Genomic DNA, 72,089 nt, shown 5'->3' on the forward strand with positions numbered 1-72,089 from the left:
TATTAAAATAACAGTGGATTAACTTGACTTTTCTGAATCTTTCTCATCCCTTGTTCTTCCTGAGAATCAGATCAGCTGCCTCTTACTATCTCTCACCTCTGATCAGTTGACTCTGATATATTTATCCCCCATCCCCAACTTGATGTGATTACACACATCATTTCTAAATAATATACTTCCTTGTCTTTCCCTCATTTCCTCACCGAAAATTTCATCTAGGAAGGTACATTCCAAAAATAGAGAGTGAGCATAGCGGCCGTCTGAGTTTCCCTCAGGAGACTCAGGGCTATGATTCAGCGCCTTGCGGCCACCGATTACCTAATCAAGGCAGTAAAGGCTCTGCTGTTACTTAGTGGTTTTCCTCCAGCTTAGAGATCACAATGGGTTCTGAGATATTTGTGAGACTTGTGCCAGCAAATGGCAAGGAACAAACAACACTTTCAAAATAAAAGCAGCTAAAATTCAGAAAGCACACAGTCTGCAGGAGGCATTATTTCTAAGTGTTTCTTGAAGTATCCAACTAAGTCCATATAATATAGTCTCTCTGTGTGTCTCTCTTGTTTGTTTTTTGTTGTTTTGGTTTGTGTGCTCTCTCTCTCTCTGTCTCTCTCTGTCTCTCTCTGTCTCTCTCTCTCTCCTGTTTGTTTTTGTTTTGTTTTGTTTTTGAAACAGGGTTTCCGTCTGTAGCCCTAGCTGTCCGCAAACAAACTCATAGAAGTCACCTTGTCTCTGATATGAGGAGTACTAGGACTTGAATGCCAGCACCACCACATGGGCCACAGAACAGCCTTTTGAGATGGAGACGACCATGATCCCATTGTACAGGTGGAGGAAGGACTGAGATACCGAGAGCTTCTAAGTTGTTTGGTGGTACTGTTATCTTAAGTAAGGGGGCTGGGCTTTGGATTCAGGTTTTCCTTTTCTACTCTTCCTCCTCCTGTCATCTTGATTCGGCTCCACAGTGGTGCAGACACTAGATAATATGCAGATGGTTGCACAGCAGTTGAACTGTAGAGTACAGGCTTTAACCCAGGTCATCTTCTTGAGTTGCCTTTGTTAATTATTAGTAGAAAATTAATGGAAGTTTTAACTCCTATTCAAGCCTTCTGTCTAGACTATTGGCAATTCTTACGAGAAAACCCTTCTCCCAATAACCAGGCCACCTTTGAAATATAAGCCAACAGTTTCAAACAATAAATAATATGAAACATAGGTACTATATGTGTACACACACACACACACACACACACACACACACACACACATATACACTCAGGCCCCTGAAGAAGAGATAAATGGCATACAAAGGTCAAATGGTTGGAGAAAAGTCTGCCCTAGAACTGAGATAAAAACCAACGTTGTTAACTTTTCTCAGATGACTTCCAGTTTAAAACTGGCTGGATTCTTCTGCTGCTTTAGGAGAAAAAGATTAGATGGGGAGAAACCTCTGTGCTACGTGCTAGATGGGGGTGCTTTAAGAACTGTGATTCAAAGGACACTTTATCAATGACAACAATACTAGGCTTTTAAATGTATTGTTTAGCAAAGGATCAAACTGTCTCAAACCCCAGTGTGGGGCTATAGAAAGAACCCCTCCAAAAGGTGCATATCCATGTCCTAGTGTTTAGGGGGACCCTCTAGGAAAGACCACCATTCTCTACTAGAGTTAACCTTCTATAGTTAGCAAAGAAAACCCTGTGCGGCTGAGGCAGGGTGTGGTGTTGCATGCCTGTAATTCTAGCACTCAGAGTCTGAGATAGAATTACCTCAAGTTCAAGGCCAGCCTAGACTACAGCATGAGACCCTACCTCAAAAACAAGTAAACAAGTCACCTTCACACCTGAGAGTGCTTTTGCTGACTTCCTGGTTCATTCTGTTCAGTCTGCACAAGTCTCTTTCTCTTTCTTTAGACTCTTCCCTTTACATGGTGTAGTACTTACCACTTCCTCAGCTAGAAAAGGGTCCCAGCTCCGTGGCCGACCCAGTTTTGATGGTCCCAATTTTCATTGGTCCATGTGGTTGCAGACCTCCAGCCTAAAGAAGTCTTTGGTTCACTTCCAGGTTTCTTTCGACCAGGCTTGTCACCTGGGTCACTTTTCAGACTCTGAGGTGATGCTGTTTAATGAGGTGTTTGACCCACCAAGGATGCTGCCTTGGACTGGGTACCCATGTTCTGTAGCTGAACTTTGACTTTCTTTGCTGCTGTCCAGAGATCCCGGTGCACAAGGGCACTCAGTGTGCATTGAACAACAGCCTCCATCTGCCTATGGTAATGCTGGCCTGTGAGTTTGTGTGGCTTCCACATTACAGGGTTGGACTTCTGAGTTTTGTGCAACATGACTATGAATCGAATCTCATCTCTAGAACCATAAAATATGCATCTACAAGGAAAAGGATGTCAAGGAAGCAGCTCTTTAAGAACTAACTCACAGCCGGGTAGTAATGGTATTCCCAGCACTCAGGAGTTCAAGTCCAGCCTGGTCTACAGAGTGCATTCTGGGACAGCCAGGGTTACACTGAAAAACCTTGTCTAGAAAAATAAAATAACACCACCACCACCAACAAAACTCCCAAACAACAACACCGCAAAGCAACAAGCAAAACAGTGACCCACACAGTAATGTAGACTAACTAAATTTAAAAAGAAGTACTCCAGGGGTTGGGGATTTAGCTCAGTGTCCCCAGCTCCGGGGAAAAAAAAAAAGTACTCAGAGTGAGAGACAGAAGCCAGTTACAAAAGAAAGGACTGCTTGAAGACACACGGAGAAATGCTGATGCATTTTGAGAGCAGGCAAAGCTAATCACCAGGCATGAAAATTATATACATACATATGTTCAGGCAAAACACTTACACACACAGAGTAAAAAGAAATACACCTTCTTTTTAAAAATATCATCAACTTGGATACAGCACTTGCCTAACCTGCTCTATCCACAATGATTGATTGATAGATAGATAGAAAGATAGATAGATAGATAGATAGATAGACAGACAGACAGACAGACAGACAGATAGATAGATAGATAGATAGATAGATAGATAGATAGATGATAGATAATCCAGATAGTGAAGATGGTTGGGTGAGATGGCACAGGCCTTTAATCCCAGCACTCGGGAGGTAGAGGAAGTACTAAACCTGAAAATTGCAAGAGAAAGACCAGTTGCATAACTTCTGAGCCAAATTTAAAATACGCTTTAGGGGGTTGGGGATTTAGCTCAGTGGTAGAGCACTTGCCTAGCCCTGGATGACAGACTTTGGCCAGAACCATTCCCAAGTTACCAGAAAATGGTGATGAGCCTCATTTTACCGGGTTTTATAAAGGCAACCCTCCCTTACAAGCTTACAGTGGGCTTAAATGTATTTCCTGACTGTCTACCTTCTGCCTACATTCAATCAGGGGCAAGCATGTATCCTGGCATACTTCCTGACTTCATGCAACGAAGAACATAGGTGTAGTTGGGTCAAACCAATTTGTTTAAGGGAGTGAAAACACGCAGCTTGTTATCTCACAAGAACAACAGCTTCCTGCGGCCTTCCAGGAATTTAGCTACCCTTGGGCAAGTGGGGTTTACAGATTAACTTTGGCCCTTAGGGAAGACTTGATTTCTGTGAGTTCAAGGTGGTCAACCTGGGCTACGAGGTGAGCCCTGTTCAAATGAAACAAACAACCCCAGATACAGAAGGATTGTGGGAGCATAGTGGCATGCACCTCTCATCCCAGCACTCAGGAGGCAGAGGCAGAGGGATCTCTGTGAATTCAAGGTAAGCCTTGTCTACATAGGGAGTTCCAAGACAGCTAGCTAGAGCCGCTAAGCCAGTGAGACTCGTCTTGAAAAAAAAAAAATCCCAGGGCGTTGGGGTAGAAATCTCAGCTCCTGTCTAGGCAAACCACACCAGACCAACACGGTTCCACATGGAGAGGTTTAACCAAAAGACAAGACAAGGGAGAAGGATGAGAGAGAGAGAAGAAAAAGAGTAGAAGAGTAGAGTAGAGGCCGGCCATGAGCACATGGAGAGAAGTGGGGAGGGGAATGGGGAGAGAAGGGACAAGGGGAAAGAGGGGAAGAGCAAGAATGAACAAGAGCAAGAAAGTGAGGAGTGGGGCAAGCAGCCCCTTTTATAGTGTCTGGCACACCTGGCAGTTGCCAGGTAACTGTGGAGGTGGAGCTTAGACAGAATGCTAACACAGGCTAAATCATCCTTGTTGTAAGAAAGATTTAAAATTGCCAGCGTTGGGAGTCAGAGGAGAATCTGGGAAGAGTTAGGGGAAGAGAAAGAATATGATCAAAATATGTCATATGAAATGCTCAAAAGATAAATAAAAAACCAAAATACTAAAAATTCCTATATTTATTAGTATTTTATTGTTGCAGTATCTCTGTTCATAATTTTCAAATTTACATTTATAAAATATTTGAGGTATCTAAAGAAAAAAGTTATCACAGTATATATGAATAAAACAGTATTCCTTAAGGCATTTTTTCTGATACAAGCCACAGGAAGCACAACACAAGGGAAGGGAATTTATTATTCATGCAAGAGAAGCCCACATGTGCTGCTGGCTTTAGGGTTTGCAGGCTGAGATCTGATGGGGTCTCCTTACATACAGCCCAAAGTCTTCCACCGCTGGGACTTCAGACAAAACAACCGTAACAACAAAAACCCTAGGCTGGCCGTCTCTGGACCCCGCCAATCATTGTGGCAGCCAATGGGGGACGGGTGGAAGGTTGCTAAAGAAAAGAGTGAGACAGAAAGTATAGAAAATGTCCGTGGAAGGGAGCTATGGCATTCAGAGGCCATTCCAAGTTACAAACACGAAGACAGGTGAAGGGCTGGCCCCTCACGGACTGCTTCCACTCATGTTACTGCAAGCCTACGGTGCTAGTGTTCAGGTATCTACCTGCCTCCAAGTTGGTGGTCTGGGTTTTGTGTGAACAATGTTTTTAACCATATTTTCTTGTGGAAACACTGAAAACTTGCCAGAAGTGAGAAGCAAACATTAGGTCATCCTGCACCCACTCCTCCCCCCACCCCTGCTTCCTCTTTTACACAAATCTATTATCACTTCATTCCAGGAGGAGAAAGCTCTTGAGTATTCGATAAAGGGCCTTCCTCCAGCCACTAACCCCTTGGCAAAATAGTGGCTGGGTACCGCCCTGTGAAAAGGATGCTGAGGAAGTGGCCTTGGATGGCTGCCTGCCCTAGGTCTTCAGGCAGTCACAGAAAACCCCCAAGAGCAAAACATTGTCACCTCTACACTCCAGAGACAGAAAGGTCTTCCATCTACAGAAGTTTTTCTGAAGCAATCTATGGTTACACATTTTCCAAAATTTGAACCAGCAATTCCAAGGTAGCAAAAAGAATCCATTGATTTTTTTTTTCATGTTTTGAAAGAAGTTTGACTTCAATTATTAGTTTAGAAATGAAAGGCAGGTTGGAGAGCCGGCTGGGATTGTGACCCTCTTGCAGAAGACCTGGATTTGGTTTCCAGAATGTTCAACAGGCAGTTAGCAACTATTTTTAATTTTGGTTCTGTAGGATTGTATGCCCCCCTACAGGTGTCCATGGGCACTGCAAGCAAGTGGCAGTGCCCGTAAACTCAGAGGTATACACAGTACAACATAAATAAAAACTATAGGTTAAAAATTTAAAAATGAAAATTAAAGACATAGAGAGCTTTACCTAAAGTACTTCACCAATGGCTGTTAAAATAATTTATGAATAAATAAATAAATCTTTAAAACAAAAACTGCAAACATTATAAAAAGAATGTATTAAGAGACTAGAAGCTGACTATTAAAAATAAATTCTGGAGCTGTTAAGAAACTAAATGTAAAACTTGTAAAATTTTTTTTGAGACATTCTCATTGTGTAACACTGGGTGACCTGGAATTCACTATGTAGATCAGGCTGGCTTCAGAAAGACCTCACATAGATCTTCCTGCTCTGCCTTCTTAGTGGATCTTGGTGTTAGTGTTAAAAGTGCATGTGGTCATTTAAAAGCTAGAGATACATGTGAGAAACTTTACTAAAACTATAGTAAGTTGACATCTTTTGATAAACTAGAAAGATATTTTCATAACTGTGACAAGCCCCAGGCTTCTGCTTCCAATGTATATTTGCCTTTCATTCTTTAGTAGGAAAATTAAAATTTTGATAGAAATTAGACAAAGACTTAGTGATCCATCATACTGTATACTAGCAATGGTGCACGCTTAAAAATGCTTTACAAATTTTTGTAAATTTTTAACTTTTTAAGGGTTTTTAAATTTTTCTACTTGTGTATCTTATGGGTATGGGTGTCAGCATGCTTGTCTGTGTGTCACATGCCTGGTACCTGCAAAGGTCAAAAGAGGGTGTCATATCCCCTGGGACTGGTTATAAGAAATTGTAAACCTTCTGGAAGAACAGTTAGCGCTCTTACTCGCTGAACCATCTTCCCAACCCATTAATTGTTTGTTTCGTGTGTGTGTGTGTGTGTGTGTATGTGTGTGTGTGTGTGTGTGTGTGTGTGTGTGAAATTTTCATTCACCATGTATGTTCAGGAGCTTGAAGAGTTCCTCCTCAAGTGCAGAATTTACTCTTTGCCATTGAGCAATGTCTTTAACCTTGTTTTATTTTGTTGCATTCTTATCACAAAAAGAATGACAATGGAGATGTAATTATGTGTTAATTAATTTGATGACTCTACAATGTATAACTGTGATGTTATGTAATCACATTGGTCCCATAAACATGTGAAGTTATTGTTTGACAACTAAAGTGGAACAAATAATAAAAAAGAAGCAAAGAATATAAGCAAAACTATACAAAGGAAATAAAGAAGACTAGCTGTGTGGTATTCTCTTGTAATCCCAGCACCTGGGAGGCTAAGCCAGGAGACTTACCAGTTTGATGCTAACCTGGGCAGCACAGAGAAACTCTGTCTAAGAGGAAGGAAGAGATGAGGAGAAAGAGGAGAACACAAGAAATAACAGCAACAACAAAAGAATACAAGAGGCAAATATCCATCTTATTACTAAGTTAAAAAAATATAAAAGAAACAAAGTTAGCATGCTATTTTTCTCCACCGTTACCAAAAATGGTTATTAAATGAACAGTTAAATGAGAAAGTTACACAACTAAGCCAATCATAAATTGAGACAGCCTTCCTTTTTGTTAATAGTATTTTCTTTTATTATTTGAAAATTTTATATATGCGTATGTGTCTTGATCATATCCACCTGTCTTAGCTAAGGTTTAATTGCTGTGAAAAGACACCATGACCACAGCAACTCATATGAAGGAAAGTATTTAATGGGGCTGGCTTACAGGCTCAGAGACTTAGCTCATTATCAGCGTGGCAGGAAGCATGGCTGCATGCAGGTAGACATGGTGCTAGAGAAGGAGCTGAGAGTTCTACATCTTGATCCTCAGGTGACAAAAGGAGACTTCCACACTAGGCCTGGTTTGAACATCTGAGACCTCAAAGTTTGACACCACAGTGGTACACTTTCTCCAACAAGGCCATACCTACTCCAACATGGCCACACCTTTTAGTAGTGCCACTCCCTATTGGTCAAGCATTCAAACACTTGAGATTTATGGGGGCCATTCCTATTCAAACTGGCACACTACCCATCCATTTCCTGTTCCAGTTTCCCCTAGGTTCCCCCAATGCATCTCACTTCAAACTTCATCTCCTTTTTCTCCTTTTCTTCTTTTATTTTACAATTCACTGCGTTTAATTAACACTGTCCATATAAGCATGGATGTCATGCCATTTGCTGGGGCACAGACCACCTACGAGGGCCATACACCACAAAATGAACTCTCTTATCCAGCAACAATTAACTGTCAATAGCTTCTCAACTAGGGTTGGGGCCTTGTGAGTTTTTCCCCCATCCATATTGGAAGTTTCAATTGGCTTGATCTTATACAGGCCTTATGCAGGTAACCACAGCTTCTTTGACTTCATATGTGCCACAACTGTGTCAAGTGTAGTTCATAGCACTCCTCTCCATCCTCTGGTACTTATATTCTTTTTGTTTCTTCTTCTGCAATGTCCTCTGAGCCTTGCAAGGGATAGAAATATCATATCTATAGTTGAGCACTCACAATCACTTATTCTAAGCACCTTGTACAGCTATGGGTTTCAGCACTGACCACTACCATCCATAAAAAGAAGCTTCTCAAACCAAGGTTGAGACCAGAACAAATCTATAGGTATAAACAAGTACTAGAAAGAAGTTTCACAATGGGACCATTTAGCAAAATTAATAATAACCACCCCCATCTTAGGCCATTTCACAGTACTAGGTATCAACCCCTCCTATGAAGCAGGCCTTAATTCCAATCAACAAGTGGATGGTTGTTCCCATAACAGTTGTGCCATTATTGCACCATGGGTACATTGTACCTGTCAGATCAGTGCTATAGTATGCTGGACTCAAAGTTGTATAAGACCATTGATACCTTTTCTCCCTCAGCAGCATGCAAAGCACCTGCCAACACTACAACATGTAGCCAACAGGGAGAGTTCCTGGTCAGTTCAAGATTAATTTCTCTTTGTCTTGCAACCCAGAGTCTTATCATCTAGTTATGGTGAGAAATCAAGAGCAATGGCAGAAGCCTGGGGGTTGTTTTGGATGCCTCTGGGGCCTCCCTAACCAATAATTCATAGAAGTAACTTATGCCTGACACTGAGATTTCCAAATAATAAGCTGTTGTCCTACCATGCAGGGTATCTTTGGTCAAACTTTTTTTTTGTATTTTTAAGTGACTTACAAACTAGTGGATTTTCATAAGGCTTCTTCATACATCCTTAGTTTTGGTTAATTTACTGTTACCAGCAGTTCCCAACCTGTGGGTGGTGACCCCATTGGGGTCACACATCATATATCTTGCATGTCAGATATTTGCATTAGAATTCACAACAGTAGCAAAATTACAGTTATGAAGTAGCAATAAAATCATTTTATGGTTGGGCATCATCACAACATAAAGAACTGTATTAAAGGGCCGCAGCAGGGTTGGGGATTTGGCTCAGTGGTAGAGCGCTTGCCTAGGAAGCGCAAGGTCCTGGGTTCAATCCCCAGCCCCGGAAAAAAAGAAAAAATATAAAGGGTCGCAGCTTAAGGAAAGTTGAGAACCACTGACTTACCCCTAGTATTCCTTCATCCTTCTGTATTCCATACTCTACAAAGAAAGAGAACTTTTCAAATAATGCACAATAGAGATGATCCTTGAAAGTCTAGTTTTGAGATAGCCTTTCTGATAAGGAAGTTGATCTCTAATACATTTATACTCCATGTAGCCAACAGTCCAAAGTAGATACTAAAATTAAAATAGAAAGTTAAAGGCCCAGCAGCCTTCATATGCGCACATCTACAGTGCTCTATAACAAAGCAGAGAGAGAACAGGCCCCAAGATTTTTACCTGGACTTTATGCACTGGGTTTTATTTCCTGGTCTATGCGTTTCTAGATTCATTGCAGATTCTCATGTTACACTTGCTAATAAACCATTATTTAAAATAAAATGAGTAAGAACTTGAATGGCATTCTCTTAAAGTAAACAAAGTGTTGCTAATGGCAGGGCGGGCCACGTTCTGTCTAAAGCGTCCAGCTTCTTTGTTAAATACCTTCCCTTTCAAGCCTGTGCAGGTCTACGGAGCAGACTCAACATTTTTAACCAAGTTAATAGAGAAATTAGGTGACCACTGAGAGATTTGCCTTAATCCCCTGCTGGCAGAGAGTGTTATGACTAACTTCCAGAGAGGTGATTAGTGGCTCCTCTTTGTGGAGAAGTGTTCCTGTGGTTTGGGTTGGTCTGATTATGTGTGGATTTCCTGGTTTATTCTCTTTTGGAAAGAGTTAAGAAGTTGAACATTTCTAAAGATGTCCAGGATGGCTTGACTGTATTCTTAATGTTTTAAAGCAAGGTCTTACTATGTAATCTTTCATGACCTGGAGCTCTTATTGTAAATCAGGTTGGCCTTACAAAGATCTGCCTCTGGGCTGTTGGGGCTAAAGGTGTGCACCACGACATTGGCCTTCAACTGGGTTTAGTGAGATAAATATCTACTTAGCTTTTGAACTCTGGTTACCTATGACAGTTTAGGCAGGACCAAAGTCATGGACAGAATCCAATCATCTGTTTCTCTCAATGAGGGAGTGATGAAAGTAGACAAGATCAGGTGCCAAGGACTTTCCCCAGAGGGCTATGAAGTGTGAGCTTCAGAGAAAGCCAGCCCATTCCATCAGAGACAGAGAGCCTAAGGCTGGGCTCTCCATGCAACTGTCAGAAGACTTCCCGGCACCTTGTCTTGGCTTTCCCTAAAGGCAGATCCTGACACAAGACTTGAATACAAACAAGTTATTTGGATGGGGATTGCAGGAAACACTGGGAAAGAAAGGGAAAGTAAGCAGGGTGGGAAGAATAGAACCCTTACACAGCTAACAGTTATGAGTCCCTTCCTAGCTCCTCAAGGAACTGTGTACTTAATACAACACAAAATTTTTACGCTACTGAGGAATACAGGGACTGACATATTTATCCACCAGTTCTAGTGCCTTGGCCATTAACTCCAACTCCCCGTTCAGAGGAAACTTCCCTGTGCTGGTTAGTGGCCCTGAAGGCCAGAGAATGCCTAGGGCACAAAGAATTAAGAAGCTGTGGGTGGAGTTATAGCTGACTCTCTGCAAATATCCCTTGAGGTAATTCCTAGACTGCTGTATCAGGCCATTTCAGCGTGTTCTGACTGGGAGCTGTCTACACTAAACTTTCTACCAACACCATCTATTCTGTAGTGCGGGGTTCTTTGTCTCTGTTCACCCACCCCCCCAACCCTCCCACCCAACCCAACACTCCCACCCAACCCATCACCTAGACAACTTTTTAATCAGGAAGAAAGGCAGAAGTATGGAAAATAAAAAAATAACACCTCAAAACTTAGAGAAACAGAATAAAGTTTTTAGAAATTACTAGGTGATTATTTTGAAGTTTGCTTCCATTTAGCAAAATGAAACTAAGAGGTTAACCACTAGGGAATATGAAAAAAATGACCTTCAAAAAATGCAGTACCCATGAAGCCCTAGTCATGTACACGAGAGAGGATGGTAACAGTATCACATTCATCCACGTCACCTTTTCCATAGTGTAGATTATGAGAGAGAATCTCATATACAATATTATTATGCTTTGGACGTGTCCTCCAATGTTGCAGACATTGTGAGCTTGGTCCCCAGTGTAGGGATGTTGAGAGGTAGTGAGACTTTTAGGAGGTGAGCCTGAGTGGAGGAGTTACGTCATTGGACTCCAGAGGCTCTCTGCCCTCCTGTCTTATCCTGTGGCCTATCATGTGTCTTTCATGGTGTTACCGGTCATGAGGCGATACGGTTGTGGAGCCTCTTTCAAACCTAGCACTATACTACTTAGACTGTGAACCTCCCAAACTGTGAGCTAAGTAAACTCCTTTTCTTTATTAGTTATCTAACCTCGGGTACGTCATCATAGTAATGGAAAACAAACTGGTACGAGTGTCAGGTCAGGAGGGCAGCAGTTCATTGCAGCATGCCCGACTCTGTAAGATGATGCTAAAATCAAGTCTGGCGGTTTCAGAGTTGAAATTACTTTCTTAGAACAGAAAACTGGCCCGAGAGACTGTAGGCTTCTATTTGTCACAGGGAAAAGTGATGGATTTGGATAATGGGCAGAGTTTTGCTCATCTGAGTCCTAAGTGGGAGGAAATGACTGAACCACAGAGACCATAAGAGCCTAAGTCAGAAAATCTGGCTCCAAATCTCCAGCTGACTTGGGGGAGAATTACCTGGACGCTCTGACCCCAGTTTCTCCTTCTTTTGCCTGAGTGTTTTAGGTTAAGAATGAAAATAATGACCACTGTGTTATGCTGGTTTTTCTCTGCTTGCTTTTCATGGATTCCATTTCTGCCCTATCTAGGCCCAAGAGCATGAACTCTCTGGTTGGTTAATGTTCCCCAGAGCCCTCTGCCTGACCCAGGCATCCTTACCTTTTTCCTGCCTCTCACCATCGCACACGGGTTCCAGCATTCTACCTTCACCTCTGTATGTGTTTCCTTAATGAACTCCCCCTGGTTCTTCCTGTGGCCCTCTGAAGTACAGCCTGGCATCTGCAGCAGAGGATTAAATGAACGCTTCTCTGAGACGCTTGGTATGTGACCCGGGACCTTCGAACCTCAGAGCTATTCATTACTAAGGTCATCTTATTCTCCCATCGCCATGGGCCTCATTGGTTGTGACAAACGCAGTGCTACTTCAGAGGGGGAAAGAGAGTGAAGCGTCAGAGCATCACAGAACTGATAGGGACAGAGCACGGAGTCTCACAAGCTAAGTTCTGTGGACTAAAATCGGCATTGTAGGAGGGTACTCTGGTACTGTGTCAAAAGCGATTAGCAAAAATACAACTTGACATGGACAAGCAGGCTTAAGGTGGCAGAGCATATTATGTAATCTGGTTTATGAAAAAAAAATCCCAACTGATCAGATTAAAGCTCACTTTTAACTAATAGCTTGGAGTCATTTTGTCTGTGTTCTTATCCTGAAACAGCAAGGAAATGCAGTAAACGCTACCGTTTTCTAAAATACACTAGCATTTTTGATAATTCTTGGTAAACCAATTAGTCTGCCAGCATCGATTTAGGAGGTGGCCCTCTGGCTGTGCTGACAGTGGCACATGGTAGACACATGAAATGACACGTGAAATGGTTGCCCCTTGAGAAACATTAGTCTTCAGGAAACAAGCTCGCCGCCTTCATTTTTTTCAGCCCTAAGAATGGAATGAGCACACATTTGCTGTGTGAGTGCCACATAAGGCTAACGTGCTCCAGTCCAATCCCAATCACTGCTCCAGGTCGTCCAGACTAAAGTCTAACTTGAATTCACTATTTAAAAACCGCTGTATGAAAACAGTTTAGTATTCAACAGCCTTGCATTTCATGGGGGAGAGCACACTCAAGGAATACTCTGTAGACTCTGTGTCTGGGGATGGAGGAGTAGAGGTGGAGGAATCGGGGTGCAGGAGTGGGGATGGAGGAGTTCAGGTGGAGGAGTGAGGGTGCAGGAGCAGGGATGGAGGAGTGGGGTAGAGGAGTGGGATGGAGGAGTGGGGTGGAGGAGTGGGGTGGAGGAGTGGGGTGGAGGAGTGGGGTGGAGGAGTGGGGTGGAGGAGTGGGATGGAGGAGTGGGGTGGAGGAGTGGGGTGGAGGAGTGGGGTGGAGGAGTGGGATGGAGGAGTGGGGTGGAGGAGTGGGATGGAGGAGTGGGGTGAAGGAGTGGGATGGAGGAGTGTAGATGGAAGCTCTCCCACTCGCTCGCAGTTTCTCAGTGGTAATTTGGGAATCGGACAAACATCTGTGTGGAGAGGTAAGGGGAGAGTCAGCAGCTCAGAGATCTCACAGAAAGGTCACCACACTTGCTTGCCGACTTGAGGAGAAAGTTGTGCACAAAGAACCTACTGAACGGCGAATTACCAAACCCACAGCTGGCAGGTGGCAAGCACCTAGGATTTCCAGCCAGTGCGCAATTTCAGAATATTCTATTTCTTTTCGACTAGTTGTGAATTAATCATGAAGGAAGAGACTGGTCTCGGACCACTTGTCTCTTAACATGCATGCTTACTTTTGAATGACATAATAGTCAGGCACATTCATAGGGTATGGTGCGACACTTCACTGCAAGTGTGTGGTGAGTGACGAACAGGCCAGGAGAGCTGGCATGCTTGGTGACTTCAAACACTGATCATTCTCTGTTTCCGGAACATCTGAGGTCTTTACACCAGCTCTTTTGTATTATATATTAAGTACTGTCAACCACGGTCCTCCTGTTACTGTGCTTTAGAACTCTAGAATGTAGTCTCATCCAACTACAGCCCGGGAAGTACCTTTGTCCACTCTATCTCCACACCTCTCCTCCCTCCCTTCCATCTGAACTTTCGCTTTCTTCTTCTTCTTCTTCTTCTTCTTCTTCTTCTTCTTCTTCTTCTTCTTCTTCTTCTTCTTCTTCTTCTTCTTCTTCCTCCTCCTCTTCCTCCTCTTCCTCCTCTTCCTCCTCTTCCTCCTCTTCCTCCTCTTCCTCCTCTTCCTCCTCTTCCTCCTCTTCCTCCTCTTCCTCCTCTTCCTCCTCTTCCTCCTCTTCCTCTTCCTCTTCCTCCTCTTCCTCTTCCTCTTCTTCCTCTTCCTCTTCCTCTTCCTCTTCTTCTTCTTCTTCTTCAATATTTATTTGTATCTCGCGTGCATTGGTGTTTTTCCCGTGTGCATGTCTATGTGTGAGGGTGTCAGATCCCCTGAAACTGGAGTTACAGAGAGCTGTGAGCTGCCAGGTGGGTGCTGGGTCCTCTGGAAAAAGCAATCATGTTCTTAGCTGCTGAGTCACCTTTCCAGCTCCAAAGATTTATTTATTTTTATTATTGTTTTTTAAATTATGTGTCTCTGTGTGTGTATGCGCACATGAGTTCAGGCACCCACAGAGAACAGAGGTGGGGGTCCCCTAAGAGTTCGAGATATAGGCAGTTGTAAAGTCGCCCAATGTAAGCTGAGAACTAAACTTGGATTCTTTGTAAGAACATTTTGTGTTTTTTAAGTCGCTGAGCCATCTCTCTAGCACCCACTCCACCCCACCTCCCCCATTTTGAATTTTTATTTTATTTGTTACTCTTTCTTTGAGACAGAGCCCGAAGCAACCCAGACCAGCCTCAAATCTGCCTTGTAACCAAGGTCGGCCTTAGCTTCTGATCTTTCTGCCTCTACCTCCCAAGTGCTAGCTAGGATCACCTACCTGTGCAGCTACAGCAGCAAATAATTATTTTTTTCTTTTCTTTTGGGGCTTGGGCCTTGGACGTGCTAGGCTGATACTCTACCATTGAGCTGTCACCAGCCTGATTTCTTTTTTCAGATCGCAACACCAAAGGTTTGGAGGGAAAAAAATATCAGAAGGAGAAATCCAGATAGAGCATGAATCTGAGTTTTAATTTTGGCTTCCTGGCTCGGTTGTTTAGCAGTTGCAGGATTAGGATTTGGGGCAAATTCCTTCTTTCAAACTGAGTTTCCTCGAAGGTACTTGGACCCATTGATGATCAAGGGTTGTCTGGGCTCATGAAGGCCACCTACTGTGGCCTGGCCTGGAGAGAGGGCGCCATGCATAATCCCCACTATTAGTGTTATTCTTGCTGCTGCTATGGTTACAGCCCCCTCCCCTCCCTATTAAGGACAGGCTGGACTCTGGCCCTTCCATTTTGAGCTTATTCTATGAAAAGACACTAGGCTGCCAATAAAGGAAATGCCTGGTGCCCTATTCTTAGATATTGTTCAGGACCAGGAACCAGGAGGAACTATGAGTTTACTCAAGCGAGAGAGTTTAGACTGCTTCCTCTAACTGGCTCAGGGAAGGAGCTGGGGTTTTGTCTGTTAAGCCTTTGAGCTGGTAGCTGGCGGTGGATGAATACAGTCCTGCCAACACCAACTTGAAGGTGCTATGTAAATTCCTTAAAGTGGCCTCCCACTTTCTCCACAAGGGCATCTCCTCCCCAGCTCGAAAAGATCTGTGGGATTCAGCCAGAAGCTGAGCATTGGGGCTAGAATACTACCCTCTCCCTCACTGGCAGCTTCTCAATGGTAGTTGTCTGTGAGCCTTACAACCTCTCTACACATAGAGCTGAGGGGCTGGAGTGGGTCCCATCTGAGCTGAGGGAGGTCAGATCCTGTCTTAGCAGAGAACAGACAGAACCACTCCAGGGGAATACAAAACGGACAGACAAGTGCTTGTGCATATTGATCCCCTCCTGAAAGAGAACTGAAGCCTGTGCAAAATTTGGCCCATTTTTAATAACATCCTGTTAATGGAGGGGGAGAATTTGGGAATTGAGAGGTACTTTAAAACAAATAAAGAGGCACTCCCGAAAGTGTGTTAGAATTGAAGAGACCAATTCACAGCCCAGCATGTTAGAAAGACATTGTCAAGAGTTTCCTATTTCTGTTCATCATTGGGTGGCATGTCATTTCTCTGAGGTCCTTTAAATCCTCAGGGATTTAAATCCTCCTACCATTGATACCTGAAGTTCAACCACATATGCTGTTTGTGTAGAAGTTTCTGTCCCCCCAACCCCACCTTCCACCCCCGCTTTTGAGACACGATTGCATGACGTATCCCTGCTTCAGATTAACAAGTCCTGGGATTATAGGCACGTACTACACTGGCTGGACGCACACATCTTAACACAGCAGAACTGTGCAGAGGAAGGGAAGCCTCTTTCATCATTTGATCTTGGTCTTGAGGTCCCATCCACTTCTGACTAACACATAATAAACTTTCAATTCTCCTATCCAATCACTTACTGTCCTATGATGCAATACACCATCTTACAGATTTTTTTTTCCCATCGTCTGACTCCTGGATGCCTTGCTGGCTTGTGGGACATCAATGAATGGTTGGTGGGCACATCTTGTGTGCGTGATGACCATCATCTTTCTTTCTTTGGCAGACTATCCTGTTACAGGCACCTGCCTGTAGACTCTCTAGGCTAGCCAAGTCCTGCCTCAGTCTGCTGCTCTGAGCATCTACCCCAGCGTCTGGTAAAACACAGGGACCTGTGAAAGACCTGGGAGGATTATGTGTCTGTGTCTGTTGACTACAGCTACAGTGTAGCAGCTCTGACCTCTAGCCAGGGACGAACGAACAATCAGCTCATTAGAAGGCAAAGCTAGGAGACTATCAGCAAGGGGTAAGGAAGGAAAGTTGGGAAAGGAGAAGCCTTCAAGTGCGTAACTGTGGCAGCTGAAGCTTAATTGCCCAGGAGAGCTCTCGGAAGCCATGTAGAACAAAAGTTATGAGCATGCTGATAACCTTGGAAGTTAATCATAAAGATTAAATAAAATGTGTGCAGAGCAGTTAGTGTAGACCCCACTAGATAATAGGCTCAGTTGGCATAAACATATCTTTGCTCTCCCAGAAGTCCATTTGCTCCCAAACATCATACCAGGTCTTGTCAGGTGTGGTAGTTTGAGTGAGATATTCCACATATGTGTCTGAATACTTGGTCCCTGGTTGGTGGAACTGTTTAGGAAGGATTAAGATGTGTGTCACTGGGGGAGATCTCTCTCTCTCTCTCTCTCTCTCTCTCTCTCTCTCTCTCCTTCCCTCTTCCCCTCTCCTTCTTCCCCTTCCTCCATCATGTTTGTAGACCAAGATAGAAGTTTCATCTATCCTTTCGCTCCACCACCATGGACTCTAGCCTTGTAACTGTATGCCAAATTAAATGGTTTCTTTTCTAAGTTGTTTGGCCACGGTGTTTCATCATAGCAATCAAAGAGTAACTAAGACAACATGGCTGGCTTCTTTGCCTCTGCTTTTCTTTCATGTCTTTGACCAATTCTTTGTGGTTTTCTTCACCCTTTCTTACCCTTAATATTTGGCTTTTTTCCTGATAAGCAAGTCCATCCCCATGCAGTCAACAGGCAAAACCCTGGAACCTCTTCCAACACTATGGCACTGAGATCCATTGGAGTATGCGTGCCATCCTGCTTTTAAGCAGAGGCCTATACAGGCCGTGTTAGCTGGATCTGGTGGCACAGACCCGCAATCCAAGCACAGGAGGTAGAGCCAGTTTAAGGCTCCAGTTATATGATACCCTGTCTCAAACAAAGCAAAACTTTGTTAGTAGTGTAAGTGAATAGAGAGGATTGCATCTTGGTGAGTGGAGAAAGGCAGACTGAGCAGAGCCCTCCACAAAGAAAGCATGGGGCTTCTATTCAGACAACCTATACATATTCATTTCAGGAGGAAAGACAATTCCTGAGAATGCCCAGTTAAGTACTGTATTCTGAGCATGCTCAGTTTAAGATCATAATTTAAGAAGGCCAAACAGAAATAGCATTGTGGGTATATTTAACTCAAGGTATACATCTAAAGGTTAAAATGGTAGGCTGTGCTTAACTTGCACTATAACGTTTTAGCTAAAAATAAAGGAAAGTATAATTTTATGGTGTGTTAGCCTCTAACGCAGAATCAGATGAGTAGACATCTGTTGGTTTGATGGTAGAAAGAGTGTTTTAGTGAAAGGGGCACATGTGTTTGGCCACTGTGGAGGTCAGTCTGATAGCATTTATGAAGCCCACGATCCCTACTTCACCTTCTAACATTGCAACTATTAGAGGTATCAGACCTTCAAGAACCCAAACATGTTTTTGGAAAGTTGGAGAACTGTTGTTGGCAGGCCTAGCCAGCAGACCTAGGAATCTAGAATTCTGGGGAGAGAGACTGGGCTCAGATCCAATTTTTTGTTTTTGTTTTTCAACATTTAGAGCTCAACTGCATCATTCCTGACCTCTTACTGATGGGCTAAGTCTTGGAAGTTTGTGTCACACGGCTAAGGTTCATGAGCAAGCATGTTTATGGAAGCAGAGACCCTGAGGTCAGAACAGCTGTTTTGTAACGATCTCTTTCTAAAGTTAAGGGGTGTTATCTGAGGTAGAAAGCAATTTAGATTGCAGAAGCAAGGCACAGCATATGTTATTCGGAGCTTCAAGTGCAGTAAGAAATATTAACTCATGTTAATTCTCCTATCACCATGTCTGTATGTCCACCATGCAGTCACTCTCTCAGACGTGCACAATGCTATTCATCGCCCTTTTTATTAGCAGAGAACAGGAAATGAATCTAAATAACCACGAGTACCAGGACTAACTAAATAAATGAAAAATGTAATATGTGTGTAATGGAACAATTGCATAGCAATTAAAAAAAAAAAAGAATGGGGGCTGGGGATTTAGCTCAGTGGTAGAGCGCTTACCTAGGAAGCACAAGGCCCTGGGTTCAGTCCCCAGCTCCGAAAAAAAAGAACCAAAAAAAAAAAAAAGAATGAACTCGGATAGCTACATAGTAGCAGAGATAGCTCAATAAATGATTAACCAAAAGCAACAGTTGGCCCTTGGAATCCTCCCTCCCTCCCTCCCTCCCTCTCTCCTTCCTTCCTTCCTTCCTTCTTTCCTTCCCTCTTTCTGAGTTTCTGAGATAGGATTTCTCTGTGTAGCCTTGGCTGTCCTAGAACTCACTTTGTAGACCAGTCTGGCCTCGAACTCAGAGATCCATCTGCCTCTGCCTCTCAACTGTGGGGATTAAAAGCATGGGCCACTGGGGCTGGAGAGATGGCTCAGAGGTTAAGAGCACTGACTGCTCTTCCAGAGGTCCTGAGTTCAAATCCCAGCAACCACATGGTGGCTCACAACCATCTGAAATGGAATCTGATGCCCTCTTCTGGTGTGTCTGAAGACAGCTACAGTGTACTCATATATAATAAATAAATTAAAAAAAAAAAAAAAAGCATGGGCCACCACTGCCTGCCTGACATATTTCTACTCTTACAGTTTCTTCTCTTACAAAATATTATGGGTCAAATTGTACAATGTGTGGTCTTCCATTGGTTTAACGAATTTACAGCATCCATTCTGAAGGTATCAGTAGTGTCTGTTTACTGCTTTAATATGTTAGCAATTTTCATTAGGTGTATATGTGCACAATTATATATTTCATATATAAATATATCTTTTAAAATGTATGCATCTGAACCTGGTGGTGGTATATGCCCTTAATCGCAGCACTGGGGAGGCAGAGGCAGGCAGATCTTCAAGTTCAAAGTCAGGCTCCAAGCTGGTTTACAGAGCAAGTTCCAGGAGAGACAGGGATACACAGAGAAACCCTGTCTTGAAAAACAAACAAACAAACAAACAAACAAACACATCTGAAAAGACTTAAAACATACACTACAATAATGTGCTTTGGAAGGATGGTAGGAGTTAGAACTGAGAAAGGAATGGTTAAATGGGCTGTTTTATCTTTAGTGTTACAATTTGGAAATCAAATTCTATTGTACATGTGTGATTCAAAAAATTATATTTAGTAATAGGAAGAGGTAGGTGATAATAAAAAATCATATTTAGTAATAGGAAGAGGTAGAGAATATTACTTGTATTTCTCAGAGTGTGGGCACTGAAGAGGAAAGGAGGAAGCCTTCTACTTGATTAAAAACTTGAGAATGATGGAGACTTTTAGATGCTAGGCATTGATTGAGAAAGGCAAAGGCTAAATCCCATTAAAAAGGAAAAAGACAAATGACGACAGCATTCTTGTGCCAAGCTTTAAATAGAAAAGAGCGAGGAGGAGGAGGAGGGACCTCATTCCTCCAGAGACAGCGTCACTTTGCAGCTCAGGGTCTGGTGGATCTGGCTGCTTGCCCAAAGGATGATTGAGGTTCTCAGTCTATTCCTCTACCTGTGACAGATGACTGGGATCCTTGGCTTCAGATTCGTCTGAAGCAAAGTGTATGAGTAGTCCCCTGGGGAAGCCTCAGACCTAGTAACCAGGCAGACGTTTGTGGAGGATGATAGAGGTCTGTTACATGTCTTCTTCATGTCCATCTCTCTGCTGATATCTCCAACAGTTGTCAAGGTCCCGATGAGTCACTGCCCCTGCGTTCTGTCTCCTTTTGTCGTCTATTAAAATAGTCACGGAAACCCAGATTCTCTGCCTTCATTTGTCCTGAATCGTCACTCCTAACCATCCTAGGTGAGAAAGCTGTTTAGCAGACGTCTTCCCTTAGTCTGTCCTGGTCCACTGCTTTCTGCACACTGCTGTCAGTCAACCTGACCCCTCCTCTAGACTCTATGAATAAATAAACTGCCACTCTGAAGTTCTGTTTCCCTTCAAGGCAATACATTCATCATTTCCCCTGCAGCCTCCTTCATGCTGGTGTTCCATCACCCCCTGAGCCCTGTAACCACTGGCCTCTTCGATTTTAGTTTCTCTACTCTGCCCTACATTCCATCCCTTTACTAATCTTGCTTAGCTATCATTTCACCAAGCCACACCTTTTCTCGAGAATGCACAGTGGCTTACCACCACATCTCACATCAAATCTGAACTTTGCCTGGCTGTCATCACCTAGCCCCACACATGAATTTTCTCACGCACCCTACCATTCTTCAAAGATCTTTCTTCTTTCTTCCTCTGTTCTGCAAACATCATGAACTTAAGTCCTTTGCTAAGTCAGTATTTGTTTAATTTCTTAAGCCCTTGCATGGCTATCTGTCTATTCTATGCTCTATCAGTGTTAGAAGCAGGGTGTTAAGAGAAGCAGGTCAAATTCTACATGGGCAAGCTAGAACTAGAAGTTTCTGGAGACCCTTAGAGGAAACTGGGCATCAGTGTCCTGAATAGAGATGAGAGAGGGAGAACTTCTTACACAAAAAGATGCCCTGTGGTCTAGAAGAGCAGGGGATGAGGTTCAAGTTTGGGAAACAAGTTCACAGCAGAAGGATTTTAGTTCCAGAAGAGATGCAGGCATCCCAGGTTTGGCTGTACTTGGAAGTTGTAAGTTTACATTACAAAGAAGCTCAGCTTGGAAGAAGACAAAGGAAGGAGGCTGGTAGAGCTGCCAGGAATAAGCATAGCAGGGTTATCACTAGGAAAGGTCGTGAATTTGCTCTCCGTGTTTGGTGGATATGCATGAGCTCCAATGATCACTATCTCCTTCCATAGTCTCCAATAATCACCATATATTCCCTCAATGTTCACTGCCATAAAAAATTCCTTTCTTCCTTTTATACATGTCACTCTGTTATGGAAAGATGCTATTCATTTCTCTTCTTGTATCTGGATTGCCTTTGCAGGAAAGTCAATGTCGTGAGACTTTTGACATGTTAAAAGGCCCTGCAGCTTTTTGCTTTGGTCTTCCTAGAACACAGGTAAGGTGTAAGGAGCTCAACTCTTATGGAGAATGGGAACACATAGTCTATGGCAACACGTTAGCTCTCAGCTAACAACGTCAATCGCCAGCTATGTGAGTTCTCCACAGGAGACAGCCAACTCAGTCAAGTGTCCAGAGAGATGGCCAGAGTTCCAATTCCCCTCAAATGGGACAGATCATGCAGGAGATCCAAGCTGTGTTAGGTAATTGAAAAAATAATAACACAGTTGCTGATTGTAAGCTGCTGGATTCTGAGATGCTTGTTTTCTATTGCAATACAGAACTGAAACAAACAACTAATTTCTTGGCTTATGATATAAACTCTCTCTCATGACATTTATGATAACTGATGCTTTGATAATCCAAAAAACAATACCTCATTATGCCTTTGTGAGGCACTAATTTTTCAATGGTTTGGGATCACATTGACAATTTCTTTCTGATAGAAATAGAATGAATTTTCTCATCTATTAATTAGTTATATTCCATTCAGTGCTTTAAGGTATCTTTAATAGGGCTGGAGAGATGGCTTAGTAGTTAAGAACACTAACTGCTCTTCCAGAGGACCTGAGTTTAATTCCCAGCAGCCACATAGTGGCTCACAACCATCTGTAATGGGGTGCCCTCATCTGGTTCTCTGAAGACAGTGATAGTATACTCACATATATAAAATAAATAAATCTTTAAAAAAGATATCTTTAATAATTTGATATTTTGGGAGCCAAACTCATGTACTCTTCAATCAAACCCATATTTACATCTTGTTTCTCTTCATTGCTTAACACAATGTGACTTGCACCACATTCTGATAGGTTGAAAGTTCAATTCCAAATATTCATTCATGTATATGTGGTTGTCTTAAATATAGCTCAAGGAGTCAAGAGACATTGTCCCCTGTAAGTCCTGTGGTATGTCAACCATCTATTTGTTTTCATTTATTTCATAATAAAACAAATGAAACAAACATACTCAAAGTGCTAAAGATGAGGTAAGTATAACAACAATTAAAGAAAGAAAGAACATGAATTTGAGGGAAAAGGGGGATACATGGGAAGGGCTAGAAAGAGGAAAGAGAAGGATGGGATATGATATAATTATAAAATAATTATATAAGTAAAAATAATTATAAAATGATATAATTATATTATAATTTCAAAAATAAAATATTTTAAAATGTGTTCAGTTTAGGAGAGGTTCACAGCCATGAAAATAGATAATGGAATGAGACAGGAGTCAAGGCCTGCCTCAGAAGGGAATCAAGACTTACTTCTTGATGCTAGCAAAACATTCATAAATCCTTCAAAAACTGAATGTATTTTCCAGTGTTACACTTGTCTTCTCTTGTCTCGTGACCAGGTTCATCAAATTGACAGGAAACAAGTGAGGTCATCAAGTTTCCACAAATTTGTCCTTGAGCATCTAAATGCCTTCACATACAGTTTTTTCAGGAACCCAGATATAGTTAGAGAAGGATCAGGGCATTGTAATTTTGGGCTTTTAGAGACATCATACAGAATCCGAGCTGTATAAAACCTGAGCCACAGAGAGTAAGGATCACTGTAATCTAAATGGACTGTGGCTGTTTATGAGATAAGGGATAAACAGGTTTGACTACAATAAAAGCAAGCAGTCTCTCCAACTTACGAATTATAATCAGGAATGGTTGAACCTGTTTGGTCAAAGAACTTGCCAATCCTGTAAGCCAAAGCTCAATGCTTTGCTTAAGATCTCAATTTACCTCCAAGTTCTAAGTATAACTCCTGGTAACTCTAAATTGTTGGAATGCCAAAAACATTATTTCTATACTAAAGCACATATAATAAAACTGATTCTTCTACACTTAAAGAATTTCAGATAATAAAAAAGTGGGTTTTATATTGTATTAAGGTGGCTTAAAATAGGTTCTATGGAGTAGTCTGGAAAAACCATGAACATACACAAAGACCCAAATTATTGGAGTTGGCATACAGACAACTTCACTGTTGGATTTAGGAACATTTACAGCAGGGCAAGACGGAGCTCTGAGAGGTCATGAGTATGTGTCGGATCAAAATTGGTTAAAGTATGTGATTGAGCGAAAGCAGTGCTGTGATCCTGATAGGCAAGTGACTCCTCTGAGCCCGTTTTGTATTTATAGAAATAGGAAATGGTGATGTCTTTCCTGCTGACATCACAGGATGTCATAATACTTTGATGAACTAATATATAATAAAACAAAATATGAAGTTTTAAAAACGGGTAAAATTTCAACTCTGATACCAGCAGAGATGGTCATAAAGAAAAAAAGAAAACATTGGGCCAGTATGCAAATCAAATGACTGGAGGAAAAAAATGCATAATTGATATCATGAGAGTCATGGAAGCTGATTTAGGAGTTTAATTGAAAACTGATAAGCAAGATGCATTTTTAAGTAGTTGGGAGGGCTTAACAAGGGATTGGGTTTTCAGAGGGTTTGGAGAACGAAAGGAGACAAATACATGAGGGGGGAGAAAGGATCAGCTCAAACAGAATCAGGAGACATCGCACATATTAACGTAGGAAGAAGGAAGAGCTGGCTGGATGAATGGAGGGATGAGTATTAAGCAACAGAAGGCTCTGCCAGTTGTAACAGAGATGCCCTTCAACCTTGATCTAATTTAAGCTTCATAAACCACTCTCTGAAATCAGGATGGTTTGCTGAGCAGGAAACCGAGACTTGGAAAGTCTTATCTAGAACAAGGTTACACATTAGTGGATGAAACCTAGACTAGAAATTGATCTTTCTGAGGCCACCATGTAGTCCCTTTTTCCTATGTCACAGGTCAAATTTGATAGAGAACTGAGAGTCCCTGGAAGTTCGGATGCAGTTGGGGCAGAGTTGTGGGATAAAGACCTTCTCCTCTAAACCTCATGCTGCTGTTTTTAGATAAAGTTGCCTTTGTTTGCTTGCTTACGTGTATGTGTGAAGGGGGCATATGTTCTGCACTGAATGTGTGGAGGTCAAAGGACAACTCATGAAAGTGGGGTCTCTTCTTCCACTGTGTCCCTGGGATTGGATCAGGCTTGATGGCAGACAACTTTACCTGATGAACCATCTCATCAGCTAAGACAAGGCTGGCCTTGAATGATCCGGAACTTCTAACCCACCTGCTAAGATTACTGGTGGGTACCATCATGTCCTGTTGGTGTTCTGCTGAAGATTGACCCCAGGAATTCATGCATGCTAGGCAAGCACTCTACTCACCGAGTTATATCCCTCACCCCTCATTTTGCTTTGGGTTTTTTGTTTTGTTTTTAAAGATTTATTTTATGTATATGAGTGCACTGTAGATATCTTCCGACACACTAGGAAAGGGCATCAGATCCCATGAGAGATGGTTCTGAGCCACCATGTGGTTGCTGGGAATTGAACTCAGGACCTCTGGAAGAGCAGTTGATGCTCTTAACCCCTGAGCCATCTCTCCAGCCCTCATTTTGGTTTTTAAATGGCCCAATTTACTTCAAATTACTTTAGTATGTTTATCTCCTAAAACATTAAACTTCTCTCTCATTATCCAACAAAAAAGGAAATGAAGATAATTACTCCCAGTCTAACCTGTCTTTTGAAACATGTATTTCATTTTTAATTGTGTGTCTGTGTGTGGGTCTATTCATGTGAGTGCAGGTGTCTGTCGAAAACAGAGATATCAGATCCCCCTGGAGTTGAAATCATATGTGATTTGTGAGCATCCCCCGTCATAGGTCCTGGGGAGGGGAGCTAACTCGAATCCTGTGGAAGAATACACTCTTCCCCAACATAGGAGCTGGGGGACTAACTTGTATTTTCTGGAAGAATACACTTTTACCTGCTGAACCACCTCTCCAGCCTCTAATTTGTTTTTTAACTATACCAGAAACAACCTTTTAGCTGTTCCCCCTTCTTCTCCACCCAAACTACCTCCTCTGTAAATAAACACATGACCAGTACCAGAGTTGCAGCATGACCAGAATTACGGGATAAGCAACAATAGGAACTGATATCGCAAATACAGCTGAGGGCATAATACGCACAAAGGCTTTGTCAAATTCTTCTTATGAAACTTCCTGTTACAAACATCCTCTCAAAACTGGGACGTGCTGCCTGCCATTTTCCAAGGCATACCATCAGGGAGAAGTAGAGAGCCCTGTTTCTCATTATAATTAATTGGCCATAATAGGAACTTTAAACAATTGGGATCATGGTGTAATTATGACATGTACTTCCTTTGATGAAATCTTCCTTGAGTTACAGGAAATAGGTCAATAAGGAAGTTTATGTGCACCAGACACGCAGGATGAACTGAAAAGACTGGCTGCAGATTCTCTACCAATGAGTTACTCCTGCTGTATTCCTGCCAAGTGAGACCTCAAAGAATTAAGAATCTGTTTCCAAGAAAAATATGGTCACTTAGGACCTAAAGCCCAAGTGTCAAAACACAGGAGACTATGGGGCTGGAGTGATGGTTCAGTAGTTAAGCAAAAATAAAACAAAACCAAAAAAAAAAAACCCAAAAAAACAAAAACAAAAAAAATATTACTATATGCTGGGGATTTTTTGCTCAAGCCTGTTTTACTTTTTTCGAAAATTATACCATACATATAGAACAGAAAGCAAAATAGCTAGATTCCCCTAAACAACCCTTAAGACTAAGTGGAAGAGGCTTCTTAAGGAAGCACTAAGAGAATAGGAAACACAGGGAGAGGGAGGAACTCCCACAGGTAAGATCCAGTAAAGTCCCGAAGAGGGTAGCTTTTACCCTATCCCGCAGGCACCTCGAATATATGTTAGACCAAACTTGTTCCAAGTACAGGCAAGAAGCTGGGAGTCCAGCATCTAACAACCACTGGAGGAGAGTAATGGCCAGCATTCTAAGGTTCCATGTGTGCAGAATGATTCCAGTAGTGAAAGAACACATCTCAAACAGAAGTGGCAGATCAGACTATTAGAAGGAAATATACCCTAGCGAAGGGAAGGGTTGGGGTGCCACGGAAACACAGAAAGACGCATGCAAGCAAACTTGGGCAGAGTGCCAACCGTGTCTGCTACGGGTGGGGACTTGCATAATGCCGATGGTGGAATTTGTCCAAAAGCAATCAAGAGGTTCTATGATCTATGTGAACAGAACGAGCTATTTTGTTCTAGACACAACAATGCCACTGTATGCTGGGGACTTTTTTTGCTCTAGTCTGTTTTCCTTTTTTCAAAACTTATAGCAAACATATAGAATGGAAAGCAAAAATAACGAGGAGAGGGGCTGGAGAGATGGCTCAGTGGTTAAGAGCATTGACTGCTCTTCCAGAGGTCTTGGGTTCAATTCTCAGCAACCAGATGAGGGCTCGAAACCGTCTATAACTCTTCTATGGAAATCCAATGCCTCCTCTTGGCCTCTGCAGATACCAGGTAGAAAAGTGATACACAAATGTACATTCAGGTAAAACATTTATCCACATAAAGTTAAAAATGATAAGTTTTTAAACAGCAGGTGTAGAGCTTGATATTTTGAGCATACATCTATGTCTACAAATACCAAAATTTAAGCACCCAGGCTTAGTCAGCTTTGCCTCACTCTTGGCTCAAAGTTTTTTGGAGTTTCTGAAGCATTCTCTTTAATGTAAGAAGTTATTTGGGGGAGCCCATTATGATGGGAGCACGGCGCAGACACCACGATCCCCTGTTATTGGAGAGTAAAGGGAAAGGGCTGGACTCTTAACCTCCTAGGTCACATTTTTGATGACCTGACTACCTTTCAGCAGGCCTCAGTTCTTAAAGGCTCTACTGCTTCTTAACAGCATCAGCCTAGGGATAAAGACTAATACACGAAACTCTGGGAAAATTTCAGATCTACGGTGCAGGGGCTGGAGAGATAGCCCAGTGGTTAAGGGTGTATACTGCTCTTGCAGAGGACCTGGATTTAACTCCTAGCACCTACATGTGGTTTATAGCTGCAGGGAACTAGTCCCAGGGGATCCATTGCTGTCTTCTAGTCTCTGTGGCTTCAGGCACATACATAGTACAATATTCATATGCAGGTAAAACATTCATACAGTATACATGCAGTAAAAATAAAGTCTCATATTACTGTTAAAAGGGTTTCTTGTCTAAATATCATCTACAGGGTTGAATTGCTACTTGGGCAGGAAGACAGAGTGGTTAAGCTGAAACTTAGGGCAAGGAGTGACTGAACAGCCTGAGGGCATGCATTGCGTGCTATGGTAAAGTTCCCAGCAGCAAGGATGCCGAAGGGCAGGGGTCATCAGTGCCTTAGTAGAGCTGGTCAAAGATGACCCTTGAAAATCTTTAATCTGCACCTGGAGAGATGGCTCAATGGTTAGGAGCACTTGCTGCTCTTTCAGAGAACCAGAGTTCAGTTTCCAGTAGCCGTATCCTGACTCACAGACATCTGTTCTAAGGGTTCTGACACCTTCTGCTTCATGTACAAACATTAGGCAAAACCTTCCTGTATTCATAAAATAAAGCAATTATTTAAAATTTTTTGTTTTATCATTGTTCCAATTTTTCTTTTTTAAACTTTAAAAAAAGATTTATTTATTTATTTTATGTATATATACACTGCCCCTGTCTTCAGACACACCAGAAGAGGGCATCAGTTCCCATTACAAATGGTTGTGAGCCACCATGTGATTGCTGGGAAATGAACTCAGGACCTCTGGAAGGGCAGTCAGTGCACTTAACCACTGAGCCATCTCTCCAGCCCCCCAAAACAAATATTTTTAAAAATTAAAATAAAAACGTTAATCTGGGCTGAGAAGATGACTGAATTGGCTAAGTGCTTGTAATGCAAGTGTAAGGACGTGGGACATAACATCCGGGTCCAGGAATTTATGTCATTAATTCCCGTGCTGGGGGCAGAGATAGGCAGACATCACCAGAGCTCACTGCCCAGTCACTCCAGTTGAATAAATGAGCTCCAGGTTCAGTGAGAGACCCTGCTTCAAAAAATAATGTGGGTGCAACCTAGGGAGACTCCTGGCATTGACCTCTGGCCTCCATGTACACGTGCACATACGTGTGTGTCCATAAGTATTCATGTGCACTTCATGTACGCATACACCACATGCTCTTGCTTGCTTTCTGTTGCTGTGATCGACACTACAATCAAAAGAAACTTGGGGAAGAAAAGGCTGTATTTCGCTACAAGTTATAGTCCAGCATCCAGAGAGGCCAGGCAGGAGGAGAGATCATGGAGCTGCTTACTGGCTTGCTTCCCCCTGGGTTACTCAGTTACTTTTCTCCTATTGTCCAGGCCCACCTGCTTAGCCATGGTACCGCCCATTGTGGAGGGCCTTCCCACATCAATCATTAATTACAAAGAAAACAAAAACCAAAAACCAAAAACAAAAACATAGATATGCTCGTGGGCCAGCCTGATGGAAGCAATTCCTCATTTGAGTTTCTTCTTCCCAAACATGTCAACTGTGAACTGAAGTTAGCTATGACATCAAACACACTACATTTAATCCAAACTAGTCGTAAACACAACCGATTCAATCCCACAATCAAAGGATAAAGGAGAGAGAAGCCGATCTGGCTCAGAACAGAATCCAGACGAAGGCGGCTTCTGCAGGAAGACCAGATGACAACTTTGACCACACATGGGTGCCAGCTGATGATGGACTTGGTTTGTCACTAGTGTTAGAAGGAGAATTACAACAGCGTCCTCAGAGAGAGATCAGAGCTGGGATGGGGACAGCAAAGTTCATTTGAACATGTCTACTGGCTCCTTTAATCAGAGTATCAATTAATGACAGCCTCAGCATGGCTCATCCAAATCTGGGACGGGGGTGGGGTGGGGAGGGGGTTGGCTAAGTTTCTCACATTCCTCTTTGAAAGAGGACCAAGGGAAAAAGCAAGACCAACGAAGCAGGATCAGGCAGGTAAGAGCCACTGCCATTTTACCTTTGGAAAATGAGATAAGACTTTGCCATGTTTATTTAGGACAAATATTGTAGGATGTAAAGAATGATTGTTTCAACTTCTAACCCTGAAGGAAGAGAAGGAGAGAGGAGAGGGAGTTTGAAGGGAGAGAGATTATAGCCAAGAGCCACCACCCTTACATAGGGCACCCAACTGTCAACTCGTTTAATAGATTAAAAATAGCTTGGACTTATGATGTGCTCACCAGCTATGATCACAATATCTTTAAAAATTTTAAATTTATTTTACTATGTTATATGCATGAGTGTTTTAGCTGCATGTATGCCCCCTTTGCACCATGTGTATGACTGGATCCCAAAGAGATCAGAAGAGAGCATCAGATCCCAGATATCCTGGGACAGTAATTACAGTTGGGAGCTCCCATGTGGGTACTAGGAATCAAGCCCTGTCTTCTGGAGAAACAGTTGAGTCAACTTTCTGGCTCTCACCACAGTCTTTTTAAAAGGTATCCACCACATATGGTGACCAGATATACATACAGGCAAAGCATTTACATACATAAAATAAAAACAAAATAATTTTAAAACATTATTTTTATTGCTGTGTATGTGTGTGTTCTGGTATGTGCACACAAATGTGGGTGCCTGAAAAGGCCAGAAGAGGATGTTGAATTCCTTGGAGCTGAAGCTACAGACGGTTGTGAGTTGCCTTGTGTGTACTAGGAATGAACCCCAGTCCTCTGGAAGAGTACCCAGTACTCTCAACTGCTGAACCATTGCTCCAGCCCTCATCCAAGTCTTCTGAGGCAGAAACTTTTTACGGAATCTACTAGGAACGCGAAGAACAATACTGAGTAATTGCATAACTGCCTCACTAAAACTTATCCACTGTGTTATTTGGAAGTAAAGACAGCCTTTGTGTAAACAAACAGGTGAGGTTATGTATCTTTGACTTGTTATGCTGACTGTTACTCCTGACTCTTTGCCAAGCATAGTCTCACCCACCTTTCTAGCTAAAACTCAGATTTCCTCCCTTGACTCTTGTCTTGCAAGGATTGTTCGTTCATTAAAATTTCAGGGAAGTGTTTGAGGTTGCTGTGAGGGTACTAAAATCACTGATGGTGTGGCAAGAAAAGTGACCTTTGAAGTTCCTGTTTGACTAAATCCTGAGGAGGAAGGAGGAAAGGCGGTATCTCCTTAGCTCCTTAGATCAATGTGCAGATGCCTGGTGATTTACAATCAGGAAATTGTTGTTCTTTGGCTCCTGAACCCGCTGTAGTAACCCAAACACTGGCCTCCCATGTGGGCCCTTGAAATGACTCCCAGTACCCAGCTTCCATGTGTCAGGGAAGAGAAAGAGCGACTTGCAGACCCCTCAGAGTCTCAGATTCTCCAAGACTTGGTTTTCAGAAACCAGAAAGCTCAGTCTCCATACGGCTAGTAAACAACAACGATAGACAGTGGTAACAGTTCGGTAGGCTCATCTTCGCACTGATAGCACTTTCATATTCTCACTAAATGGTTTACTTCAGTCTATTTTTAAAATATGTATACATACATACATTCGCGGTCATGGCAGGTAATCAATTTTACCCTCCCCGCCCGCCCCCACCAATATTCTTTCTTGTTTTAAATTTAGGTCAAAAGACAACTTACGGGAGTCTTTTATCTCCTGGCACCATGTGGGTAGAATTCAGGTTGCCAGGCACAGTGGTAGGTGCCTCATATACCCTGTAAGTAAATAAATAAATATAATCAAAACAAAAAAATAAGTAAGTAAAAGGCTGGGTACAATTCTATCCAATGGCTTCCGGAGGTGCCCTGTGCAGGGCAGTTAGGACAGATTTCCCCCTCTTCTGTCCCAATGTCCACTAGAGAGTCACAGGACTGAATGTGGTTGTCTAAGAGGAACTAAGGTCAAGGAAACAGTTTGAGGGACAGTTACTATTGGCAACAGTCGACTCCGCCCCTCCTTGCGTGAGAGTTAGGGGTGGGGTCGGGTCAGGAGTGGGAGGACCAGAAGTTGCCAGAGCACTTATTCCTGCCCTGAAGGCCTTTGGTTGTAGAGAGCGAGGAAACAGGTCCCCAGCTCAGAGCAGCTCATCAAGGGCCAACTGCCCACTTCCGGCTACTTAATAAGAGCATTTCATATGTCTACCTTCCAAAGTTAGCCTCTCGCTTTCTTTGGCCAAGATCACAGGCCAGAGCCGCTAGATGCCAATAGGCGGTAGACTCTGAGAATCGCTGCTCTGGCTGGCTGTCAGAGTTCTTCCACCATTACCACTCCTGTGATGATGACTCTCAGGCACAAAGCAGGGTAGAGATTAAATTCTTTTCCTGTCCTCCTCTTTGCCCAGTCCCTTACATCCTGTTTGTGACTCAGCTGCCCAAGCAATTGTGTAGACAAGGAATTCAGACCGCACTGCTGTCCTTCAAAATCTCCTTTACAGAGCACCCCAGCCTCAGTCTGTGTGTGCTCTCAGAGCTAAGGTACCATCAGACCTAAAGTTGGTTCTCGCTGTTCCCTTTAGGAAAACCCTTCCCTGGTGCTCGTATGAATGGGTCGAATGGATGTTTTCAGTACCGCCCCAGGGTCAGCTCACATCCTACCCGTGTTGTGAAGCTGGAGATCTCCAACTGATTTTTGCCTTACTCTTCTTCATCTACTTTGTCTTTATCCATTGTACTTATCACCTGACACCATTTGCAGAACGACACTAAACAACAACAGCAACAACAACAACAACAACATCTCCAAAGACCAGGCTGGTCTCAAACTTAGAGACCCAAGTGCCTCTGCCTCCCAGGTGCTGAGATTAAAGCTGCGGACCACCACCAACCTGCTACAATTTTTTTTTTCAACTAAGAGTTGAATTCAACTAAGTTCAGTAAGAGCACTGGCTGCTCTTCTCTACAGAACTTGAGTTAGGCTCCCATCACCCACATCAGGTAGCCCATAATCACCTGTAACTTCGGTTTCAGGAGATCGTGACACCCATTCACCTCTGCACCAGTGTGGTACACATAAAGTTACTTAGGTGGGTACACACACATAAAAATAAATAAGCCGTCTAAAAATGTGCCCAAACTTCCCTACTTTACTTATTTAGGCTATCATACCTACCTAAAGTTTTCAAGCAATGAGTGTTTCTCAGACATTTTTTTAATCTTTTCTCTAAGATGCTTGAAACTGAAGCCTGTTTCCCAGTGCACAGAAAGCAACTTTTTGATTGTCAGTGCTGCCTTCTCAAGAGGGGTTTAATGCTCCAGTGACAGAATTAGTCCAGTCACCAGGGTCTGAGAGGCCGTCACAAAGCTTGGAATTACGTCCAAGCAGAGATGGTGTAACCTATCTGGCAAACATGAGAATATTCTAAAGAAAGATTTATGTCTCCCCCTTCTGTCATCAGACTATCGAAACAAGGCATCCCCAAGGACCTAGAATTTCCCATAAGTCTCCTGTGCTGAGAGACTGAGTAGGAAGAAACCTGGTGTCAGCCAGAGGAGGAACTTGTGTCAGGGGAGAGATTTCATGCAGTACTGAACTAGGACTGCTACCTAGGCATTACTCTGTCCCTTTGCTTAAACCCAAGCCTCATGTGAGGACCCTGAAGATGGACTTGGTGGGGTGTGGGCTCTGTAGTCATCTTTGCCCCTCTTTCCAATATGGCCACACCAAATACATCTTTTTCTGCTTTTAGCGCTGTTCAATTGAGCGTCAAGGATGGTGGTTGCACATGGCTTATCACCTAAGGCAGTCTGACAAATTGTGAGGACCGTGTAAAAACTTCCTTCCTAGAGGCAGGTGCCTCCTCAGGTTACACACTGCTCTCCATCTGTTCTGGCTAATTTTAACTCTCAACTTGAGACAATCTAGAATCAAGTGGGTAGAATCTTAATAGAGAACGATCTAGATCAGGTTGGTCTCTGGCCAAGGCTATGGGGACGCACTTTGCTTATTAATTGAGGTGGGAAGACCCACCCTGAATGTGGGAAGCACGGTCTCATGGGCTAGGCTCTGATGCAGGAGAGTAGAGAAAGCTAGCTGAGTGGCAAGCAAGCAAGCATGGATGTGCTTATTCTCTCTGCTCTCAACTATGAATGTGACGTGACCGGCTGCTTCAAGCCCCCGCTACGGTAACTTCCCTGTCATGATGAACTGCACATGGGATTCTGAGCCAACTGAACCCTTCCTTTTCTTGAGTTGCTTTTTGTCCAAGTGTTTGCCCAAGCAACAGAAATGAAACTAGAGCATGCTTAAGTTCCGCATCCAACTCCCCTCTGTGCCATTTCTCTTCATACTCCCATGCTCCCTTATCGGCCTCTCCTGCCGGCTGACTGATCTTTTGATGCTCTGAAAGGATGGTTCGGCTGGATGCCTGCAAACTTTGTGTGAGGGTTGATCTCGGTTATCTACTTCACATGATCTAGAATTACCGTGCAGTGACTTCTGAATTATCTAGTTAGATGAATAGATATGGAGGTCAAGGAAGCCCCTGGAGCTTCTAGAACGTTCTCTCCTTCAGGGCAGGCCCCAATCCTGACCAGTGAGAGTGGATTAGTAAGCATGTCACCAGACGAGCCCACTGATTTGGACGACCAAGAGACGTGCTCCCTGTCTCCCACAGCTGACTGTTCCCCTCGCCCTCGCCTCAGTGAGGGGTTGGCCTGGTTAAGGGCCTTTGTTGGGCTTTATTTCTTCACCCCACACCCTACCTCTTGCCTCTTTGGGAATTTTCCCCAAAGGTATCTCAAAAATAAACCTTTGCACTCTTGTCCTTATCTTAGAGTATTTTCGGATTTGAAATGCTAGGTCATGCGGCAACTCTATTTTTAACTTTTTGAGAAACTTCAGAACTGCTTTCCAAAGTGGTTGTGTCACGTCGCTTCTCTTCTACATCTTCATCAGAGCTCATCAGCGTTGGTCTTTTAAGGATAGCCCTCTTAGGGAACACAAAGGGCGATCGTTGCAGTTTCGGTTTTTATTTGTCTAAGAACTAAAGAAGTTTAGTGTCTTTTCGTGCGTTTTTGGAGATTTGTTAATTTTCTTTGGAGAAATATCTATTTGAATTCTTCGGCCACTTATTTTCTTTTCATTTTATCTCATGTTTTTAGATTTAAAATTTTTATTTTATGCATAGGAGTGTTTTGCCTGCACGCAGGCATGAGCACCACATGCATGCTGCATACTTTTGGAGGTCAAAAGAGGTCATCAGATGCCCTGGAATGGGACTTACTGAGAGTCGTGAGCCACCATGATTGCCTAGCATGTACAAGGTTCTGAGTCAGATCCACCCACCACAAATAAAATAAAATAAAACACCACTTCTAGTAATAATACTACTAATTTAAATACCAGCCCTACATCATTACTTTTAGTGGCTGTGCAGTAGACCCTGACATTGGAGTTAGACTATTTCCATGCTGGCAAACCATGCTGGGTTTTTCCTTTTCCTTTTCTGCTATCATAAACAATAGTCCAAGTAATACAACTGCATAAAACTCACCAACCCAGGTATTCTTGTATTATTAGTTCCAAAGGGGAAACACAGTCAGTGGGCATCTGAAATGTAAGCAGATTTTTCAGGTTATTGCCTCAAATTTCTGTCCCAACTTCCATTTCTGTAACAAGGTCATGATATTATTTATGCAACACAATTGAGTCTTAAGCCCATTTACATTCTGAGGTCTTTGGAAAGTAAGTATACAATTGATTATCTAGGGCTTAAACACTTTTCTATATGTGTCTCTACTGGAAAACCAAACTTTGCTTAATGTTCAGAAAATATTTATAAAGATTACTCTATTCCAATGTCTCAATATCTTTTTTCCCAAAAGACTTTATGACACACAACAGAATGGCTATAATGGAGAGGATGGTAAAAAAATCAATGCTGGCCAGCATGAAGGTCATCAGTGAGAACCCATACAAATGGTAGAATTGCACAACACTCAAGCGATTTTAGGAAATTATTTGATAGAATTTCCTGAACCCAAACATCTGAGCAGTCCATTCAACATTTAAACATACTCAACAGAATTTTTGACGTGTCATCATCTACCCAAATATAGTAAGGTGTTTATGGCGGTAGTATTTACATTAGCGCCGTCTGGGCTGCACGGTGCCCAAGTGTATGGTTTGTTGACATGCTGAATCCTTCAAGCCAAAAGAGATAGACATGAGTCAGAATCAAGATTCCCTCGACTGCCCTCCTGTCTCTGGAAGTCTAGATAGCAGAAGAAAAGACAGAGACTGGGAGATGGCAGGGGGCTCTCTGGGTGCTGGAAGTAACCGTCCCTTTGGGAATGTTGGGAGGTAGGTTGCACGGAAGTGATGTGAGAGGTGATGGAATCAGGAAGAGGTGGGGCCTAGTAGAAGGAGGGTAGGTTGTGGGAGAAGGTTGATGCTGGTCTCGTGGCAGTTTTCCCGAGGAAGATGTTATAAAAGGGCAAGGCTTATTTCTGAATCTCTCACTTCCTGATACGTCATGCGATTGCTCTCCTCTGCTCAGCTCCCGCCTTCCTGCAACTCTTACCAAAAGCCAAACTATGGGCCCACTCAATCCACCGTGGGCTTCCAGCCTTTAACACTAAGATGAACAAACTTTGTTTTTTCCTTACACTTTTCCCAGACTGGATATTTCTTTACCATAACTGCAAACAGATTAATTAAACAATTGGACCAGTGAATTTTTGAACATGAGAGCTGTTCTTTTGTAATGGGTACATAGTTCTGTGTATATGCTACACCATAATACAAGGTTATTGGGAAGAAAAACAGTAAATAGTTCTGCCTCTGGTTTCAGACACTTTTTAAACAACTTTGGCTGTATCTTTAAACTCTTTTGCTTTGAATTAGTAGGACAATGGTGGTCCCGTCTACTCTTGCCTATCTTAGCATGCATTAAACCCACAGAAGTGGCACAAGAGCTAGGGCTTGTTCTGAACATGTCCGTACCAGTTGCTCCCAAGATTCCTTCCAGGTGATCTTACCGTGGCATTACCTCATTAAATACCTGTCCTGATGATATCAAAGTCTGCATTCCAAAGCAGAAACTGAGCTTGGGTTGGGAGGGAGAAGGAATGCCGGGACCAGGGGGTGTTTCCTTACCCACCCGAAGCTGAGGCAGGGGATCTCTGTTACAGCAACCAGTCGTTGCAGTCAGATGCTTCCTCTGTGGTGTCTGGGTGCCTTCATTCCACACCGCTTTCTCACCCACGGTGGCAGAGTCAGTGTAGACATTCGCCCACACAGCCTTCCATCTCCATAGTTCGTCCGGCCACGAAAGTAGGGAAACCAGTCACACGTTCCAGTCACAGACTGCACTGGAGCAGGTTTCTCTAAAATTCGGCTGAAGTCTTCCAATCACTTTGTCATATCGCAAGGGTGCTGAAAATCTGAATATGAACCTCTTCAAAAAGTTTTAAAACGTTAGGCCTGAAGTGACGTCCCATTAGCTAAGAGCACGAACTGCTTTCCCAAAGGACCCAGGGTCAGGTCTCAGCACCTGCATAGGTGGCTCACAGCCCTGAGCGCACAGCTCTGAAAGATCTGACTCCTACATTGACTTCTAGCAGGCATAGCTGTACCTATTCATCGAGCACAACATTCAGATACATAATTTGTTTGATTTTGTCTCACTGTGAAGCCTTGGAGCCCTTAGTGGCCTGGAACTTACTACATAGACCAGGCTGTCCTGACCTCGCAGAGATCTACCTGCCTCTGCCTTCTGGGTCTGGGATTATAGGAGTGTATCACTGTGCCCGGTTCATATACATAAAAAATTAAAAATAATAAAATAAAAGCCAATTTTATAGATTTAATTTAATACAATAAGTAGCCGACATGCTCTAAATGGTACAATGTAATAAGTTGGTAAGAGATAAATACGTCTGAGATCCAAAACCCATGGCTTGAATGAAACACAAAACATTTCTTTGGCTCTCCAAGTCTTCTCAAGCTCCCTGCTCTACCCACCTCCCCCGCCTCATCTTATGGTCAATGTAGACTGTTTTTTACTTTCTGGAACAAATTGGCATTTGAGTAAGCAAATACAGTAATAGCCTAGTTATAAGCATGTTTCACATGCAAGGAAACATAGACACAGACATGCCCAGATACACACATGTGCACCCACACAGGCTTCGTGCTCAGAGGGCCCCTTCGTACAGCTATACACCAAGGCAAGCAGCTTTAGGTAGCCTTGGAGAATGTCTCATGACCTCCAGCCATAAAGTCAGAACAAGGAAGGAGACCTGAACAGCATCTAAAAACAGGCTTCTTCTCAGTGCCCTGCCCAAACAGGCAGAGAGCCATGGGGGTCTGCACACAGCAGCCCACAGTTAATGATGGTCTCAAGTCATACAGGGGAAAGTGACAGGCAGTGAGGGTCAACAGTGAGAATGAAAGCAGATACATGCTCCCATGTGACTTTGCCGAGTCACTTTGACAGCACTACAGGTCAAGTGACTTAAATGACAGAAATGTACTTCTCTTCGTTCTGGACACTAGATGTCGGAAATCAAAGTGCTGACCTCTCTATTACTCAGAAGCCTCTCTGGCTTGCAGGTGACTGTCACCTCCCTGTATACTAGTACATCCTTCCCTTATGTGACTCTGTACCAGTTTCCTTTGCTGGTAAGAACACTGGTCATGTTGGATTAGTCTATTCGTAAGACCTCATTTCATCTATTTGCCTCTCTGTAGAGAGCTTGTCTCCTCCTATTGTCTGGATAAGATGTTTTTGTTTCCCGGGGCTTTCACGATAGAAGCTTGATTGCCTGTTTTGGCAACCTCAGAAGCTTGGAGTTGACTGGATACTTTGAACTGCTGATCTTGGAAGGGCTGATGGAATTCCTTCTCCTGGGACCCCTAGGTAGATCTCATGTGAGTGAGCAGATAAAAAAAGAGTAGTAGTGGCCCCTCCCAGCTCTCTGGGTTCCTGCTCACCATTCGATCTCATACTCATTCCTGCCCTGTTACCAAAATGTGATGCAGACCCTCACCCTCTCCCCCAAATCTATGAACTAAGTAAACCTCTCTATTTTATAAGTTACTTAGTCTTGGATATTTGGTTATATCAACAGAAAGTGGACCGATACATCTCCTAATACAGTTGCAGTTCTGAAGTTCTGGGGGTTAGGAAATCAATCTGTGCATAAGGAGACTATAAATCAATCCATAACACCCATAAAGGTAAGGGTCTAATGATTTCCTGTGCCCTAGGGAGTCACAGGCCTCCATGATGGGACAGAGAATAAGAGATAAGAAGCTCCCTTTGGCCCTGGACACCACCAGTGACATTCCGCCTCCTGTGAGATTTTACTCAGTCCAGTGTTGGGGAACTTAGAAGATGGCCTGCCCTTGTTCTTCATCTTGCCTCAGGGTAAGCAAATTCTTACATGAGTATAAACCAGATGTGTAGCTTTTTCTGGAAGCTGAAAACATCATATGTGTTGAATTAGAATGAATGTTGTCTACTTACAAATAGGGGGATGTAGGGAGGAAGGGTTAAGAAAGAACCTCAGGGACTTGGGCAGTAGGTCAGTGGCAGAGCACTTACCCAGCAAGTACAAGGTCCCGACTTCCATCCCCAGTACCAGGGGAAGAAAAGAAAAATGAGCTCTTGTCTTAAGTGAGCTTGGCAGTGGCCACGAAATTCCTTCTTTTTCATGTTCTAGCAATTATGGTACCAATAAAATCAGCCAACTGAATTATTACAAGGAGTTACTATAACTTATAAACTCTTGGGCATATAAACTACTAGTGCCCAATTGTGTATCTTTTAATATAAAGTCTTCCCAAGGGTAGGCAGAAATAGCAGGACACAGGACGCAGACTCTGGCTCCTGTGGGTCACATGTTTCAGCAGCTGATAGGGGAGTTTGTCTGGTCCACACTTTTCTAAATATAACGTCTGCCAAGTTTCCTCAAAAGGGTATTCTTGTGCCCCAAGGGAATGAGACATAGGCAAGCTCTTAAAGGAAAAGGCTTCATGAAGTACGGAATCAGCAATTACATAGGAAAGTGCTTCTCTTCACCTTGTCCAGGAAGCAAAGGCCGGGAAGCACTTTCTGTTTATGCTGGGTAAATCCAACCTAACACAAAAGGAAGATCTGTGAGAGTGCAGTTGGCAAACGGCAACACTTTTATGAGGAAAGAATGGTCAAGGGTTAGTTTGTTTCCACTAATTTCTGCAGACTTCAGCTTGGTGGTGTGAGGGCCAGAGTTCACAAAGAGAGACGCTGTGAGCTGGTTCTACATTCTGTTAAAGTATATGTGTGCTTGTATACATGTATATTTGAGTACGTTTCCAAAATGTAAAAGTGTGGTTTTTGTACAAGGTTTTGCATCTCTAAGTCCCCTTCAGGGAATGGAAGATGGGTGTCCCTGGGTCCTGGGTGGTACTGACTGTTGAGAACTGGGATGATGTATCGGGTTTGTTTACTCTAAGAAAGATAAAGACAAGGGCAAGGTATTTGCCTCTGTTTACTGTTCTAATCCACTCCTTCTCTGTGTCTAGGCCAAATATAAAGTGCTTGTTTGTTTTTTCTTGTAAGCAACACTTTATTATGAATTTAAAAGTCACTGCTAGTATTGCTATTTTTAAATTAACTTACAAAGTAGCAAGTTTCCCTATGGCATTTTCATAATACTTCTTTTTCAGTTGGCCTTCCCTCCCACAACCCCTCCCTTTCCCTTGTCTCCTTGCTCCCCATCTCTGCTCACCCTTTTACCTCCCTCAAAATTCCCCCTTTCCACCTTCAAATCACCTGTGTTCCATTACTCTTCTTGCCTCTTTTTTAAGTTTTTGTTGTTTTCTTTTTCTCTTTTTTCCCTCTCATGGGCCCCTTTCTCCTTTCCTGATCTCTGATGGGTTTGTTTTTTTTGTGGCAGGGTCTCAGGCCTCCTGCATACCTAGATGTTTTTAGAGAGCTGAGGATAACCTTTGTTCTCCTGATCCTCCTGCCTCCACCACCAAGAGCTGAGGTGAGACAAGGGTGGGTTATCAGACAGAGCTTCCTGATACAAGCTGTTAATTGTTAACTTATCTATTTCCTACTTCCAGGAAGTAAGGAATAAAGTATCTCCCTTTGACACTTGGCATGGGCTTTTAAACCTTTAAAGTATGCACTCAACAGAAATGTTTCTATGTAACTGGATTACAAGAATTAATTTGCTGTTTAAAAGTCCTCAGTTGGGTCCTAGTTAGGGTTACTATTGTGTGCTAAAACACAAGCAACCAAAGCGACTTGGGGAGGAAGTTTCAGCTTTCACTTCCATACCACTGTTTATCATTGAAGGAAATCAGGACAGGAACTCAAACAGGGCATGAATCTAGAGGCAGGAGCTGATGCAGAAGCCATAGAGGGGTTCTGCTTTCTGGCTTGTTCCTCATGGCTTGCTCAGCCTGATTTCTTATGAAAACCAAGAACCACCAGCCCAGGGATGGCACCACCCACAGTGAGCTGAGCCCTCCCACATAAATCACTAAGAAAATGACCTACAGTCGTCCATATAGCCCAATCTTGTGGAAATTTTTTTTTAAGTCGAGGCTCCCTCTTCTCAGATGACTATAGCTTGGGTCGAGTTGATTTAAAACTATCCAGCACATCATCTGATAAAGAGAACATCTGGGCAGAGAAAAATCACGTCAAATAGATTAAGTTAAAAGCAGATTATGAGCACACCTGTAATCCCAGCACTTAGAAAGGCAAAGGAGGGCATATTTCTGTGAGTTCCAGGCCAGCTGGTGCTACAGAGTCAGACCCTGTCTCGAACAACAGTAAGGCAGTTCATAGGGAAAAAGAAATAGTAAGACAAGAGAACGAACTGCATCTGAAAATGTGTAAAACAACATCATCGAAGGAGGTGGTGGGAGCCCGCATGAGTAGAGTCTGGGAGATCGAGTTGAAAATGAGATTCATGTAAGTCCTATAACATATACCATATTTATAATTATTATGGTGCTTTGAAGAGGAATGGTGCCCAAAGGCACATATATTTGAGTGCTTGGTCTTTAGGGAGTGAAGCTACTTGACAGGGATGAAGAGGTGTGCCCTTATTGGAGTAGGTAGCTTTGTTGGAGGAAGTGTGTGGGGGGGTGGGGGTGGGGGGAGGCTTTGGTGTTTCCAGAGAGCTCAAGCAAGGCCCAGTGGCTCTCTTTATTTTCCTGCTGCCTGCACATCTAGATGTAGAATTTGCAGCTCTTTCTCCAGCATTATGTCTGCCATGCCTCCTGCCACACTGATGGTAATGGACTTAACCTCTGAAACTATAAGGCAATGCCAGTTAAACACTTTCCTTATAAGACTTGTCATGGTCATGGTTATGGTCAAAGTGTCTCTTCACAGTAAATAAAACACCAAATAAAGCAATTATGAAATATAATAATATAAGCTTTGTATGCTCACTGACAATGCTGTTTCTATAGGGATATGAATTAAAAGATTGGATACTGCTGTCCATGTTTGAAAACAAACAATTAAGTTAATAATAAATGATGATGGTGGGAGCCAGGTATCTCAGCACTGGGATTTAAATTTAGATCTAAAATTTCAGAGGAGACTATGATGATTTGTATGATAATGGATGTGAGTATAAGAGGCCTCAAAGCAATGATATTCCAGCACCACTGAGCAAAACTGGTCCTCAGGGTTTGTTTATAAATACCGTTGTCCAATAAAAGGAATCACAAATCAGAGTTTCTTGGATAAATGCCTTACTGTATGGCTAGAGCAGGAAATGTCCCAGTTGAATTTGGAATATCACATGGTGCCAGGATAAGTGTGTTTCTCTCCCCCTGCTCCTTTCTCTCTCTCTAACTTAAAGAACTCCCAAAGAATAACTAAAGACGGAGCAAGAAAATAATAGAGCAGGGAAATAATGGAACAGCAACTGAAGTAGAGGTAAAAAAAACCCTTTTAAATCTATAAATGTAATAAACATCTATTAATAAAACTGATAAACATCTACAAATATAAATCCATACTAATAAAAATTATATGAATTAATTAATGGCTAAGAAGAGAGAGACCACAGAAGCAGTATTGTAAGTGAACTGTGGAGGCAGAACTTCGCTCCCCACTCACTCCTTATGTGGGGGCAGCAGAGAGTTATTTCCTCCCAGAGTAGCTTTACAGTGGTGTAAACATGGAAAGTACTACCTAAGCCAACTGATCAAGGCAAGTGTCAACAGCCTCGACCATAAAACCAAATCCCAGTGCTTACTCTAACCCTGAAAACAATACCAAGTGAATCCTAACAGGGACAGCATATTCTACACATCGACCAGTGCTTTTCAAACTATCCATATGATCAGAGAAACAAGATGTAAAGATTTGAACCTGACATGGCCCTAAGAGCTCACTTTTACAGTGCTTCTTCCTCTGATGCTGGTGCTGTCTGGGGAAGCTATGGGCCTCTTGGAGGTGGGGTCTCATGAGAGGAAGCAGTTGACTAGGAGTGAGTCTTTGAAGGGTGTGGTCCAGCCAGCGCTTCCTTGACTGCTGTCATTTGACCGCCTGCCCTCATATGCTCCTGCCACTATGGCCTGGCTGCTCTGTGCCGTCTTTCCTGCTGAGATGGACTGGGAACCCCTGAAATTGTGAGCCAAATAGACCTTTCCAACCATAAGTTGGCTGGAACCATATTTTGGTCACAGTGGCATGAAATAACTACTACAGAAGAAAGATCTGAAAAGCTAACATAGTCAAGAACTGTACAGTTTGAATGAAGCTATGCCTCTTGGGAAGGTAATGCTCCCCTTAGAAGCACAAACTAACAATAACTCCAGTGACAGACATGGGAACCCTCCTTCTGAGTTGATGGTCAGCGGAGTTGAAGAGACTCCCAAAATAGCACAGGCTGTTTCTTTTGCCCTTGGTTCCCTCTGAGAACTTGCCCCATTGCTGAAGATACCACACACTTTAGACATTTTGGAGGAAATGGGCTAAATCTGACCCGAAAGTTCCCTCTCTGAGGACTAACTCTCATAGTGTCTAAGGAGCTGTACAAGCAGCCAAGGGAGAAACGCAATCAGTGGTCCTACCTATCTATAAAGCCTATGAACTACAAATGACCAACATGGCAAGATATCCCCAGGAGTGCATTAGTGTCATGTATCCTGGGGGCACAGCCAACAGCTGTCTAATTGGAGTTAAGGCATGCTCAATAGGAAGGAACTCATGCCTGATACTGTAAACACAGCCAGCTACCCATGGATGGTGAAGGAGAACTAATACCACTTTCCTAAACCTATATAATGTCGAACTGCATTCTAAATACTTATCCTAATACCCACAGATAAGGATAACTCTTACCCTTCATCAACGAAACCTCTTTATTCAGTTCAAGAAGCCACAACCAGGCGAAATGCAGAGAATGACTAACCATGGATTGCTCAACCACAACCGATACATCTACAACTTGGGCATACACCATGGCTCAGGGGACATCATTGAAAAGAAGGCAGAAGGATGGTAAGAGTCAGAGGATCCGATGTCTGCTTCTACATGTGACAGGAAAGGGATCTCCAAAGTGACTGTACAGATGAGACCTACACAAGGTCAAGAGCAGTTGATAGGTCTACATGGATGGGGAAAACCCCACAGTTCCTACCCCTAGCTACAGGGGTACAGGCAGAGTTACAGGCAATTAATCACCGCTGAGAAAGGGAAAATGAATCCTCTCCAGGAACAAGCCCCCTGGCAGGTTGTCCAACCTCAAGGAGTCTGTTCTAAACACATACACATAGTAGCAATACTAAATGGACTTTACTTACACACACACACACACACACACACACACACACACACACACACACACACACACACACTAAAGAAGTTGGGACCTTCTTCAAAGTGTCCCAAGTGTGTGGTGTCTTCAGCAATATGGACTTATGTTGTGGATTGCCCTGAAGTTATCTGTATTTTGATGCTAATTCCACTGCCCCAAGGACAGCTGCCTAGTCACTACTCATGAATCAGGTGACTTCACCAGAACCTTGCCATTGAATTTGTAAAGTACAGATGAGGGGCAGGTACAGGATAGAAGGAGGCCTGTCATTGGAGGAGAAGGAAGGATGGGCGGGAGAGAAGTTTGAAGGAAGAGGAGACTGGAAGAGAGACAGGAGAGAGAGAGAGAGGGTGAGGAGCCGGGGCAGGACATGATAGCAGGTGATGTTAAGATTCTGCTCTGTGTATTTTATTTACAGGTTGTTATCAATGTTCCTAAGGGATGGATGGTACCCAGCTTTGTATGTTTAAGTGGGCAATTATATCTTACCAACTGGGTCAAAAATTATTGTGTTGTGTGTTCTTTTATGTGAGGGTTTGAGTGTAGGAAAGTGTGTGCCAGCAAGAGACACTGGGCCGCTGAGGAGTGGGGATGTGTTTCCGCCAAGATGTCTAGCAGATAGATATCTTGGGAAACTACGGTGCCAGAGCTAGCGGGGTAAAAGACATCCATACCTTTTTTTTTATTATTATATTTTTACAACAACAGACTTACCTTCAAGTTCTTGGGGGCAACCAAGGGCAAGAAACAGCCTATGTTATCTTGGGAGTCTCTTCAACTCCCCTGACAATCAACTGGAACTCCCATGTTTGTCACTGGGGTTTTTGTTAGTATCTGCTTCTTAGGGGAGCATTACCTTCCCAAGAGACGTGGAGGGTGTTACCAGGGTTGGGGGAGGGGTTTGTAAATGATATAAATGTAGTATTCGTGTATCTCAAAAAATTCAACTTAATTTTCTTTAAAAAGAAACATTTTTAGAAGATCTGCATAATGAGACATGGCTAATTATATACAATGTATTTTGGATGGGATCTAGAACAAAAATGCATGAAGTTAAAACTAAAGACATTCAAGTAAACAATGCATTTAACTTAATTAGCCTGTCAACATTAGCTCCCCAGCTGTGGTAAGAATTCTGTATTAGTGATAGTGGGATCTGTGTACAGTGGATGTTGTAGAGCAATTTTCTCCAAGTTGGTGCAGCCCACCCTGCAGCTTGTTAAGACTCAGGATGGTGAGTGTAGAAGTGTCAGAAGTCCCTCAGACTGGCCAGACACACTAGGCTCCTCCACCCACCACACTTAAATAATCAACAACAATGCCTGAGGGACACTCTCAAACAAGACAAGCTCTCTGGAAGTCAGACTAACCACGTTTTCTGGAAAACAGACGAGCTGAACTGTCTGAAGGAGGCAGAAAGGGAGCCATCACCCGGAAAAGGCACGCTACCCTGTTCAAACGCTGCACGTACATTAAACTCAGGGGTTCCAGCTTTCTAGAGTTGTCACCTGTGTTTGAGTGTACTTGGTAATTCAGCTGTCCTTGTGTCATCTCTGCTCAAGTAAGGAGCCCCTCATATATATTTCTCTAAGTAACCCCAAGGAAAACCAGGTTCACCAGGTTTAGCTATTGTTCTATTGTTGTGAAAAAACAAAACAAAACAAAACCAAAACCCACCACCATCAAGGCCACCCTTGTAAAGGAGAGCATTTAATAGGAGGTTTGCTTGGAGTTTCAGAGGCTTACTCCATTGTCATGATGATAGGGAGCAAGCACAGGGGTACACTTGGCACTGGAGCAGTAGCTGAAAGATATAGCCTGAGGGGAGGCAGGGAGAGAGAGAGGGAGGGGAGGGGGGAGGAGGAAGGAGAGAGAGAGAGAGAGAGAGAGAGAGAGAGAGAGAGAGAGAGAGAACAACTAGGTGGTGGTGGTGGTGGTGGTGGTGGTGGTGGTAGTGGTGTGTGTGTGTGTATTTCTTGTTTGGGTTTGGGGTTTTTATTTTTTTTGTTGTTCTTTTATTTTGAGACAGTCTTGCCATGTAGCCTAGTTTTGGGCTCTAAGATACAATTTTCCTGCCTCAGCTCTAGGAGTCAGATAGTATAGTATTTTATTGCCAAACAGCCTCACTATGTGGTCCTAACTGAACTGGATGGAACTCACTATGTAAACCAAGCTGGCCTTGGATCACAGAGTTTACTCCCAAGTGCAGGTATCAAAGGTGTGTGCCACCGTGACCAGCATCCCTTCCTTTCTTTGTTTAACACCCCTTCCCTTCCCTCTCTTCCTTCTTTACTGGACATTGTCAGATGTATGATGTTATAGCTCGAACTGTAAATGTCCCCCAAAGTCTCATATGCTCAGTTCCAGCTTGGCACTGTTGGAAAGACATGAAGCCTTTATGAGATGGAGCCTAAGGGAAAGAGGTTAGGTGCCAGGGGCCATGTCCCTTGAAGGGATAATGGGATCCTCATTTCTTATCTTATTTTCTTCCTGGTCACCCTGTGAGCAGCCTTCTGGACCACCATGTCAGCTGCCGCTGGGCTTTCATACAGAAGCATACTTTCTTACACAGACAGTCCCGTTTCCTAGAATGAACACCAGCTCTTTTCCTTCCCTTCCCATGATCTGTCAGGCTCTGGGGACAAAGCGGTATTTGTGAAAGAGCATGCTGTACCAAGGAAGGAAGGCCTTGTCCGTGTGCCCACAGCTCCTCGGGTTCAGATGTGGTGCAATAGACTATCTGGTTATGGAAATTCTGTTCCTGAGAACACTTGCAAATATTTACTAATCAGAATTGAGTTGTGTTAAGAGAGTTTTACAGAGTGTGCCTGGGTGCAAATCCTGCCTTTACCCTCAGTTTCCTTATCTGTTGAATTACATTAATAGCCCCTAAGATGGGTATAAAGCATAAATGACCTGGAGGAAAATCCAAGTAAAGCACTTTCAGAAATGCACTCAATAAATGTAATTGGTAAATTCCCATGTCTTCCCAAACGACAGAGAAGTGTGGTTGTGTTTGGGTAGGGCAGACTGGGGGTCTCCTTGTGGAATAAGCATTATGATGGCTGTGGGATGTGGTTAGGGCAGGATTTTTTTTTCAACCTCTCCACTTTGTACCTTTGGAGTCAGCTCTTGGTTGATAGCTGTTCTGTGCTCTGTAGATCCCTTGTCAAGTTCCTTTGTTTTTAAGTATAAATGTCAGCTTTTATCCTCAGATGTGAAATTTCCAATGTCTCAAAGCATTGTTCAATATCCCTAGGGGTGTGGGGAAAGAAAGTCTTCCCCTGTTGAGAATGACTGGTCTAGAGGGAACTGCTGAAGCCACTGTTGCAGCTCAAATGAAGAAACCCCAGTGCTGCCATGAGCTAGTAACATGCTCACTCCAGGGGAACAGCGTAAGCAAGGTGGAGAGAACACTGTAGGAATGAACGTGTCTGCCTTCCGTTTTTCCAGCAGTGCAAGGCAAATATATTTATCTGGGTATATTTCTCTGTCCTGCAAAGCTAAATTTAAAAAGAGAAGGAACAGAAAAAAATATTTCCAAGAAAAGAAAAACATTTAAAACAGCAATGTGAATTCATGGCACGTGACTGGGCTTACTGAGGTTCATGAAGCTGTCACTTCTAGGCTTCTAAGTTCTTGACCCTGAAGTGGCTTTTAGTGAGGACATGAGGGCTAATGTCACCTGTGGTTCTCTCTATACCCTCTGTCCTGATGCTAAGAACACACTAAACATGAGCTTTGTTCTCCTCAGACTGTGTCCCTTACTTGCTTCCTAGATGTGTGTGTGTGTGTGTGTGTGTGTGTGTGTGTGTGTGTGTGTGTGTGTAAAAGTGTTCTGCCTGCATGCATGTCTGGGTACCACATGCATGCTTAGTACATGCCCAGGTCAGAAGAGTGCATTTGATCCTCTGGAATTGAAGTTATGAATGGTCATGAGCCATCACATGGATGCTGGGAATTGAACCCTTGTCCTCCGCAAGAGTGGCGAGTGCTCTTAACCATGGAGCCAGCTTTCCAAGCCCATATTCAGGGAATGTTAGAGTATTAGAAATTGCAGAAATAGCCTGAGAATTGACACTCTTTCCCCACTTTCAAGCTGTCTATAACAGCCCATTGACTTGGTCTTTTTGGATCATTTAACAGAAGGATTTGTGATTGCTGCTTCCTTGTCTTTGTTTAGTTACTGATTTACGCAGGCAGCAGGTTTTGTTATCCAGGGTTCTTGTTAAAATAAGATTAACAGGGGAGCAACCGAGATTCTGCATTTCTAATAAGCTCCAGCACCACTGGTCCAGGGACCACTGGAAGTCATGGGCAGTGGACCAAGAGCAGGCATTTTTTGGTTCTTCCCCCCCCCCCCCCGGAGCTGGGTACCAAACCCAGGGCCTTGCGCTTCCTAGGCAAGCGCTCTACCACTGAGCTAAATCCCCAACCCCAAGCAGGCATTTTCTTGATTGTGTCTAAAACACAGTTTATGTAACAATTTAGAAGACAGAAAATAGCATTTTATTGCTGGAAAAAACCCAGCCAGGGTGGAATGGCTAAAGTTTTATGGAGATGTCTTTCTTAATAGTGTCTCAAACATATTAGTCTCTAAACTATTATTATTATTATTATCATTATTATTATTATTATTATTAATAGTAGTAGTAGTATATATGATGGCAGAGCATGTAGACACTACAGCACACGTGTGGAGGTCAGTGGACAACTTTGTGAGGTGAGCTCCCTCCTTCTACTTTACAGATTCCAGGGTCAAATTTGGATCATCCGGCCTTCATGACTAGTGGTTTGCCCACCCTACCCACAACTGCAAGCCATCTCTTTGGTTCTCCCCTTGATCTTTGAGTCAGACTCTCTCATTGAACCTGGAGCTAGTTCACCAATTGGCTAGACTGGCTAGCTAACAAACCCTACAGAATCCCCTGTCTCTGCCTAGCTAACCTTGGGATTACAGCAACACACTGCTGTGCCTGGGATCTGAACTGATGTCCAATTGAACTGTCTTCCTATTGCACTGTCTTCCTGGCCCCATAGTGACTTTCTCGTGTCCACAACAGATAGAAAACTCGTGTTGCTTTCCTCCAGGATATACCGAGGCAGGATGCCATGCAGTCAATAATGTGGGAGTTTCATCTTGCCAATGGGTTTATTTTCCCATGCTCTCCTGCATTTCAAAGTGTGCAGTAGCACAGACTCCATTCCGGAGAGATGAGAAGCAAAGGCAAACAGAGACATAGCCTTGAAGAAGGGGGAAGAGATAAGAGCATGGGATAAGATAAGCCTTCCCCAGCTTTGGGTTAAACTCCTTAGTCCATTCCAGCAAACACTTCGTGTGCGATAGTTGGAACTGTCTAAAATGTCCTTGTGAATGGCAGAGAGTGTAACAAAGATGAAGAAATAAGACAGTCTATAAACTATGGCGCTTTTCCTAAGGATTCTGCAAATCCTCACAAAAGTCATAAGGACAACCTCAGCCCTGCAGGTCCTTTATAAATGTGGGGATTGTGCTTATGTGTGCAGTACAATGAGGCCATTGTATGCCTTGGGCATGGATATTGAAAATGAAATATTAACTGTCGGTTCAGAATAAGGAATGTACTATGATTCTACCTAAACATATGTATACTGGATGGATCCGCCCATTCCCCTTACAGAGTGTGCTTCAGAGGAGCCAGGCTGTACAGAGCTGAAGGTAAATGACTCGATGGTCAAAGTGACCCAGGGTGTTTAAAGAATTGCTACCCACATCCTAGAGATACAATCACTAAGAAATACAATTTTCTTGAAAACTTAGACTGGCTTTTAAGAGCACCCTTAAAAGCTCTGAACTCTGGGGGGACAGAGTTTGGCAGGAGACTACTGTTGGCTAGCTCAGGTTACTCACACACCAGTTGCCCACGAATGTTCAACGTCTATCTGCTATTAGCCCTACAGGATTCAACAGCCGGACTCTACTGTGCTATCTGTGTCCTCAACTCTGGATCACTTCCATGCAGCCCTAATCATTTTCTGTAAAGAGACAGAACTAAAAAGAAACACACAAAGATAAACAAGAGGATATCTCATAGGATAATTGGCTCGTATGACTACAGAATCCCACAACAGGTCTTTTGTAAGTTGGAGATTGGAGTGTCAAGTTGTCCAGTCCAGCCCAGGTCCAAAAATGCCACAGAATGGGGAAGATAAAAATGGAACTTCCTGTTCAAGGTCCAAAGTCTAAGATTCCAGAGTTCATTGGCATAGGGAGTCCTGGAGCTCCGATGTAGCAGAGCATGACATTCTGATATTCAAGCACAGGAGGAGAAGGGTAAGTCCCAGCTCCAGCGATCTACACAGACTTACAGTAGATTGTGCAGTGCCTGCCTGGTTGAGGGAAAGCCTTCTCTTCAGTGTCCACCAACTTCCCTGCCAGGCCCTCACTGCCTCACTGCCTCACTGCCTCACTGTCTCATTGCAGAAGTAAGGCTTTGCTTATTCTCCAGTCAGTACTTAATCTAGCTGAGTTGGCACTTGGAATCAATATACCGTGGTGCTTCTGATGTGATTTGTCTAGTAAGAGGGGCTGCATTCCCTCTCATGAGCTGCTGGGATTGTAGATTCCTGGGACTGTTTGGATTTGTGTTCTGAGTTGCAGACACTGAGGAAGTCAGTATCAGTTGGGAGGGAGGGAGGGAGCGAGGGAGGGAGGGAGGGAGGGAGGGAGACACAGAGAGAGAGAGAGAGAGAGACAGAGACAGAGACAGAGACAGAGACAGAGACAGAGACAGAGACAGAGACAGAGAGACACAGAGACACAGAGAGACGCAAAGAGAGAGAAGCCAATATGGGATGTTAATGAAGAGAATGAACATAATGGTCTTTGTTCCTTTAAGTGACTCCATTGTATGGGTGTGCTGGTTGTGCAGCAGTCTCCCGTTGGAGGGTGTCTCACCTCTTTACAACCTTTCACTATCATAAGCCATGCTGTAATAAATGACTGTGTGCAGGCATATTCCACAGGTTTGCCATCCTATGTGAGAATGGCTTCTGACACATGAGACCATGAGGGAAATGGGTAGATGTACATGTGATTGTTTCTCCTTAGGGTCTATGGAGTTAAAAAAAACTTAGATTTGGCTTTTCCTTTAATGTATATGAGTGGTGTGTGTGTGTGTGTGTGTGTGTGTGTGTGTGTGTGTGTGTGTGTACATGCACCTTTGCATGCCTGATACCTTTGGGGTCAGAAGAGGAGTTCTGACTCCCAAGACTGGAATTACTGACAGTTGTGAGCCACCATGTGGGTTTTGGGAACTGAAAGTTGTCCCTCTACAAGAGCAAGAAATGCTTTTAACTGTTGGTCCACGTCTCAAGGACCCAGGGCTATACCATGTTGTAGTTCGCCAACAATGTCTGAAAGTACCAGTTCCTGTGGGAAACAGATGCTCAGTATTGGTCAAAGAAAACAGCATTATACATGTCCATGGTGGCTGGTCTAGCACCATGCTGCCAGGGAGAGGAAGTAGGAGGTTTGTGGAAATACTAGAGCAGAAATTTATCTTCTGGGATGGTTTAGCTCACTGCTATAAGCCTCTGGAAACTACCCTGTAGAGAAAGACTGACAAAGAAAGAGAAAAATGAACAAAGAGAAACAGTAAGAAGCCTCACATAGATCCCTGATGGACCAATGGAGCGATGGAGTCCTAGAACCCATCTAGACTAGAACCAGAGGCCACTTCCACACTTTTCAGTCTCAAAAGCAAAAATTAAATTTTAAATTTCTACTTTAATTCGCCTCCCCTGTGGACTGTGCAACATTTGCTTAGAGTATGGCTTTGGCCTTGAAAGTGTGTATTCAGGGTCAATATACAGGCAGCCAAACAGAGAATAACACAGCACGGTGTAGTATCAACTGTTGTATTTTATGTATCTATATATTGCGTCCTACTTCAGAACTCAGTGAGGAAGCCATGGAGCTGAAGAATCATCAAGCGAGCCTTGCAGTGATAGGATTAGGACTGGACTCCCATATTCATCCATCCTAGATTCTGAGCTGAGGCAAGAGCCCATGGCTGTGCATGGTTTCCACTCCCAGTCAGGAGAAAACCTTCCTGAGACACCTCAACAGCTAGGCAGAGCACTTCCACCTAGTTCTGGACCAAGGGATTTACCCCCATGAGGTTTCTAAGGGCTCATTGATTCTATTTGGGTTTCCAAAGAAAAGTAAACCTACCACTGCCCAGTTGTCTAGTGGGATCTGGGCCTCAGGGAAGTTCGTATCTAGCTTGGAATGATCTAGAAAGAAGCATCTTTTAGCTTGGGTTAGACTTACTTCTCTAAATAGACACCAATTCAAAATTTCCATACAGATAGAGCTAAGGGACAGCCATCTGGCTGGAAGAAGGATTAAAGGACTTCTACTGGAAGCTTCTCAGTAAGTCAAGTGGCCCAACATCGCTTGAGTTGTGAGACTTTGGAGTGGCTTTGGAGAGGTACAAGTAGATATTGCAAGGAAACTAGGATACCACCCATTGGCACCATCCTTCCTCATGACCCAGACATCCTATAGATAAAATAATCAGGAAGAGTGAGGCTAGAACAAAGCCAGTGCAGGGAGCCCTGACTTCATGTGGTTTGTTTTTGTAGGTCAATTGGGCAGTCCCTGTTAGAAAGAATAACAACCACTGCTGAATGCAGAGGAAAAGCTGCTGTTTTTACTGTTGTCATTTCTATAAAATCCCCAAAGCAGGCCCTGCTATCCAGACCGGAGCCTGCATCCCCAGATGGTTGTGGCTATAGAAATGCCTCCATCTGTCTAGCCGTGAAACCGTGTTTATCGCAACATTGGCCCATCTGCAGAGACTGTGGAATTTATGACTCTCAATAGTTCCCTGAATGGAAACAGATGTTTTATCAGAAATTCATTGTCAAAGAGAAACATTTAATACTGGCAATTAGCAAAGGAAAAAGAGGTCAGAGTACCCAATTCAAACGGAGATTCTTCCCCTCAGGATGCGTGTGACATTAAGTCACACTGTCACAAAGCGAACTGAAACGCTCTCTGCTTTGCTTTTCTGTGTGGATCCAGGAAAGCTCTGCCTATGATTTGGAGAAAGGAGAAGACCTCTGTTAAGAACATTAACACACAGGCACGCATGTACGCATGCACACAGTGAAGAGATGATCCAAACACCTGAGCATCTACTTGGGGAACAGCTTGTTGGGATTATGGGATATTACAGTCAATGACCACTAGATTTCTCCCAAGTATTGGGTGGACTTGGCTGCCAGAGAGAGAGAGAGAGAGAGAGAGAGAGAGAGAGAGAGAGAGAGAGAGAGAGAGTGTGTTATGGCTTCAAAAAACCCAGTATTCTTTGGAAGGCAAACTTATTTTGGATTTATTCATTTTTATGTTGTGTGTATGGGTGTTTCGCCTACACATATGTCTATGCACTATGTACACGCAGTGCCCTCAGGGACTGAAAGAGGTTGTCCTCCCAGAACTGGGGTTACAGATGGTTGTGAGCCCCTGTGTGGGTTCTGTGAATTTGACCCAGGTCCTCTGAAAGAACAGTTAGTGCTTTTAACCACTGAAACATCTCTCCAGCTCCTGGAAAGTAAATTCTTGATGAAGCGACAAAAATCAAGGGAAATGAGGTTCTTCCTGCTTAGGTCAAGTTTATACAGTGCGTGGAGGTGCACCGAGGAAGAGATAAAACTGCCACGTGATCCCTGAAAAACGGGAAGTGTTTGTAAGACGACTGATCCCTTCGGTCCTCTGGAATTATGTGGCTATGTGACAATTTCCTTCCTCTGCAAGAAGTGCAGAGTCTGGGATGGAGTGTTATCTTTGAAAACACAACTATTCTGTGAGCAACTACGGCACGCATCAGTGTCCAGCAGCTGCTGCCTGGCAGTGGAATCCCAGTTTTTAAAGAAGAGAACAGGGAATTTTGCTTGCTTGGGGTTGATGTGTTGTACTCCCCTCCCCCATCAGGTCTCACTGTGTAGCCCAGGTAGGCTCAAACTCACAATCTTCGACCTCAGCCTCATAAGAGCTGGGATTGTAGGCCTATATCAATACATCTGTGTAAAACTAGGATTTACATAGTTTGCTTGTTTTTGCATGTGTGTGGGGCATATGTATATATGTGAAATGGGGTCTCTCAATAGAACCCAGAGCTTCACACGTCACCTATGCAGATAGCCAGCTTGTTCTGGGGGTCCCATCTCTGCTTGCTGGACATTGGTATTACAGGGAGGCCACCATGCCCTCCTGGTATTTATGTGGGTGCTGAGGACATGGTTTCCAGCCCTCATGTTCGCTGTGCAAAGGGTTTATTTGAGCCATTTCTCTAGTGTCCCTTCACCAAATTAGGCCTTTAGATTCTGAAATAGTAGATCTTCATGGGGCTTAACCAACAAGTCACACTGCTGTGAGGGAATAAGTCTGGGGCAAGGGTGAGGTAAGGCATCTCCCTTCTCTAAGAAGTCAGCAAGAGACCCCTGCTCCCGTGCAGAAGTCTGCAGAGGGCTCCGTAGTCTGTAAAGTGGTCTTTCCAATTCATTCCCTTTCCTCCGTTTTCTTTTAATATTGATTGTTATAAACTAAATCATGCCACTTATGTGTCCTTCTTTTGTTGCTACTTCATAACTGTAATTTTGCTGTTAATGAATTGTAATCTAAATATCTGTATTTTCTGATGGTGATCCCTGTGAAAGGATTGCTTGACCCCCACAGGGGTCTTAACCCACAGGTTGAGAACCAAGGGTATAAACAGTCCTAGTGTCTACCACCCTGCACCAGCCTCACCTTCAAGGTGTTTGTCGGGTTTTTAGAAGCTATAAAATCTCCTTCTGGGAGACAGGCCCCCACTCTGGTTGGTAGCAGGCTTCAGGACTTCCCTTCTACCAGCATGCAGCTCTGGGGCCAATTCCAATTTGTCGGTGCCCAATGTTTCATCAGCCCAATAGCCAAATGGAGGGGCACAAGTTGTTACAACCTCTTCATTCTTGCTGGAGCAGTTACACCATGACCTAAAAAATAAAAAAGTCTGCATTTCTTGCCAATCGGCTGTGATGTCGGAGGCCACGAGGGACGTAAACACGAGGGACGCTGCACGGCCGTGGCGGCGGCGGTGGAGGTGGCGGCGGTGCGTGTCTCGGCCAAGTCTGCATTTTTTAAAATGAAGAGACTGCTCAGTCTGCCTACCCATCATCCACTCTTCACGTCTGTCTTAGAACATTGCCTTTTCTCCCTCAGATAAAGATAGCTACTATGCTTCTCCCTCCCCCCAATCTCTCTCCCTCTCCCCACCCCCAACCCCACCCCCATCTCTGACAGAATCTCACCAAACAACTCCACTTTCCTGGAACTCACTGTGTAGACTAGGTTGACCTGTAATGGCTAACCTTGGTTATTAACTTGACACACTCGGGAAGAGGAGACCACAACTAAGGAGTTGCCTCCATTGAATTAGCATCTAGGTGTATTTTTGGGCAGTTTCTTGGTTGCTAATCGATATAGAAGGGCCCAGCTCACTGTGGATGGTACTCTTCCTGGGGAGCTGAGTCTGGGCTGTCTAAGAAAGGTATCTGAGGAAGCCAGGGGAAGCAGTATGCAGTATTCCTCCACAGCCTCTGCTTTAGTTCCTGCCTTGGCTCCCCCCAATGATGGACTATAACCTGCAAGGTGAATTAAGTTCTTTCCTCCTCAAAAATTTTTTTTCTTTTGTCCTATGGTGTTAATCAAGCAACAGATATACTACAACAACAGCTTCCTTTGCAGCCACAAGTATTAGGCAGGACTCATTAGGGAAAAAAAAAAAAAAACAACAACCTTTTTCTCCCTCCAACCCCCTGTCTTAGTTAGGGTTTCTATTGCTGCAATAAAAGACCATGACTGAGAAGCAAGCTGGGCAGCAAAGGGTTTATTTGCCTTACACTTTCATATCACTGTTCATCAGCAAAGAAAGTCAGGACAGGACATTAAATAGCGCAGGGACTTGGAGGCAGGAGCTAATGCAGAGACCATGGAGAGATGCTCCCTGCTTCCCCTGACTTGCTCAGCCTGATTTCTTATAGATCCCAGTACTACCAGCCCAGAAATGGAACCACCCACTATGGACTGTCCCTCCCCTATCAACCACTCATTAAGAAAATGCTCTCTACATCTGGATCTTATGGAGGCATTTTCTCAATTGAGGGTCTGTCCTTCCAGATAACTCTAGCTTGTGTTAAGTGGACATAAGATTAGCCAGCACCCCCTCCCCCGAGTCTCTCGAAAGGGAGTTTATTGGCTCGGTTCACACCACACTAGGGCAGATCATCCACCAATGGCCATCTGCTTGCTGGAGAGGTAGAGAACCAGGCAGGAAGCCTTAGAAGCCCCAGATGGATGCAGGGTCTTGGAAGCTCTCTGATGTGAGTCCACATGGCATGGCTGTAGAGGCTGAGTGTTGTGATGTTTGTGGCAATGGCAGAAGCCACAGATGTCCTCACTCAAGAGGAGTGGAAGTTGTGTGCTCTAGCTCGCTTTCCCTTCTTTTTTCTACCCACGTCTCCAGCTTATTGGAAAATGCTGCCGTACTTAGGTCTTCCCACTCCCTCCCCAGTTCCTGAGTGAGATATTATTCTCTCTGGAAACTGGGGGCACTGGGCAACAATATTAATTCAGCAGTCTAGATTAGGGATTTGATAACCTCATTTCCACTGAATATTGGTGCTTCATCCAAAAAAGTTTCAAAAGACTCATTTTTCTGCTTCCTATTTACAAAATGATGAGAAAGAGTTCATTGAGATTTAAGAACAGGTGTTTCTCACAACCATCTGTAACTACAGTTCCAGAGGCTCCAGTGCACCCTTCTGGTCTCTGTGGGCACCAGGCACACACACATGTATTACACACACACACACACACACACACACACACACACACACACACACATACACATAAAGTACAAATAAATAAGTCTTTTGTTAAAGTTTTGAAAATGGGGCTGGGGATACAGCTCAGTTGCAGAGTGTTTACATAGCATGCACAAAAACAACAGTTCAATCCCAGTACACACACACACACACACTCACACTCACACATACCACACACACACACTCACACACCACACACACACACCACACACACACCACACACACATTTACACACACACTCACACACATACTCCACATATACTCCCACACAATCCTAGTACACACATTCTTTCTCTCTCTCTCTCTTACACACACACACACACTCACACACTACACACACACACCACACACACACCACACACACCACACACACACCACACACACCACACACACCACATACACACACACTCACACACTCACACACATACTCCACATATACTCCCACACAATCCTAGTACACACATTCTTTCTCTCTCTCTCTCTTACACACACACACACTCACACACTACACACACACCACACACACACCACACACACCACACACACACCACACACACACCACACACACCACACACACACACCACACACACCACACACACCACATACACACACACTCACACACTCACACACATACTCCAGGTACTCCCACACAATTCTAGTAAACATACACACTCTCTCTCTCTCTCTCTCTCTCTCTCTCTCTCTCTCTCTCTCTCTCTCACACACACACACACACACACACACACGGTGGGGGTAGATTTGTGAATAATGATAAAAAGAGAAAAGAGCATTTTAATTTGAAAAATAGATGAATTTTTTAATGGTTTTTACTAAAGGAATACACAGCTGTGAGCGCCCTGGGCAGCATCCAGAAACTGACAAGAGAACCTAAATTCGCATGCTTTCGTGGATGCAAGCCTGTAATTTTCCTGTTAAAATGAAGAGTTCCTTCATTGTGTGTTACTGGGATAATAACTTCTACCTTTGTGTGTTGCCAGCATCCAGCTAATTTGTTGTATATTTGTATGCCCAGACTCATTTTCCCAATTTGTCCTAACACAGGAGCAGACAGATAACTGAGGAAGCCACAATGTATTTGCATTTGGCAGTTGCTGATAATCCTCAAAGCTGCCCATCAAGAATCGAGGAAAACATGGGTCCCTGGGACTCTGTCCTGGGCAGGGAATGCCAAGGGAAGTAGCTAAGATGCTAGGATGCCCTGTCACTTGAGTCACGATGATTGAACATGTGGCTGAAACAGATGTGTCCAGTTTTTTTCTAGATATTTGAGCTGAGCTTGTCTTGTCTTGTCTTTCTGAAGTAGTCATATTTTAATCCACTCTAAATTCCCTGGGGGGTGCATGGGTGCTTCTCACTACCACCCGAATATTCTGGGTTCCTAAAAGAAAGGCACACCTACACAGCCTTACATTTTAAATACCTTAAACAGCCCAATGGCTGGGCCACTTCCTAACTCTGCAAACCTGTATCTCATCTTTGGTGACCTGGACCCTGCTGGACAGCTCTCCTATGACCGCTTTCCTCCTGCATCTACTTGTTGGCTGTCTCTCCCTCCTGCACCTTTCAGATGTGGTCCAACTCCTATGCCCTCTTCCTGGCAGAATCCCCTCTTCCTCCTTCCTTGGTCCTGGAATTTTAAAAGTCCCACCTCTGTCTCCCTGCCCAGCCATTGGCCACCAGTAACTTTATTGACCAGTCAAAAACCAACTGGGGACAGGCTTCCTTTAGTTCTATGTGTGGACACTGAAAACGTTTTGGGTAATGTAATTGGCATGAGAACACAAGCTGCTACATCTTTCTTTCTTTCTTTCTTTCTTTCTTTCTTTCTTTCTTTCCTTCTTTCCTTCTTTCCTTCTTTCTTTCTTTCTTTCTTTTTTTCTTTCTTTCTGTCTTCCTTCCTTCCTTCCTTCCTTCCTTCCTTCCTTTCTTTTGAAACATGGAAACTAGAAGTGTTTCTCTGGAAAGAGGAAGAACTTTCGCAAACATGGCACGTTGGAAGTAATCCCTCCAGGAGTCACCATCCTCAGAGTCGATGCTGTCTGTCAGCCTTTGATCTCCCACCCTGCTAAGAGGATCTCTTGTTCAGACAAATGTCACTTCTGTAGGAACTATTAGTGAACCACACCCCAGCTGAGAGGCTACTGAGACAGGTCTCTGTGTCAACAGAGCCATGGATGTCCCAGTAAACTTACTTTTTAGGTGCATGGGAGGGTGTTTCTGGGAAAGATTAGCATTTGAGTCTGTGAACTAGGTCAAGCTGAGGCCCTTCTCATCAAGAATGGGCTTCACTCAAACCACGGAGACCGTGAACAGAAGGAAAAAAAACAGAAGAAGGAGCATTGCCTCCTGTGGTGATTTGGATAAGAATGACCTTATAAGCTCATAGATTCGAATGCTTGATCACCTGAAAGTGGCAGTATTAGGAAGTGTGGCTTTGTTAGGATACTTGTGTCTTGTTGAAGGAAGTCTGTTATGGGGGTGGGCTTTGGGGTTTCAAAAGGCCAAGCCAATCTGAGTGGCTTTCTTTCTCTCTTTGTGTTGCCTATTGATCTGAATGTAGAACTCTCGGCAACCTCTCTAGCACCATGTCTGCCTTGTGCCGCCATGCTTCCTGCCATGATGATAAGGCACTAAACGTCTGAACTGTGAGTGAGCCCCAATGAGATGCTTTTGTAAGAGTTGCCATGGACATGGCATCTCTTCACAGAAATAGAACATTGGCTGAGACCAGCCTCAGTGTTGGAGCTGGTACCCCTCACTCCCTCCTACCCTCAGATGATACTTATGCTATCTGCTTCTGCAACCTTCAGACTCAGATCGAAGCACATGTCATAGTATCTTATGATATTTTCTCATTTTGCCATGATGGTGATGATGATGACGTATATTTTATACTTCAGATGAGAACACTATAATTTCTTTAATTCCCCATTTTTAATTTGTCACCTCTAAGTACTATGTACACAGCAAATCCTTGGGCCTATCACATCTCTCTCCTGAATTAATGTTATCACACAGCAGTACTAATTATGTGCTCCTGTCTTGTGTCACTTTCCCAAGAGCCTTTAGGCCACTCAGCAGACAGCATGGATATCTGGCATAGTGAGTTTAACACTAAGTGTATTTGTTCATCTCTAAGCTTACAGAATGTCATCTGCTGAAAGCCAGGTGATTAGTGGGGACTATGAGGAGTCCCTATGGATCACTGATAATTCTACTCTCTTTTCCTCTATCATAAGTAAAACATGCACCTTTTGTTACCCTGCCTTAAGCCCCAAGTGGACATTAGCCCCTGTCCAGAGAATATTGGATCCATGGATGAAAAACACAAGCACACAAATTGCTCAATTTCAACTTCCCTATTGGCTCAATTTCTGGGAGCCTCCAATCTACGGTGGCTAGTGTGCCCTTCCCAGTACTCTTAGCTCATCACCTCTCAGTCCACCCTAGCTTCAGTTGCTTGGTTACCTTTAGTCCCAGCTCAACATCTCATCCTCCCTCCCACCTGGAGAAGCAGCCCAAGGTCTCAAGTCTGCTAGCTTGCCTGCAGGGACCCAGAAGTCCTACCTATTCTTTCTGCTCAGCAATTGGTCCAGGGCATCTTTACTGATAGATCAAAAACCAATTGGAGAACAGAACCTTAGCATCAGAACCACCCCTACAAAAACTAAGCTAGTTATATCCAGTGAAATTCACTCCTGTGAATTTCAAATGCCCTGCTTTTTAGACCTTCTAAAACCCAACTGAAGATAGATCAAGAAGAGATAAGCCCATAAAAGTAAAGCGACCTTTGCCCTAGAGGTCCCTGGTGTGTAGATAAAAGAGTCTGATACATTTATAGAAAATGGGAAGCACAGAAATGACGCTGACTGATAGAACAGGAGGGAACTATGGTCTTGGGATTAGCTGGGAGTGGGCTTAGAAAGTAAAAGTGAAGGACTGGTGTGTAAGAACTGTCTTGGGTCCATATCATGCAGATGCAGAATCCCAGTCAGGTCCTAGGGAGTTAGTATAAAGAAGCTTCCTTTACAGAGAAGGCTTTTGGCATCATAGAGAGTGTATGCAGTTGTCCAATATCCACTCATGGGTATCATTTGCCATTCTTGAAATTCAATTTAAAATATCGTGAGAAAGGTTTGTTTGTAATGTGCAGCACTAGACTTATTCAAGAGGTCATATTGGGAAGAACCAATACACCTAGTGACCATGTCCCCAAGTCCATCTTCAGGGTCTTAACAGACGTGAGGTTAGGAGGTCTGCATAACTAAGCAGCCTTTGGCATAATATGGTCCCACCATCATTGTCCACATGAATTAAGAACTAAAGAAATCTCAGAGAGGGTACCAAAATGTGTCAGTATTTCATTAAGCTACACCAACAATAGATTTACTTCCTCCTAGACTAATTTGACCAAGAGTGAGCCAAAGTTTGATTTCTCAATTTCTCTTCCTGTGTCTTCTGTTCATCTATAGTCTGTGGTCAGTGGCTTGTCTACCATGTATTGTGTAATCTGTCCCTATTTCCTGTCTATTGTACCTGCGTTTTGTGCCTGCCCATTGAAGGTGTGTCTGTTGCTAAAGTCTACAAGTTGCTTACAACATTCAATTGGTTCAAGGTTGATTTCAACCTGCTCATGTCTTTCAGCAAATGATTATAATACACATCACGTATACATACATTATTCTGGACCAAGTGCATAGAAGAGCAAATAAGTTAATTAAAACTATGCATTAGCTTAGTTTGCAACATTGATTACATAGGAAATCCAATGTATAGTGTGGTTAGTTATCATTGCTTTCCCAATGGGTTAAACTTAAAGTGAATGCACAGTAGAACAGCAGATTAAGTGCATAGTCTTATACTAACTGGCAAAGGTTCAGTATCTTTGAAGAAGAAGGATATTTTCAGAGAAAAAAATCAGTTTTTGGTCAGTCAGAGTGGTCACCAAGGTGGTCACTGAAGTGGTCTGTTAAAGTGTTCATTGTGAAAATATAGTCACTGTGTGAGGAAGCATTCATGTGATAGTTAACACTAAAGGTGACGATGGCGGTCAACTTAGTGGTCATTGTGATGGTCAGCTAGAGTGGGATCATTATGTTGAATATTAAGGTGCTCAGTTGTAGTGTTCACTGTGATGGTCAGCAACTGTGGTTACTACTATGGTGGTTACTGTGATGTCCATTGAGGTGATGAGTTGTGGGTCACTGTGATGGTCACTTGTAGTTTACACTGTATTGATCAGCTATAGCAGTTGCTATGACGGTCAGTGAGGCGGTCAGTTGTAGTGATCACTGTGATGGTCAGTCATAGTGGTTACAGTGGCGGTCAGTTACAGTGTCCACTCTATAGTCAGTGTCACATCAGCCATAGTGGTCACTTTGGTGGTCATTTGTAGTGTAGTTTCCACTGTGATGATCAGTCATAATGGTCACTGTCACTGACACTTTTTTGGTCAGCTGTAGCATGTACTCTGATAGACAATCCTAGAGGTCACTGTTGTGGTCGCCTTGGTCGTCAGTTATATTATTTACTATGGTGATCAGCCATAGTTATCACCTTTGTGGTCATTTCTGTGGTCAGTTGTAGTGTCCATTTAGATGGTCTGCTATAGTAGTCACTTTTGTGGTCACTTTGGTGGTCAGTGGTAGTTTCCACTGTGATGGTCAACTTTAGTGGTCATTTTGGTGGTCAGTTATATTGTCCACCATGAAGGTCAGACACAGTGGTCACTTTTGTGCTCACCTGTAGCACCCACCGGTCAGCTATTCTGGTCACTGCTATGGTCATTTTGATAGCCAGCAGTAGCATCCTCTCTGATGGTCAGTCAGTCATAACTTTTGTGAGCATTTGTAGTACCTACTGTTATGGCCAGGTGTGATGGTTCTTCTTGGTTATCTGGAATGAACTCCAATCCAGAACTAGAAGGTACACATGATCTGGGTCTAGAGGCTGGAAGGCATAGACTTTTGATCCTGATCTTGCAGTGGATGACATACCTTTTTGATCTGGATTGACACATACCTTTAATCCACATCTTGAGGTCTAGTAGCAATGCTTACAAAGGTCTATAATAAAAAGGAAGTAAAGAAATGCTTAGGGCTGGTGAGATGGCTCAGTGGTTATGAGCACAGACTACTCTGCCAGAGGTCCTGAGTTCAATTCCCAGCAACCACATGGTGGCTCACAACCATCTGTACCGGGATCTGATGTCTTCTTCTGGCGTGTTTGAAGACAGTGACAGTGTACTAATATAAGTAAATAAATCTTTAAAAAAAGAAAAAAGAAATGCTTAGGTACAAGTGTGGTGGTGCCTGCCGTTAATCCCAGCACTTAGGAGACAGAGCATGCGTATCTCTGAGTTCAAGTCCAACCTGGTCTACAGACCAAGTTCCAGGATAGCCAAGCTTAGGCAATGAGGGAAACCAATGAAAACAGAAGGATGGTAAAGATGTAATTGAATAGGGAGGTCATATCCCAGTCCCAGCAACAGCAGAACTTGAAGCTCCAGCCACGTGGTTCTGACTTTAGAGTTAATACTTCCCCCTTTCCCCCCCCCAAGACTAAGTGAAAGATCAGGTGTGTGGCAGGGGTGTCCCTGCATGGAGGCCCAGAGAGACCATTTCGTGAAGCTGTGAAGGTGAAGCATGGACCCTTGAGACTCCAAGATGTTAGAGATGCCAGATCCCTAGGATCTCTGCCAGAGGAAGGCTGCCAACACGGGGTGGAACCAGCCCAAGAGAAAGAAGTGTATGGCAGTCAGCAAAGCTGAAGGCGTTGGAGCTCTGAGGAACAGTTTGCCATCAGACATGGAGATGTAGAGTTTGGAGCTTGCTCAGCTGGTTTTCAGTCTTCCTTGGTCCAGTATTCCCTCGCTATGCTCCCTTTGAACCTTGAACTTTTAAACATTGTTCAGACTGTGACAGACTATGGGGACTTTCGACTAAATGCTATAAGCCTATGCAGGCCAGGGAGTAGAATGTGGTAGTTTGTACAGGTATGGCCCCCACAGACTTATGTGTTTGAATGCTTGGTTATAGGGAGTGGCACTGTTAGAAGGTGTGCCCTTTCTAGAGGAAGGATGTCACTGTGGGGTGGGCTTTAAAGTCCCCTAAGTCTGAGCTCTGCCTAGTGTGGAATCAGTCTCCCCCTGGCTGCCTGTAGAAGTCCAGCCCCTTCTGCTGCCACACTCTCCTTCTGCTGCCTATGGATCAAGATGTAGAATTCTCTTCTCCAGCACCATGTTGTACTGCACACTGCTATGCTTCCTGCCATGATGATAATGGACCAAACCTCTGGAACTGTAAGCCAACCCCATTTAAATGTTTGCCTTTATCAGAGCTGCCTTGGTCATGTTGTCCCATCACAGCAGTAAAACCTTTAACTAGGACAGTCACTATGGTGGTCCTCAATGTGGTCAGCTGTGGTAGTCATTGTGGAGGTCAGTTGTGTTCACTGTGATGGTCAGTCATAGTGGCCACTGCAGTGGTCATCTGTGTGGTCAGCAGTAGTGATTACTATGGTGATTGGCCATAGCATCTACTATGATGGTCAGATGTTGTGGTCACTGTAGGGTTCATCAGTGTGGCCAGACATGGTGAATACCATGGTGGTCAATTGCGGTGTCCTCTGTGATAGTCAGTTACCATTGCCATCATGGTGGGAATCACGCAGGCGGACATGGTGCTGGAGAGGCAACTGAGTGTTCTACATCTGGATCAGTAGGCAGCAGGAAGAGAGAATGACGTTGGGCCTGGCTTGAAGGTTTGAAACTTCAAAGCCCACCCCCCAGTGACATACTTCCAGTAAGAACACACTTCCTAATAGTGCCCTTCCCCGTGAACCTATGAGGCCATTTTTTATTTATGTGCCTGAAGCCCTGTACATTAGAGAACAGCCCCTTGTGACTGTATTTGGTGACCACACTGAATGGGGCTGAGCACATTTGCTGCCACGTTTTATCTTGCTCTATTTCTTGTCACAGGGACCAAACGCCTGATCAAAACAGCAACTTAATGGAGGAAAGATTTCTTTCGGTTCATGTTTTAGAGTTTTCAGTCCAGGTGGTAGGGAAGGTGCGGCTATATGAGTAGCACAAGCCAGAGGTTCTTCACATATTGTGGACCTGGAAGCAAAGATGACCAGAAAAGGTCATAATCTTCAAAGGCCTAGAGGTGATCTCAGTCTGCCAGCACCTCCTAAAGGCTTGGTAACCTTCAAATTAGTGCTGCATTCTGGACACCAAGCATCCAAAAATGGGCCTGTGTGTGTGTGTGAGTGTGTGTGTGTGTGTGTGAGAGGGGGGGTATTTCAGATTTTAAAATAACACCCACAGAACAAGTTCTGCCTTTCCGTCCTCTGTCAGCTGGTACTATGAGGCTGTCCCTTATGTGACCCTTAGCCTGAGTGGAAGGAGGGGTGCTGGTGCAATGGTTATGGGTGACAAGAGACTAGGTACCATATCACAATCACCAAATTGTCCTTCTCATGTAGTTTTCTCTATAGGACAATGTGACTTGGCACTATTTCTGGAAGCTATCAGGAAAGTATGGATGGTACCAGGGTGGGGGTACATTCAGGATCAACCCCATTTGGGCAACAGACCTGCATTAGGGTCACTGTTGCCGTGATGAAACATCCCAGCCAAGAGCAACTTGGGGAAGGAAGGGTTTATCAGGGCAAGAACCTCCAAGCAGGAGCTGATGCAGAAGCCATGGAGAAGTGCTGTTTACTGGCTTGCTCAATCTGCTTCCTACCAGCACCCAGGACCACCATCCTACGAGTGGCGCTGCCTGCAGTGGTCTGACCCCTCCCACCTTAATCATCAATCAAGAGTGTGCACCACAATCTTGCTCACAGACCAGCTTGGTGGTGGTGTTTTCTCAGTTGAGATTCTTTCTTCCAAAATGACTCTAGCTTGTATCAGGTTGACACAAGTTACTAGCAAGGACAAGGACCAAGCCTCCATCCTGTCCAATCATTGGATGAGCTACACCTCAGAGTGGCTACACCCGTGGGCAGGAGAGGTCCCTTGGGTGGGTCAACTTGCTCAAAGTTAGCTGTCAGCTGTCACTCCCACAGCCACCAGGTGGCAGCATTCCCTACGACAACAGAGTCTGGGAATTTCTCAGACCTCCAGAGAAAAGAAACAAATCAGAATAAACTCATCAATTTAATTAGAAATAATGATGTTTTTTAAAAAAATTCTTTCCTTTTGTATACTTTCGTTAAATCCATTGGTCATCTGGACATATTTGAGGGGTTAATAAAATATTGCTTGAACAATTCTTAGTGATACTGTCTGGATACATTCAAACAACATGCTTTATTCAGTGGCGATCGGTGTGACCTTGTAATAGTATTTGAAAATGTCCTGTGTAACTATTTTTCCTCACATGAATTCTCAAATTTCCCTCAAAGAGGGTTGAGGGAGAGTAAAGAAAACAAACTGCGTTGTAAGAAATGGAGGTTCACTCTGAGATATGCAGAAAAACCTGTGACCAGTGAAAGGAGATTCCCCCAGTGGGTCCCTCACAAAATGCTGGATCCCAAATAATTCCTCAGTGTCTTGTCTCAACAGTGTCCACAATTACAACTTATACTTTGGATTGGGGTAATATTCCAGGGCCTATTTTCTGCATCATCAGTGGTGGAGAAGGACTGGGCATTGTGCTCTGGGGTGGAGAATCACGAGCAGGAGGAAGAGGAGGAGGAAGAGGAGGAAGAGGAGGAAGAGGAGAAGAGGAGCAGCAGCTGCAGAATAATAATGCTTTCAGGCGCACATTTCGACCAGCTCCTCTTGCGCGCCCTCTGCTGGAGAAGGTCTAGAATTGCTTAGGAAAGCTAGTAAATGAGTCTTGACATTTGGGGGTCTCAGGGAACACGGGTACTCTTAAAACTTGGCGCTGTCCTGGAAAAAGCAGCTGGAGGCTGTCAGCTGGAGAAAGAAGGACTCTGCCTTCAGATCTCCCGAATGGCATCGTCCTAGCCTGACACGGGAAGAGACACATAGGCCCCCACAGTCAGGTGGAAAACCAGCCACTAAGAACCGAAGTACAGTTCCTGGTACTTCCTGTACCTTCTGCTTCTCAGTTTCCACACTGCTTTGGAGTTGGTAAAGTGAAAGTCTTTCGTTGACTCTAGATCCAATCAGTGTGTTGTAGCCACTAGGTGAATGTGTCATCAATGGGCTACACCCCCTGCCCAAGCCGCTCAATCTTGAACCAAAGGCGTATACACAGATCCTTTTCCCAGAGCAAAATTCTCCCTATGATAAACTTGGACTCTTCCAGTGTTCAGTCCCCCTCCTTTGTTCCCTGTGAAACTGCAGACTCCTTGAGATGAAGAAAGTTAGGACTCACTGTTTAATGATTCTGTGAATGGTCAAAAAAAGAATGCAGGGATACAGTCGTGTGTGTGTGTGTGTGTGTGTGTGTGTGTGTGTGTGTGTGTGTTATAGTTTTCTTTTTGAGACAGTCTGTTGACAGGAGGGGGAACCTCTGGCAGGTGAGAAGGGAGGTGAGGCGAGAGAGACAGCAGCAATCCTTGGAGAGACTCTTCGGGCCAAAGTTCCTGGTGTGCTGTCTGGATTTTGTCAACTTCACACAAGATACAGTCAACCCAGAAGAGGGAACCTCGGGAAAGAAAAGGCCTCATCAGATTAGCATGACCACAAAACAAAAACAAAACTGACCACAAAAAGTGAGAAAAAAAGAGAGCTGTCTGCCGAAGTGACCATGGCACTAATCAGTAAGGCTGATCAACAAAGCAACCACAAAAATGACCAATGTGGCTGGCCATCATAGTGGATAATATGACTGACCAGAACAGTGATTGTAAAGGGACCACCATGGCTGACCATATAGAGGCCCACAAAAGTGATCCCTATCATTGATCATCAGAGTGGACACTGCAGCTGACCACCTCAAAGACCACCTTGGTGATCACTGGGCTGACCAAGTGGTGATATACTTTGTCCTGAAAATATCCCTCATCTTTAAAGGTGCTGAACTTTAAAGATTCTAGTTGATAAAAGACCATGTGCTTAACCGACTCCCCCTATTTAAGTTTAGCCACTTAAGAAAAGTGATGTACCTAACCATACTATGTCTTGAGTTTCCTGTGTAATCAGCTTCACAACCTAAGCTAATGCATAGCTTCAATGTTAACTTATTTGCTGTTCTATGCCCCTGACCCAGAATGATGTATGCTTATGTGATGTGTATTGTGGTAATCATTTGATGAAAGCCACCAACATGTTGAAAGCAACCTTGAACCAAACAAAAGTAACCAATAAGTGGATAGAGGTTTGATAACTTCGGTTTGTGGTTGAGTGCTATTCTGGGTTTTGAGTGCCATTCTGGGTCAGCAGGGGCCAGTAATGTAAACTTTTTCCTTTGTAAAAGTCTGTTAAAGATGTCTGTTAAAAGCTATTCTTCATACCATGCTTTCGGTGCTATTCAATAAATATAGAATAAAAACCTTTTGTTAGCAACAAACACAGGAAGAGAGTTCAGATACGCACGCAACAGGCCGGCACAACACACAGGCACAATAGACAGGCAATAAGGACAGATCACACACAAACACAATAGACAAGTCACAGACCACAGACTATAGACAGGCCGGAGACACAGGGAGAGAAGCAGAGAAATCAAATTTTGGTTCACTCTTTGTCTTAGGGTTTCCACTGCTGTGAAGAGACACCATAACTAAGGCAACTCTTATAAAGGAAGCATTTAACTGGGGCTGGCTCACAGCTTGGAGGTTTAGTTCATTGTTATTATGCCAAGAAGCATGATGGGAAGACGTCAAACTGCATCACCAAGACAAGGTACTGGGCAGCTAACTGAGACTTCTATATCCAGGTTAGCAGACAGCAAAGAGAGATTGCCACACTGGGCCTGTCTTGAGCACTAGGACCGCAAAGTCCACCTTCAGTGGCACACTTTTTCCAACAATGCCACACCTGCTCTAACGCCATACTTCCTAACAGAGCCATTCGCTATGAGACTGTGTGGGCCATTTTCTTCCAAACTATCACATCCCATTCCATAGGCCCCATAGGCTGTAGTTATATCCTAATGCAGAAATTCATTCAGTCCAACTTCAAAGGCCCCACTAACACTCTTAATCCTGTAAAATCCAGTTTCTTCTGAGACTCATGCAAGTTCTTAACTGTAATTCCTCTGTAAACTCAACTGAAATGACAGATCACATACTTCTAACATATAATGACACAGAATATACATTGCTGTGCTAAAAGGGAGAATAGTATGGGAATGCTGAACCAAAACAAGGATGAGACCCAGCTGGGGAAACTTCAAACTGTACATCTCCACATCTGATGTCAAAATGCTCTTCAGTTCTCCAACTCATTTCAGCTTTGTTGATCACAACACACTTCTTCCTTCTGGACCAGTTCCACTCCCTGTCAGCAGCTTTCCTCAGCAGATATCCAATGACTCTCAAATTTCCAATATCTTGGGGTCTCTCTCCAAGGTAATCCAGGCTTCACAGATTCATGCAATGACCTCTCAGGGCCTCTATGTCAGTCACCCCTGCCATACATCTGGTCTCAGCGACTTTCCTTAGTCTCAGAAGGAGATTCCATAACCCTTTTCTTATATCCTTGACTGTAAAGCCAGAACTGTGTGCCAAGTTCAACTTACAGGGGCTAGAACATGGCCTCCTTGTTCAAATACATTTTCCACTAGATTTCTGGTTTTGCTAATTTCCTTTACTGCCTATGCTTGGCTGTATTGGAAGTCATTCTGTAGACCAGGCTGGTCCCAAACGTAGAGATCCACCTGCCTCTGCCTCCAGAGTGTTGGGATTAAAGGCATGTGCCACCACAACTGGCCCTAAGCTTTTCACAAATTCCTTTACACAAGTTGGAAGTTTAGTTGGATGTTGTATCCCTTTGTTCCACTTAGCATCAGGCTTTTCTCTAATCTGTTTACACTTCCTGATGCCCAGTTTTCCCTCAAACTGTACGTTTGGTAATTTTCCTTACTCAGTTTGTTCCTTTCCACGACAGATCTGCATAAAACTGGCCGCTAATAGTCTCGAGCACAGTCAATACTAGGCTGTTTTGAAAAGTCCTCTGACAATTCCATGAATCCCAAACTATCCCATTTAGCCTCAGGCAGACTTTTCAGACAAGGGCAAAAAGCAGCTATGTTCTTTATTTCAATTATCACAAGAGTTATCTCTAGGCTATCTATTAATATTCCTCCCTTCTGAGACTTCTTGTGCTGGGCTCGCTCTCACAATTCAAATCACCCTCAGCACCACTCTTTCATGCAGCTCTGGGATGGCCAAGTAAGCAGAGCTTAACGTGCTCAAGTGTTTTCCTTAAGATCTACTTGTTTTTTCATGTGTATTTATATTTATGTACATGTATATATATGAGTATGCTGTCGTCAGCACACCAGAATCCATTATGGATGGTTGTGAGTCACCATGTGGTTTCTGGGAATTGAACTCAGGACAGCTGAACAGCAGATATCGCTCTTAACTGCTAAGCCATCTCTCCAGCCCTTTCAGCTATTTTCCTAATCCAAGTCCACATTCGACCAACAAGCAACAGGGCTGGGCCTGTCACAGCAATGCCTCACTCCCGGTACAACTTTTGTCTTAGTCAATATTCTATTGCTGGGAAGAGACTCCATGACCATGGCAACTCTTATAAAGCAAAGCACTTAATTGGGACTGGCTTACAGTTTCAGAGGTGTAGTCCATTATCGCCATGGCAGGAAGCATGTAGGCATGTGTGCAGACATGGTGCTAGAGAGGTTCCTGAGAGTTCTCCACTTGGATCCACGGGCAGCAAGAAGAGGGCTTGGCTTGAGCATTTCAAACCCCAAAGTCTACCCACAGTGATCCACTTGCACCAACAAGTCCATACCTCCTAATGTCACTTCCTAAGCATTCAAATATATGAGCCTAAGAGGACTGCTCTTATTCAAACCAACACAGGGGGCGAGCCAGTAAGCGATGTCCTCTGCACTTTCTGCTGTAGTTCTTGATTCCAGACTTCTGTATTGAGTTCCTGCTCTGACTTCCTTTGATGAAGAACTGTGACTGGAAGTGTAAGCCAAATAAACCCTCTCCTCCCCTAGTTACCTTTGGTCACTGTATTGGCTGAGTTTGTATCAATTTGACACAAGCTAGAGTCATTAGAGAGGAAGGAGCCTCAGTTGAGGAAATGCCTCCCTGATATCCAGTTGTAAGGCATTTTCTCAACTAGTGATCCATGTGGGAGAGCCCAGCCTATGGTGGGTTGTGTCATCCTTCAGCTGATGGTTCCGGGATCTATAAGAAAGCAGGCTGAGCAAGCCATGGGAAGCAAGCCAGTAAGTAGTACCTTTCTGTGGCCTCTGCATCATCTTCTGCCTCCAGAATCTTGGCCTGTTTCAGTTCCCATCCTGACTTCCTTCAATGATGAACAGCAGTGTATGGAAGTGTAAGCCAAAATTAAACTCTTTCCTCCCCAACTTGCTTTTTCGTCATGGTGTTTGGTTGCAGCAATAGAAACCCTAGGACAGCACGGTACTTTACCAGAGGAACAGAGGCCCAAACGGAACACCTGGGTTTCCAAGAACACTCCTGGCTTGACAATATTTCTGCTGTCCTCTGTCACTGCCAAATGCAGCTGGTGGGAAGAGTAGCCTCAGAGCATGAAGTCAGCTGCAGCACCTGGAGATCTTGGTCAAT

The 72,089-nt window shown here is 43.7% G+C and overlaps 1 long non-coding RNA gene across 2 annotated transcripts; it reads right to left on the reverse strand.

Moving 5' to 3' along the window:
• Window positions 1–4,343: 4,343 nt before the first annotated feature.
• On the reverse strand, window positions 4,344–35,962 carry LOC108350487 (uncharacterized). Of its 2 annotated transcripts, XR_005502531.2 has the most exons (6): window positions 35,748–35,962; window positions 35,156–35,211; window positions 31,305–31,379; window positions 12,012–12,131; window positions 9,145–9,179; window positions 4,344–8,056 (listed from the first exon to the last, which is right to left on the reverse strand). It is a non-coding gene; the product is annotated as an uncharacterized LOC108350487 (long non-coding RNA). The 2 variants fall into 2 exon arrangements; XR_001837282.3 differs by lacking the exons at window positions 35,156–35,211; window positions 35,748–35,962 and having other exon boundaries at window positions 31,305–31,559.
• Between the last annotated feature and the right edge of the window lie 36,127 nt (window positions 35,963–72,089).

This window comes from Rattus norvegicus, chromosome 3 (assembly GCF_036323735.1).
Source record: "Rattus norvegicus strain BN/NHsdMcwi chromosome 3, GRCr8, whole genome shotgun sequence".
Lineage (NCBI taxonomy): Eukaryota > Metazoa > Chordata > Mammalia > Rodentia > Muridae > Rattus > Rattus norvegicus.